A 70,642-nucleotide genomic window follows, 5' to 3' on the forward strand; every position below is an offset into this window, starting at 1 on the left:
GGTTTATCCAGGAGTATGATTTTTTTTAAGCTGTTGTGGTATTAACACGACCGCGGTAGGCTAGAGTACAATAATTAGTATAACAATTGATAATATTATAAATCAGACGGATTTCCCTTTTTGCCTCACATCTCTTGGAGTTCCAACGACTCATTTGGAAATATTTCAGTAAAGGAGCCTTAAGGCAGGGGATATTTGATTGCCCCTTTCTCGCTGCTTTCAGACTTGAGAACAAAACCCTATACGACATGAAAAACACGACACCAAATCTGCTTTTTAAATTAATTTCAATGTTTTATTGACTTCCCTTGACAGAAGATCCTTTGTACACGAATGGTCTGTGCTGTGAAATCCTGTTCATGTTGAATTGCTCTTCGGCTGGTTGGGAGTTTATCTAGTGGTACTGTCTGCCGAGAGCAGAGACAACAACAGACAGGAACTTCTGCCAGGCCTCTTGGGCATCGGGGGTGAAGACAGAGGGGCCGAATTTCATGGCCACACACACGGTGATGCATTCAGCCAGGCCCTGTGAAAACAAACAAAATGAACAATTGATGATTCAACGAAGTAAAGTTACATGTCACCGATACCAAAATAAGTCGTTTTGAAGAATTCTTCATGTAGACTTACCCTGAAGTTATCGGGATCCACGTGCAGTTTCTCGGAGTGCATCACACTCAGTGCACTGTAGACGTTCTTGATGTCATCCAGGTTCTTCACGGCTCTGTCCAGCCCACCCATCACGGTCTTCCCGTGCTGGGCCACCTTGGCGTTACCCATGATGGCGGCGGAACTTGACAGGTTACCAAAGGTACTGAAATGTCTCTGAGTCCAAGGGGACACGATCAGGAGCCTGAGGGAAGAGAAAAATACAGGCGTTGAGAATATTATACAATTTTAACGAAAACAAATAGTACAAATTATGCAGAGACGAGAAGAGAATAAATAATCTACCTGGCCAGGGCTTGGGGTCCGATCTCATCGACGTTGATCTTTCCCCACAGGCCCTGAATGGCACTGCGCTCAGCATCTGTCCAGTCAACCATACTGACGTCTTTGGGTTTCTTAAGGTTCGTGCGTTAAGCTCTCAGACGAAGAACACTTGTGAGGTAGAATGTTTGAGGTGCGCATTTAATAATATCTCTGACTCCGCCTCAAACGCTAAAATGAATTTGATTGGTTTTCTGTTGGGGGAAAACTGACCGACGTGACCTTAAACTAGTTGGGATGATGTGGGCCAAATATCCTTGTCTTGGAAAGATATCAAACATGAATAAGCTTTTTTCACCCACGAACCTACATAACAAAAACATGTTTATCCACACGAGTAAGAAATTCATGAAAGCAAGCACCCAAAAGCAGAATGAAAGCTCCATATAACCCATTATCCCATACAGGAAGAATTAACCTGACACTCACGTCCTTCATGTGTGCAATACATTTTGTCATACACATATACATTCCAATGTTAATTGTCATCAGAACCTTAATACAGGACATGATGAATATGAAGCCACTATCATAAGCACTTTATACTTGTATCACCCCTACATATATATCGCATATGCCAAAGGCCTAACCTGAACACATTTTTCAATGCAGGCTAATTGTTACATAAATATTCACCATGTATTGGCCAATTGTTTAAGTGCTCCAAAGAACGACCGAGAACATGTTCATTATTGCACTGTAATTGGTCTATCTAAACATGACAACGTATTGATTTACTAGACGATTTCAAATCCAACCGTTTTAAAGTAAGATGCTGATCAGCCTGAATTATATAGGGTTCAGGCCCTCTGTAACGTGCCTTGACATAATTGTATTGTTTTTGCGCTATATAAATACAAATTATAGAATAAAGCATGGTTATACCTAATAATCATGATTCTGAAAATGAAATACAGAAAGGGTGGGAAATAAGGGTGATTATTGTTATACATAATCTCACTAAAACAATATCTGCTGAAGAGTATGAGTGTAACGATATCTGTTTTATATGTTTAGGTGCAGAATTGACTGCTTGGTACATTGCACAGAATACCACACTCTGGAAACTTATCGAAAAACCAAAACGTATAATTTTGTTATCAGAAAATTAAAGCAGCAATACATTGGCCGAATGCCACATAAAGTGACGCAAAACAAATAGGTGTGTCCAGGCACTTTGGATTTGGGTGTGCCCAATATATGCCGGTATAAATACAACCTAACGTTTTCATTTTCGTGCAGGATCTTTTTTTCCGAATAGGCTTAACTGAAAGCTGAGAAACATTAACAAGACGCAATCATGAGTCTCAATGCAAAGGACAAGGCCGCCGTGAAGGCCCTCTGGGGTAAGATCTCAGGAGAGGCGGATCAGATCGGAGCAGAAGCCCTTGGCAGGTAAATAACTGGCTTAAAGAAAAAGCTGACATTTTAAAAACATGCATCTGAACGCAAACCGAGAAATGATTCGTTCAGCATAACAAATCAATTAAGATGGTTGTTAATATAAGCTATATCTATTCATCAGTGTTTAAAATACAAAATGCATTATATTGCTGCAAATTCATAATAGATCTTTATTTTCTCCAGAATGCTTGTTGTCTACCCTCAGACTAAGACCTACTTCTCCCACTGGGCTGATGTGAGCCCTGGCTCTGCCCCAGTTAAGAAGCATGGAAAGACCATTATGGGAGCTGTCGGTCAAGCCGTGGGCATGATGGATGATCTTGTCGGAGGTCTCGGTCCTCTCAGCGAACTGCATGCTTTCAAGCTCCGGATTGATCCCTCCAACTTCAAGGTATGCAACATAAGTAAAAACCACCACAGCTATCAATAGCGATTACTTTGTCTGAATATATATATTGTTCCATCCATCTGCATTAAAATGCTGTCATTATCTTTTGCAGATCTTCGCTCACTGCCTCGTCGTTGTCATTGGCATGCTGTACCCAGCAGACTTCACCCCTGATGCTCAGGTGTCTGTGGAGAAGTTCTTGGCGAACATGATTCTGGCTATGGCTGAGAAGTACCGCTAAAATGCATTTGTGTGCGCACCAATTAATGCACAGAGATACTTTCTAAGCACACAAGACACAAGAGTGTAATGCATATTAAATAAACAAAAACACAATCACTGTGTCACTTTTCGTTTATACCTGATGAATATATCAGAACACTTTTCAATCACTTATTTCAAATTACGTCTAAAAAGAAGATTCTATTTTAATGCAAACAAAAGTGATCAGATGTGTCTGTGCCTTGCCCGGAGATCCGGGGGGGGGGGGGGGCGTGTGTTCTACACGGAGATGTTCTCTTTTCGAGACTTAAAAAAATGCGTACGGCAGGGATTCCAAAATCGGACGGGGATTTTGCCTTGCCGAACATTTGTGTTCCTCTGTGTTATTATGTCCCTGCATGTGAAAAAGATGGCAAAACTTCGTCGCGGGGGGAGGAGGCGGGGTCATCCGCAGGTGAAAAAGATGGCAAAACTTTGACGCCCCCCCCCCCCCCCCCCCCCCCAGGAATTACTCTCTGAAATTTTACCGTGTATTGTGTATTGTCCCCCCTACAACGATCTGGGATCTCCGCCCCGGATCCTCTTCGAGCAGTCAAATTGGCATGTAAAAGTCTTGTTTGGAGTCTTGTTTTTTTCTAAGTTTTTCAATAAAAAACACATAGGCCTACATGCTTTCCAGACTCAGCTAATTGTGCATTTAAATGAACATTTATTGGACGTTTTTATTTTAGTCCACGCAACTTTTTCAAAAGGGAAATGGCCTACATGGCCTATTTCGAGATCCTCATAGTTGGGATCAAAATGGCCACTCTTTCCTTCACGGAAAATTATATTAAGTTACGTCATCTATAATATAATATTTTTTTTAAATAACATGACGCATCAAATTCCAGTGACTACCCCTGTCCACCACTGGGGGAGAGTGGGGTGAATTGTGCCAGCGGGGAAGTTGTGCCACCCCCTGTTTCTAGGGAACCAGACGATACTGGCAAATTACCACACATATTGGCAGAGTCAGCTATTTTACTCGTCCTGCAAAGAAGAGAGCCTCATTGCATGAGAGATAAGCACATTTAAGTTCAAAAAACTTTTTTTTTCCCTTCCAAAGTAAAATTTTTATGATCAAGGTTTTTTGATTGTTGTGTCTGAACAGTTATATACAAGTTTGAAAACATTTCACACATGTTTTAGTGCTTTGGTAAGCTACACTATGAGTCTATATAGCTAGCATGATTTTACAGTTTTTTTACGATTTCTAAAGCACTAAAACCTATTGGCTGAACAAAGTTATCAGTTGCCTGAACTCATGTAGCTAATTGTGCAGTCTGTTACCTTAAACTATTTCACATGGTAAAACACAATTTGCAGACCTCACTTAGACTTTTCAGCAAAACTCTAAACACATTCTCAGTCTCAAAACACATTCTGCACTCTAATGCACATGTCATCCATACTGGTAAACACAAGTGGCAAAAATAAAATACAAATAGAGAACACACGTCATTGATTAAACACAGCCACTCATAACTGATTTCACTTGTATCAAATGATGTGACACAACCAATATAAGCCAGTTTAGAGAGCAAACAGGTTGTTGAAGGTGGGAAGGAGAAAGTCTGAGAATGGATAGAAGAAACAATGTGAGAGGATGAGTGCGTATGCGAGGTGGGCGAAGAGGAGGAGGGCAAAAAGGAGGAATAGGAAGACAAAGAGTGGAAATATCTGATGACATTAGAGCAACAGTCATAGACCATGTTATTGTAATTTCTGATACATTTGTATAGCTACTTTGAGAGAACATGTTTTCGTTCATCAAAAGATGATGGATAAATATGAAATTTGTTTTGAGCTTAAAAATGTTCTTCTCCTTGAGAACTATATGTTTTGAACAATGTGTTACAGTTTTTTTTTACAATTGCTAAAACACTAAAACCCACTGGCTGAACAAAGTTCTCAGTTGCCTGAACTCATGAAGCTAATTGTGTAGTCTGTTGTCAATACCTTAAACTATTTCTCATGGTAAAACACAATTTGCAGGTCTCACTTAGACTTTTCAGCAAAACTCTAAACACATTCTCAGTCTTAAAACACATTCTGCACTCTAATTCACATGTTATCCATACTGGTAAACACAAGTGGCAACAATCAAATACAAATAGAGAACACATGTCATTGATTGAACACAACCACTCAAAATGGATTTAACTTGTATCAAATGATGTGACACAACCAATATGAGCCAGTTTAGGGAGCAAACAGGTTGTTGAAGGTGGGAAGGAGAAAGTCTGAGAATGAATAGAAGAAACAATGTGAGGGGAGGAGGACAAGTAAACACCAGGTTGACTCCTTTGATTTGTGTCCCTTTTACTGTGGTAGTGTATATTGTAGTAGGCCTACAGTGCATTGTAGGCTGTATAAGGAGAATAGGTAAACAAGTTGTATGGCCCTGAACATTGTGCTTTCTATTTGGTACAGTTACAGTACTGATTGCTCAATAGATTTTGACTGGTTGCAGGTTTATATCAACAAAGAACAAGAGTGAGTTGTGAGTAGTGAGATGCAGGGTATACTATAGGGGTACAAGAAAGAGAAAGAACCAACACAAATTAGAGCAAAGCAAAGTAGTCATTTCTGATACATTTGTATAGCTACTATGAGAGAACATGTTTTCATTAATCAAAAGTCAATGATAGATAAATATGAAATTAGTTTGGAGGTAAAAAAGCAAATGAACTTCTCCCTGAGAACTATATGTTTTGAACAGTGTGTTTTCTATTTTTTGGTGTATTGTTTACTGACTGCTTGAAAGTGTATATCATTTTGAACACTTTGTTTATGATTTGACAGCAGTGTTTGATTTTGAGCACAGGTAAAACTGTTTTGAGGCGAAAGTTTCATTTTGCAAGAGGATACAGAGGTTTTGTAAATAGTGCTTGAAGATGAGGTTTTGTGTTTAGAGTTTAGAGAAAATGAGTGACTGTTTCAAGAATGTGTTTTAGCAATTGTAAAAAACTGTAACTATTTTTTGGTGTATTGTTTACTGACTGCTTGAAAGTGTATATCATTTTGATCACTTTGTTTATGATTTGAGAGCAGTGTTTGATTTTGAGCACAGGTAAAACTGTTTTGAGGCAAGAGTTTCATTTTGCAAGAGGATTCAGAGTTTTTGTAAATAGTGCTTGAAGATGAGGTTTTGAGTTTACAGTTTTGAGAAAATGGGTGACTGTTTCAAGAAATGTGTTTTAGCAATCGTAAAAAACTGTAACTCAAAACTGCTGGATGATGCATTTTTTCCAAAAAGGTGGGATTGGGCTGATTTGTGCCAAAGGGCCTGGGTTAAGTTGTGCCAGTGATCTGTGAAGAGAATTGCAGTCAATTTTGTCTTAATTTGAATTTAATTTGGTTCTGAACATGCGTTCATTTAAATAGAAATGCTTATTTGTTTTCATTTAAACTCAACTCTGTTCTGAGGATGTGCTCATGTGGCACCCTCCGAGAGCCACTTCTCCCAACCATCCAGGAACAGTTTGGTGATGAACAATGCCTTTCCCAGCATGATGGAGCACCTTGCCATAAGGCAAAAGTGATAACTAAGTGGCTCGGGGAACAAAACATTGATATTTTGGGTCCATTGGCCAGGAAACTCCCCAGACCTTAATCCCATTGAGAACTTGTGGTCAATCCTCAAGAGGCGGGTGGACAAACAAAAAAAAACTATTTCTGACAAACTCCAAGCATTGATTATGCAAGAATGGGCCGCCATCAGTCAGGATGTGGCCCAGAAGTTAATTGACAGCATGCCAGGGCGGATTGCAGAGGTCTTGAAAAAGAAGGGTCAAAACTGCACATATTGACTTTTTGCATTAACTTCATGTAATTGCCAATAAAAGCCAGTGACACTTATTAAACATATTTAATTATACTTCAGCCTTCCATAGTAACATCTGACAAAAATATCTAAACACACTGAAGCAGCAAACTTTGTGAAAATGCATATTTGTGTCATTCTCAAAACTTTTGGCCACGACTGTAAGTTTATTTATTATTTTCATGGACTGACATTGTTTTAGTTGTGTAAAATGTGCCCCTAGCATTGTTTGTTAGCCCTGATTTGTTGACCTTGTTTAACAGTTTGATGTGGCACATTGTTTGTTCCATGTAGTTGTATCTGATTTGTATATCCTTCCCTTCCTCTCCTAGAAACCACACACCTTCCCTCCACACACCCTCCTACCTTCCCTCCCCGCACACAACTTCCTACCTACCTGCCTTACACACACACACACACACACACACACACACACACCTTCCTTCCTGACATACACCTTCAGTCCTGACCACAAACACATCCTTTCCACATTACTTACTTACTTACTTCCCTCCACACACCTTCCCTCCACACACCTTTCTTCACCTGCCTTCCACACACACCTACCCATCCTACAGTCCTAAATAAAACCCTGAATTGTAACACATTGACTGGACTGTGTCTCATCCACCACCCCCATCGGTCTCAAGCCAGCCAACCTGCACCTCCTCCACTCCTCCTTTTCATGGTCCTTTGAGCCGGAGCCCCTGATGATCGATGGCGTCCAGTCCTCCACCGCCATACTGCCTGCGCCGAAGAGAAGGCGACCTTCCTCACCTCTCCCTTCTGAGGGAGCCCCAGCACCCTCATGACTCTCCGACAGCCCCAGTTCCCGATTCTTCAACTGCGCTCCTTCAGCAGATGCTGGAAGAAGTTAGAGGTCAGAACAGACTACTACAGCCGGCGTCCCGTCGTGACTCTCTGGCAGCCCCAGTTCCCGATGATCCAAACGCTATCCAACAGCAGATACTTGACGCAGTCAAGATTCAGGGCAGACTTCTCCAGCAGTACATGACTGAAGAGAGTACACACTCCCCGCCTTGGTCATTTCCATTCCCCTTCAGTTATAGGCCCTCACCACACCCACCACGGCATCGTCTTCCTTCCCCTCCTGTAAGCCGGGCTCCCCCTGTCCTGAGCGCCCCTGTCCTGAGCGCCCCATGCGCCCCTGTCCTGAGAGCCCCTGCCCTGAGCGCCCCATGCGCCCCTGTCCTGAGAGCCCCTGCCCTGAGCGCCCCATGCGCCCCTGCCATGAGCGCCCCATGCGCCCCTGTCCTGAGAGCCCCTGCCCTGAGCGCCCCATGCGCCGCTGCCCTGAGCGCCCCATGCGCCCCTGCCCTGAGCGCCCCATGCGCCGCTGCCCTGAGCGCCCCATGCGCCCCTGCCATGAGCGCCCCATGCGCCGCTGCCCTGAGCGCCCCATGCGCCCCTGCCATGAGCGCCCCATGCGCCCCTGCCATGAGCGCCCCATGCGCCGCTGCCCTGAGCGCCCCATGCGCCCCTGTCCTGAGAGCCCCAGTCCTGAGCGCCCCATGCAACCTTGTCCTCGTCCTGAGCGCCCCAGTCCTGAGCGCCCCTGTCCTGAGCGCCCCTGTCCTGAGCGCCCCCGTCCTGAGCGCCCCTGTCCAGAGTGCCACTGTCCTCGCCCAGAGTACACCTGTCCTGAGAGCCCAAGACACTTTTATGGTGCAGTCCTCACTGCAAATTGGTCAAAAGACCTGAAAGTTTAGAGATTTGACTATTTGTGTCTTGCAGGTTGATGCTTTGAGATTTTACTTGAGAAATGTGTGCAACAACAGAACTTTGTGTACAGTGTTTTGACAACAATGTGATGTGTAATTGACATCAGTGTGTTCACAAGGAAAATCAGAGTCTAATGCAGATAAGGGAGTCTTAAGTATTTCCCACTTGGGGCGAGCGATTGATACATGACGTGAAGGTTGTGCAGATTGTGCCGAATTTTCGCTTTTTACTTCTTAACAATAGTGAAAAACTGTAAAGTCACTTTAAGTAAAAACTCGCACAACTTACCCCACTCTCCCCTACAGGGTAGTGGAACCAGAGGAGGACTGCAATAGGAAAATCGCCCCGGACTTTTTGTCCCAAAAACGGGCAACAACAACCAAATTGCAGAAACACAGCTTGTTGTTGTGGTGATGTCAACTTTAAATTCAATGCCACATATCCAGTGCTGTCCTCTGTCACAATAACTAGGCAGTTTGAATTTAAATTCTATAATTTAAATGTGTATTGTCTGTAGCCCTATACTACACTAGACCATATTACACTTGAGTTTCAGAAATTCATATGGAAACGTACTAGAAAACAATTATAAGCCAGAGACACTCCAAACCCACATCAAAGAAAAAGCGTTGCATCAAATCGCCTTTGTCTTGACCAAACAGTTGCATGTGAACACATCGAAAAATCTACAACCAACGGCCAATCAGCACGTACGTTTTGCACCTGCGTGAGAGGGAACAGCTCCATACCAGACCACGGGTTTTTGGCTGCTGCACCTATCAAGAACAGTCACTCTGAGGCAACATTAACTAACTATAGTATTGAAGTGGCACTTGAGGGCGGAATCTACCGTCTATGGACAGAATGGAGTCTAGGCTACAGCTGTCCAACGACCAATGTGGACTTTTCCTGTCTGGAATTTTCCAGAACGGACAGTTGGGCAGTCCACATCTGGGTGTAGCAGAGTTGGATGCTGTGTTAAAATGCTGTGGATCCTGGTTTAGATTGCCTACTTACAGTATTTCTCTGTTCCTAAAACACATTTTTTCAAAACATGCCTCGGTTTCTCTGAACACTAAACCCAAGTGCCAACTCCCTAAACCAATTCTGCTAAACTTTAAGCACAATTCTCTGCTTTAAACACAGATTTCAATTGTTAACCGCACTTTCTTCAAACCACAACACACAATTCTCTGCTTTAGACACAGTTTTCAATTGTTAACCACATTTTCTTCAAAACACTAAACACCATCCTCTCTACTTTGCATGCTTCATCAATGCCAAAACCTCCTTGTGTTCAAACAGAAAACACTGCTAATCAAATGACAAAACTTCCATTTCCAAAGCTGTTGTGCAATTTGAAATCAAAACTTTAGCTCCTATTTTGGAGAACAATGTATGGCAACATTGAAGTGAGTGGTGATCAGAGGGGCAGAGGAGTGAGAGTAAGAGGAGGAGGAGGAGGAGGAGGAAAATGATGAAGAGGAAGAGCAAGACGGAGAGCCATTACTGTATCTCTGATGAGATTCAGGCCAATGTGTTCAACCATGTGGTCAACATGGGTTTGACCATGCAGGAGGCTGGCCAGGCTGGCCAGAGGGTTCAACCAAACATAAGCCGCTTCTCAGTTGCACCGATTCTCCGGACATTCAGAAGAGAGAATGGGTAAGAAACACTACTATGACAGTAAAACACTAGTTTGAATGCCTTACTGTATCAGGAGCATAGTATTCTTGTATTTGTATCTGTAGAATATTTTACATTGTACTGTATTTGTAAAATTACAGTATACGCAAACAAATACAAAGTGCAACCATTGATGACCAAGACATATTCCTAAACATCAATACAAAGAGCCTAGCCACAGTGGACCATGTTCTAAGGCAGAACATCTCGAGAATGAAGCAGGTGTACAGGGTGCCTTTTGACAGAAACTCTGATAGAGTCAAACAATTACAGTATGATATGACTATGTGCAAGTAAGTCATATACGTTTCCACAACTGATTACATCCTATCAGCACAGAAACATTACTGTACTGTATTGTAATCCAATCAAATGTTCAAATCAAACTGTATTTTCAGATGTTTCACAACACAACAATTGTCGATATTGTCTTGAGCAAGAACAGGATGCAGTCTAGTTTTTTTGTCCTTTTATTATTTTACATTTTTCTTTCATTTTTGAGTTAAAACATTATACAGTTACAATATTTTACAACAGAAGAAAGCGTACAGTAACACTGGAGATGAAAAGGCATAATACTCCTGATAAGGCCTTCATACTAGTGTTTTCCCATTTCATAGTAGTGTTTTCCATTGAGCACATCAGTGTTCGATCAATGCTTAGAATGTCTACTCAAATAATGGTCTGTGTTTGTTGTTTGAAAACAAAATGCCCTTTTGAGGTGATATAATAGTGTTTTGAAACCAAAGTGTCATTTTGCAAGAGATATAAAGGGTTCTGCATTTTGTGTGAGTGGTTTTGGGATTTGTGTTTAGAGCTAAGAGAAACCGAGGCATGCTTTGAAAAAATGTGTTTTAGGAACAGAGAAATACTGTAATAGCCTGTTTTATTTGTCTACTATTGTTTTCTAAGTGCTTGCTGTGGACATATTCATATTGTTATAGTACGTGCTTTGATTCATTTGCACGAATACATTGGGATCCCGAGTAGAAGACCTGGGCAATCTGCCATGGTGTGTTTTTTTTAAAAGCATAGGCAGAAATATCAGCTAGACAGGAGGTGAGATGACAATATCATTTATTTGATTATTTTATTTTATTAATGTTTATGTCACCCGTTCAATTCGGGAGATGATGGTGTATCATGCTTTATCAGGCGGTGCTGCTTTAACCTTGGTCGGGTTCAACTGTGTGTGTGTGTGTGTGTAAGCAATGTCTTCTGTGTGTGACTAAATTATGCATTTCAGGTTTATATTCAAAATCATCGGACTGTTTTTCAATAGCTAAACTGTGATGAATGAAGATAAAGTAAAATATCATATAACATGTAATACAATTGTGTACTGAGTAAAACTATGAATTACAACAATTTTGCAACAATTTCAACTTAAAATAACAGCTTCAAAATAATATTAGTGGTACACTGACTGGTGTTCCTGATATTACACTATGAAACTTTGGGGTACAGGGCTGTTAGGAAAGTTGTGGGCTAGTTTTCATCATCCCTGCCAATGTTATTCATGTAGGAATTCAACATCGGCTTAGGCCTTATTGGTGTCATGTCTGTCAAGTCATCAACCTCAGTACTGTCTCAGAAAGTTTGATCAGTCTTCATCCATCTCACACCAGGCCTGGTAAGTTTGCAACCTTGAAAACCTCCTTCAGCAAGATTGTAACAAATGACGCTGTCCAATGTATATTAAGCACGTCGCCAACCACTTTTATTAGAGTACACATACTTCACATTCAAACACTTTGAAAACAATGTATATGGTCTGACATTTCATAAGCAGTATTTCAGCTAAATTAAAATGTCATTATTTTTTTTTGGTCTTTGGTCATGTTAGCGCTCATCTCCGATGACACAATAAATAAAACTATGCAGTCATATTTGTGTAAAATCTTGTGATATTAATCTTGTCAATCGACATGCTTATTTCACATCTGCCTTTGTCTTTGCCAGTTCCATATTCAATATCAGCTTGTCAACAAAAACATGTGTACACTGTCTATGAGGGGGTCTCAAAAGGCAATTGTATTCAGGACAGTGGATTTAAAGCTATCTACACTCCGCAACTGTTGGAGGAGCTCAGTAACACAACATACCAATTCTCACGTAATGGGGCTTTAAATGCTACTGAGATGCAAACGGGCACTATGCTATTTGCTTCCCCCCAGTCTCTCAAGTGTAGTTCACTAACTGGCCTCTGAGAAGCACTCTTCCGAAATGCCCATGCTTAGATATCTACGATGTTCACAAGTTGTCATCACAAGTAGGCCTACGTGTTCTGTAATTGGGGGAAGCAAATTGCATAGTGCCCGTTTGTATCCAAGTAGCATTTATGCTTTAATGAAGCAGTTGTGCAACTTCTTGAAGCAGTTGTTGTTGCATGAAGCAGTTGTTTCTTAGCCTTATTACAGCACTTGCCAGTTTGAGGCCTGCCTGTTCAGGCAGCTGTTAGACTTGAAGTCCAACCGCCACCTGGTGGTAAAAGTTATCCACTAGAAATGTTGCTTGTTTTGCAGGTCATTTCAGAGGAACACAGATTAAATGACAATTAATTTGTTTATTTCTGTCTTACGAATCAACGGGTTTAAACAGTAGATGAATCATAACATTGAATTCCATGATCCAAAGTGCCTATTCTGTTTTCATCTTTCCATTAGTTCAACGTCGTTTTTTGTTGTCACACAGCACGACACACAACAAGGCACCTTTGCATTGGGCGGTGACACGGGACACACATGCATGCCGAAGAGGTCGCTGGTGAAATGTGTCCTCTGCTTTTAACCCATCCTGAGCAGTCCTTCCTCACCGTCTATAAGGCCTACTGAAAGCAGGGTTTAAGCTACGGTAAGAAAAACACTGCAGCCTACTGCCAAATCTATAGTTTAATCTAATTAAAAATGATTGCTTCCATCTCTTATACAAAAAGCACTTTCGAAGAGAGTGGGAAAGTATTGACATTTTTTCCCACAAACACAAAAGACGACCACAAAGTGGAATCCGAGTGAATTATTCAATGTTTCAAGAGATTGAGCGCCATCTGCTGTCGATTGGTTGGGCAGTGCGTTGATCTGTTTTTTCTTCTCCTGTACCATGAATGAACAGTAGGAGGCGCCAGAAGATCACCTTAACTGCAGCACCAACTGTTCATGCCACACTGAGGTGCATTTCTCAGTGTATCACGTTTTGAAAGTGCAGGGCTACCAGTGACAAACAGAACAAAGGATCTGTAATTTAAAAGACTATGTTTGGAATGTGAAAGACACTAGGCGAAAATTACCTCCCCGCCATCCAACGATTGTAGGTTACCAGTCAGTCCTGCCAACTGACGAAATATTCGCCGAGAAGGACAGTTCTTCTCTGAATTTTAACTTTAGTGATGAGACTATGAATTTCTGATTTAACCCTTCGAATTATGTGAACTGCAAGACAGTTATGTTTCTAATGGAAAACTTCTTCCTATGGCCACTGCAGTCGGTTAATTGAAATTGAAAGGATTTGATCAGCGTCTGTTCATTTCTGATTCAAGGTCAAGACATTTTTTAGTTTCAACATCAAATTTAATTTAGTAATTAAAAATATTGTGATAACAGAGCCGCGACCATTATGTAGGCCTAGCCAGAAAAACATCGCTTATCTATACAGTAGGTTATCAGTACCAGGTACAGTAGCCTACCGCACAGACATTATTGCTTTATTAGGTGCATTCTAGATGTGACTGGTAATTGTTGCTTAACATTAAATATGTTCTACTTGATGAAGCATAAGCTATGTGTGAGATGGGCTGCGTGAAATGAATGCCGTGTCAGTATTATTTCACTCCAAAGTGTAGTAGAATTCTGCAATATTTCTATTGCTGATAGGCTTTGGTTGTTTAATCAGACAATACACCCGTTCTAAGCTTATGTTCTGTGCATATTCGGAAGCAGTTCATATCAATGCGACATCTGCGGTACATGCCAAAAACCAGCCCACACACATAACACCCAATCGTTTGCAGTTGGGAGGGGTAATCTGACGTATTTAAAAGACTTGCAACGCACGTCTCACACACAGGTCTGGTTATTCTCGCTTCTAGATCCTGCTAAAGTCGTAATACTCGTCGACATGGTTGATTGGACTGATTTCGAACGCAGCACCATTCTGGACATCTTTTCTAAGATGGACTACGATGTCGTGGGCCCCAAATCCCTTGCCAGGTCCGGTCCTGTCATTTAGTTTTGCTTGTTGTTTCAGTACCACTGGAGCGCGTCTGTTTAAATAATCTGATATCTTCATTAGAGACGTTTTTAATTACATTCCAACCACATTCATTTTTCCCACCAGGTGTCTTGTCGTGTACCCATGGACGCAGCGGTACTTTGGCAACTTCGGAAACTTGTACAATGCCGCAGCCATTATGGGGAACCCAATGGTCGCCAATCACGGCAAAGTGGTGCTGCACGGACTGGACAGAGCCGTGAAGAACATGGACGACATCAAAGGCACATATGCGGAGCTCAGCGTGCTGCACTCCGAGAAACTGCACGTGGATCCCGATAACTTCAGGGTACGTTCGTTGCTGCGTGTCATTTGAAATTGATGTTCCATATAAACCAGACATATCAGTTATTATTAAGCTTGGCAAGCCAGGTTTGTTCGTTAACTACACAAAGATCATATAATAATCATAATGATGTCTCTGTCCTCTCCTAGCTGTTGGCCGACTGCCTGACTATTGTTGTTGCCGCACAAATGGGAGCTGCGTTCACCGCCGATGTCCAGGCCGCCTTTCAGAAGTTCCTGGCTGTCGTCGTCTCCTCCCTCGGCAGACAGTACCACTAGAGACTACACCTCAGACGAAAGCAGACCACCATCCAATGCTTTCTGTGTCTTCAAAAACGTTTACACTACGTTAATCAAATAAAAGTGTCGGCAAAGGATTTCAAGTTGTTGACTCTGATTATTTTGTTGAGTCATCATGGGAAAACACAACACATAGCCTACTTAAAGAGTGAAGACACCTGTTTAGAGATTAGAGATAAACAGCGTCAAAACCCATTTTAAACAGTTTTCGGTCAGTTATAGAATTACAACAAATCTACAACTTTTTGAAATTGAATAATTGACAACTTATTTAGAAAGAAAGTCTAATCACAATAATTCAAAAACTCTTTTAACGAAATAACATAAATAACAACAGTGCTACTGGAACTTCTTTTGCGACGATTTGACTTGTGCGGTTAGTGTTCCATAGTCTGAAAAACAGTTTTGATCAGTTTTGTCAAGTTTATGTATCTGCACAAAGAAGGTTTCTCGACTTCATCTCAATAAGTTCCGAGCGAGGAGAAGCAGTCTACTTGGCGAGGGAACTGGCCAGGGTCCTGAAATGCCTCGCAGGGATCTAGCCAGCGATTCTCTCGAACTTTGTAAAACATCAGTGTTCCAAAGATTTTTTGGGTAATTTCAATCCCTTAGCCATTGAATAAAACATGTAGATAAAATAATTATATTTTTGTGAACAATTTACGCCTGACAGAAGAATGAATACATACAAAGATAGACAGCTTATATTTTATTAGAACTGGTTTATACAGCGTTTTACAGTGTTAATTAATTACAAATAACCAAGGTCATACCTTGTCGACAATGCCTCCCTGCTAATAAAACAATCCTCTGTACTTATAGTTTTACTTATACATATAGTTAAGGTAGCCTATTTAGAAGAGGCTTTTGTCCAAAGTGACTCAGAAAATATTCAAATGAAAATAGTAAAACAATAGTAATTTTCAGTATAGTAGTAATATTCAAATGAAAACAGGAAAACAATAGCAATTTAGATCAATAAACAATCTTACGAAAAACAGCAAATCGTATGGCTATTACTAATTATTATTATTATTATTATTATTATTAATAATAATAATAATAGTAATATTTTCTCACAAATCAATTGAAAGAAAACCAGCAGTTATTATGCTTATAATAATAATTATTATATAAGTAGTAATGATGTTATTATAATAATTATTATAGATAAAATAATTATTATTATAATAACATACTACTACTTATAATAATAATAATAATAATATAGAAATATGTAATAATATTGAAATAAATAATAATTCTATATAATTATAATAAAATAATTTTAAAACTATGATTGCATTTAGAAACTATGCATTAAACAAATCAAGGCGACTAATTACAATGCCAAGGGACAACGGATGAAAACTATCTAATTCCGGTGCATTTACATTTTTATGGAAATGTTTATCAATGTACACCGTCCCTTTTAAATAAACGCCGATCCAGTGGAAACTGAGAACGAGGGATTCAATTCTTACAGCCACAGGGAGCCAGTAAAGGATGACCAGCAGAGGAGTTACATGTGCCCTCATCGGCTGATCAAAGACCAAATTCGAAATAGTTTGCCATGGTCTCACTGAAAATGCAGGCAGGCCAAATTGCGTTGCAATAGTCTAGTTTAGAAATAAACAGGGCCTGCACAACCATTGTGTAGCATGTTGTGTGAGAGCTTCTGATCTTCCAAATACAAGTGTGAACCGACAAGACATTACCCTAAAATAATTCATACAATGAAAAATAGTTTTTACAGAAAATGTGCTTCTATACCCTTACGGTGAAGTTCTAAGCCTGCATGAAGTTGGCTTTAATGAATGCAAAGTAAAGACAAAACCACAAGATGCTATCATTCATTTTATTATTTCAACAGACAGTTTAGACATCTGTTCATGGGCTGGGCAACCGATTTATCGGTATTTCTCGGCCAAGGCCAACCCCAAAGCAGCGAAGAACTTGTCCATGGACACATGGACTTCTGGGGTAAACTCAGTGGGGAACATGATGGCCAACTCCACGAGCAGGCAGTGAGCCAGGAGCTGGTAGAAAAAAAAGAATCGAAAGTTGAGATGTTATTGTTACTGCCAGAGGCGCAATACATTATACCCAAATCACAACATATATTTTCATATCATGAACATTTCAGAAAAATACTATAATAAACCAGCATATATAAATAAATTAAGCGATTCCAGACATTATCTGGTAGAGTTTTAATAACTTAATTTTAAATCATGCAGATTTTAGAAATGTAAAGGTATTTTCATGGTCCTATATTGTTTTAGTTCCTGAATATTTTCAGGCTAACTTAGCTGAAGCGAACTGCATTGGACAAGTACATCTTTCACCCTTTATATATAACATATAATCCGTTTTACCTTGAAGTTGGCTGGATCAATACGCAGAGTGAAAGCATGCAATTCACTGAGTGTAAGCAGTCCTCCAGTAAGGTCATCGATCACACCGACGGCCGTGGCAACGCCACCCATGACAGTCTTGCCATGCTTCATCACAGGGGCAGAGCCAGGAGTGATGTCACTCCAGTGGGAGAAGTAAGTCTTGGTCTGAGGGTAGACCACCAGCAGCCTGTCCGGACAAATATTGGTTAGGAAAACGAATAGCGCACACATACATTACACGTGTCTTTAAAAATCGGAAACAAGGAATTACCTGGACAGGCCATTGCCCCCGACCTCGTCAGCCTTACCGGCGATCTTGGCCCAAAAGGCCTTGACAGTGGACTTGTCTTTGGCAGTAAGACTCATGCTGTTTCTTTTCTGAGAACGATCTACAAAGTCCAGTGAGGTGGCGACAATTCGTCCTTTTTATAGACCATGTCGAATGACTTTGTGGAACCACCACACACTCAAGACCCACCTCTCACTGGGCTACATGCCAACTTGATATCAGGCCAACAGTTGGAATACACACATAATGCATGCAAGCCCTAGTGTCGCAAATACTGACAAAAGCAAGACACGAACAAGATGCAGAATATTTTATTATGTATGCAATCTCTAAAGCACAACCACAAAAACCCAACACTGTACAATATTGCGGTGTTTTTGAAGTCTCTACATTAAATCAGGACGTATGTCACTTGAGGACACTCATGAAAATGCTGTCATCCATATGAATCCTATTTACATTTTAAAACGTAGGACAAACGTGAGTTTAATGCGTCTTTGAAATGAAATGCAGGGTTTCTTGAGGCATATCATATCACTGATTAGCTATACGCAGGGAATCATAGACATGCATTTAAGCAAATTAAAAAATGATTTGATTTATCAGTGGTCACCGCAATTATTAGCCACGAATATAAAAAGTCGTAGCAGACTGTTTTTGCATGGGCATCACTTAAGCCTTTGGTTATCAAATGAGCGACATGTCTAGGGTGGAACCACTGCTGCGACAACTAGATAATGGCACACTGTTGTCCTTCGAAACCAGAACGTTCGATTCATATATCGTGCTTTTGGACTAATTAGAAATGACTAAAACTGTTAAATTCTGCTTATATTTCAGACACCATCTTTATTTGTCTTTACTACACCATTGCAACAAGCCAACCAACTTAAGTGTCTGTATAAAGATGGTAAGTATCTTGCCACAGGATGACGTGTTAGAACAGGATAGGATGGTGAGCTGATCTGAAATGTTGTTTGATGACGGAGAGAGCGCCATAACTAATTGAACCATCTGCGGTACAAGCAAAGCAAAGCTTTGAAGGAAAAACCGCTTAACATATTCAGACGACCAAGGAGAGCACTGCATCCGGGCTATAAACCAGAAAACGCTCATTTTCTCAGTATGCATTGCCATTTGTAGACGAACTGTCCACAATCCTGGTCGGGATTTTAAAATGTTCCAGTTCTGATGTGCATATTAAGTATATTGTTAACTGTCGGAGCTCTTAGAAAACATACACAATGCCTATGATAAAAACGCAAAGCCTCCATCTGCTGTTCTGTGGGAACTACGCAGGCTTGTGTTAAACGAAGAAATGTAATATCACAAACATCACGGATGACGCTTAGCTGAAGGAGTTCAACATTCTGACATATTGCACGCCACAATTCAGAAAGCTCGAACTGTCTAATAGGCTGTCATTGCGTCTTTGGTGATCCGACTACAAGTAGACAGCTCTGAGTACGTCAGTTCACACACCTGGCATAAAATGAGTTAGTTTGAGAATATTCAAGTTGGTGTACTTTTACATAATGTTGTCACAATAATGCATTGCCTGTTATTATATACACAACGCACATATAATCAAGTTTACACATACAGATTTTCATTTGGTCTGCACCCAGGCTTACCGTCCAAACGCAAAGAGAGGTGTGAGGAGATGAGAGACAAAGAGGAGAAAAAAACGGCCAAGAAACAAAGGAACTTTCCTTACCAGTCATTCCCCAAAGATATCAGGTCATAGCACGGCGAAAAGATAGAAAGTGCAGAACAACCTTATTGTCGCTGTTACTCGCATGCAAATGTCCTCCCCTTTGTCGAACATCCGAAATTGGACAGACGTCCGTCCGTCATGATGGAATCAATTGTATTAATTAATGTACTCTTAAAGTCTTGGCGACTTTAAAAAAATGCTTAAGTTTCAAACAAGGTCTGTTCTTGTCTGAACAGTCATGGAAATTGCCTGTGTGTCAAAAAATGCCACTTGGTTGACAGTCGTTGCCCATCCAGATTTGGACAGATCTTCTGAAAGCGTGCATTTCAGTCCAAGTATAGGTATTTCACAGTGGTGTAGTCCAGGGCAGGGTATCACAGGTAGCATTGCGTACACCCACTTTTCAAAACAGGGCGTTTATCCTGTGCTGTATGGACTGCTTAAATAATTAAGAATATACCCAGGGACCATTCAACCACTGGTATCTCAGGTTCAATATGAATACAAACCACTTAAGACCTCAACGCCTTCAATTAGGTCACAAATGTCATCTGGGTCATCCTCAGGCTGTTCCCGTTCCTTCTGCATGACATACACCCCCATCATAGTTTGCTCTATGATTCTGTTGGCCTCAGTGTCTGTATCATGGGACCAAGTTCAACAAAAGGCATACAGTGCCCTCCACAATTATTGGCACTCTTAGTGAATGTGACCAAAACAGGCTATGAAAAAATATGTCTTTGCTGTTTAGCCTCCTTCGCTCAAAATATTCACAAAAATCCTACCTGTTCATAGAAGTAAAATTATATATAAAAATAAATAATAATTAAAAAAAATGTTGACATTAAATAAATATTATTCTCGAAAACAGGTGTGCCACAATTATTGCCACCCCTTAATTGAATGTTTTTAGCAGCCCCCCTTTGCCAAGATAACAGCTCTGAGTCTTCTCCTATAATGCGTGATGAGGTTGGTGAACACATAGCACGGGATCTGAGACCATTCCTACATACAGTATATCTCCAGATCCTTCAGATTCTGAGGTACACTTGTAGGTTCGGCTTCAGCTTTTCCCACATATTTTCTTTGGGGTTTAGGTCGGGGGACTGTGATGGCCATGGCAAAACCTTTTTAGTCTGCTGTCGGTGAACCATTTTTGTGTTGATTTTTAGGTGTGCTTTGGATCATTGTCCTGCTGAAAGGTTCAACCACGGCCCATTTTTAGCTTCCTAGAGGGGGCTGTTAGGTTTTCATTTAATATCTGCTAGTATTTGATGGAGTCCACAACAACAAGGATCCGCCACCATACTTTACAGTGGGTATGAGGTGCTTTTCTGTATGGCTATCTTTCTGTTGACGCCAAACCCACCTTTGATGTTTGTTGCCAAAAAGCTTTATTTTGGTCTCATCTGAACATAAAACTCTTTAATAAAAGTCTGACTTACATTTGGCAAACTGTAGGCACTTTAGTTTGTTGTTGATTGACAGCAGAGGCTTTATTCTGGCAACCCTCCAAAACAACTTGTGGTGATGTAGTCTGATGGTAGTTCTGGAGACTTTTTGACCCCAGGACTCAACTAACCTCTGCAATTCTCCAGCTGTGATCCTTGGAGATTTTTTTGCCAGTCGAACCATCCTCCTCATGGTGCGTGGGGTCAATTTACAGACAGGTCCTCTTCCAGGCTGATTCCATACATCTCCTGTCGCTTTACTTTTCTGAACAACTGCCCTGATTGTGGAAATGTGTATTTCCAACTGTTTAGATATTTTCTTATATCCCTTTATCCGGGTTTCAGCAGCTCAACAACTTTTTGTTGCACTTCGACACTGTGTTCTTTTGTCTTTCCCATCTTGATGAATGACCAAGGGTATTTGGCCTGTGTCACCTCATATTTATAATAGTTCCTAGTCAAACAGGTGAACTTAAAAATGTAAAACATGACTGGTAATATATTTCAGTTAGATTTTAATTCCAAGATTTTTTAGGGGTGCCAATAATTGAGGCACCCATGTTTTGGAGAAAAATATTTTATGTAATGTCAAAAAAACGATTTCTTTCAATCATTTTACTTCAATTAAAAGATAAGATTTTTGTGAATATTTTGAGCAGAAAACCAAGAGGATAAACAGCAAAGACATATTTTGTCATAGCCTGTTTTGGTCACATTCACTAAGGGTGCCAAATAATTGTAGAGGGCATAATAACAAGAACTACAATTTGAGAGTGAATGATACAGCGCAACAAGAGACTGGAGGCAAGACAAAATGGATGAAAACATGCGCTTTGGAAAAACCCCTAAATGTATTTATGAATAAATGAAGTGGAATGAAATAAAATTGAAATCTATACATTCTAATATATACTTTAATAAACATGCATACCCAATAATACGTCTTTATCCCCAAAATGAGCAGATGAGAAACAATCATAGTATGTATTGGATTTGAAAACTTGCAGCATTTTCTAACTCACCATGTACTCTTGTACAGGTTTCTCATGCTCTTCATTCAGTTAGGTGCACAAGGACTTAATGACAGATGCTCGTCTGGTATATATGGTGTCATTCTGGAGGGAAAAAGTCAGATGAGCTTGCATTTACATACAGTAACTCACATTTAAAAGTAACTGAACTGGTAGCTGGATGTAGCTGACTGCTTTGAGATTAATGAGATCTGTATACGTGGGTTTTAAGCCCGCTATACACATACTATACTATACTAGTATATTATGCTACTTGAGCTATTTAAATGACTATAGAGAATGTTGGCTGCATACATAATGGTGATGTAGTTTGTAGTATCTACAACTCTCCTTGGAGTCACAAAGTCAGCACTGTCACATAAACGTCGCTGAAAGAAAAATGAAACACAGTAGTCAAAGATTAGTGGTTATCAGCACATCTGGAGTTACCACTGCATCTCGGTAACATTATTAAGACATAGGATACAAGTGTGTTTAAACTGACAACGTAATATAAAGAGGTGTGCACATATAGGGAATAGAGCTATTTATTAAGCTCTATTTTGAGATGTTTTTTTTTATCTTTGATATAATTAATCACTCCATGTATGATCTATAGTTATCACTCCTATGGTTATGCTACAGGAGGGGGCAGCTGTGGCTCATATTCTCCATAGTGACCGGTTTGTTGTTAAAGTAACATTATGCAACAAGTTTACGTTAAAATCACAGAAGATGATCTGCTGCATGAGAAAAGAGTGAAAGAGATGATTGAGGCAGGCGACTACTGTCACAAGCCTAGTGCACTCTTTCCCGCTACATTTTAGTTTCCTGGATCTGGGAGTACGGAGCATGCGCAGTAGCTAGCACTACTTTTATCCAAAGTAAATCATGTTCCTTGAATCAATATTTATTCAGTTTTTTTTTAGCTTGACATTAAACAAACAAAAACGAACCATGTAACAAACATAAACGCAATACATTCATGTTATACAAACATATTTCTATTATGGTAATGAAACATGCCTGTTTTTTTGACTGCAGCTATTTGCTTTTAAAAGTCCCTGGAGCGCATTTAAAGCAGTTCAGTACTGAGGGTCCTCTTTATTGTTATTTGTGTGAAACCCAGTGAAATTTAGCACACAGAGTTAGAGATACACCCGATAAAAATAAAATACATGACACATGAACTGACTTCTTGCATTGGTTTATTGAACGCTCAGATTAAGTCGAACCAAAGACAGGCTCGATTGAGGCAGTTGAGACTTGTCTTCTATTCTCGCTTTAACGGTACTTCTCGGACAAAGCCAGGTTAACTTTGCCAAAGAACTTGTCACAAGCCACATGCACTTCGGGGGTGAAGTCCTCGGGATAAAACATTGCCATCACCACAAGCACATTGTGGGTTATGATCTGTCAACAGGGTAGAATGATTCAAGTGAGTTTTGAGACTTAATTCCAATTTTACATTTACATTAACATTCAGTCATTTAGCAGACGCTTTTGTCCAATTCGACGTACAGGTGAGAGAACAGTCAAGCTACGAACAATACAATTTTAGAGTAACCTACTCCAAATGCTATACTTAAACACAACATAGTCCACACTGTTGGTCACACACCTTGAAGTTGGCAGGATCCACACGCAGCGTGAAGGCATGCAGCTCGCTCAGTGTTAGAAGGCCATTCGCGATATCATCTATTTTCTCAACAGCATCCATATAGCCTGTCATGACAGTCAAGCCATGCTTACGGATGGCGGCAGACCCGGGGCTAATATCTTTCCAGTGGGAGAAGTAGGTCTTCGTCTGGGGAAAGACGAAGAGGGTCCTGAAAATAAATTGAAGGAAACGTTTTACTTGACGCTACTGTAAATACTTAATAATTTCGTTGTTACTGGGCGAGTAATCCCACTACAAAAGGAAGTTAGTAGGCCTACCTGGACAGCGCTTCATTTCCGATGTCCTCCGCCTTTGGTGTGATTTTGGTGAAGAAGGATTTCACCAGTGCTTTGTCCTTAGCTGAAAGGCTCATCTTTAACGTCTGGTCGTTGCTGAACTAGACAATAAAACCTGTAATTGTTCGGTGAGACGGGGGTCTTATATATTGTCTTATGTGAAGTCACAGTTTTGAAACTCCTCCTCCAAAGGCATTCTATTGGGTGACACCAAAAAAATAACATCTGGCACTGGACAAACACTGGATTTGTACCTTATTGCCAATATTATAGGCCTATATAGTACTGAACAAAACATACACAATAAAGGCTAAGACCTCCATAATATTAAGAAATAGAGCAAGCCTAAACAAGCTCCTAAATATGCAATATATGTAGTTTAGTTATCGAAGAGCAATTTTTTGTAGTTCCGTTTCGAGCACAAGAGTTGGCTAATATTTATATTTATTTATTTATAAGGTTTTTACCTCAAAAAGTCACATCTGCTGAAAAAAACAACACAAGAAGTCTTCAGTAGACCTTTAACCCCAAAAACCCTAGCTTTGTTTTTTTTCTGTATCCGGGACAATAGCCAGCTCTTGCGGACCCAGTCCCAAAGATAAGGCCACCATGGCCAGCACTGCAGCTCTGATTTGGTCATTCCTATTTGCCAAGCCGTTGCCCATCAAATCCACTCTCTTGATTACACCGGCCAATGGACTCGTGTCTAGTCTTGTTATGAAACATGTGCGCTGAGATCATTGTTTTAATTCCGACTAATCTAATACAATAATTTAAAAATGCACGTATAAAATGTATTGACAGGACAACTTAATGGTCAAGTGGCTAAAGGAAGTAAACAGACAAATATGAACAGAAATATCAAATGCTCCATAGAGTCCATAGAGGTGCATACAAACGATTTGCTGTTGTGTTGATTGAGTTATTTTTGCAATTCCCCCATTTTTGCAAAGGGTTTCATGAGCCCAGCCTACATGTTTAACAAAGCTATACATTAGTACAACTTAGATTGGTTTTGGTACAATTTGTCACCAACAGACGACAGCTGATAAGGCTGAGGCAATCATTGAAAAACATACTTTGAGATGTACATTTAATCTCGACGCCCGATCTGGAGCCACCCTATGGAATGGGTGGCAGACATTTCCTGTTGTTCTTAGGAAACACTATGGGTAGTCTACTCTGCTGTATGGAGTGTGGGGCATTAACCTATAGAATAGGCAAATATTGATCACAATTTGTGTGGTTTGGATGTATAAACAAAGTGGCTTCTCTTTGTTAGAAATGTATATGCTTAAATCAACTTTTTAGCCTAGCTTGAAGACCCATCTTTTTAGATCACCTTTACACCTGACGAAGTAACTGTTTGTGGTTGTTATTCATTGTTTTATTCCAATTACATATTAAGTCATCTACCAAATTCTTAATATTAAACTTAACTCAAAATTGTTGTCAACTGATTTATTAAAACAGCTAGTGTTGTACAATTCAATTCAAAAGCCATTGCCCTTGTTTGTCAGGACAAATAATACCCACATAGCATTTGCGTTTAGAATTAAACAGTACAACATTGTTAACATTGTGTTAAATGTTTAAATAATCTCATTTGGCTGGTGGAATAGGATCTTATGCCGTTAAACGACAACAGCAATTACTCTACTTTCCATACGAGTGTAATCAAGCTGTCTCAGCGTAGAAAATTAATTTTAATTTGGTAAGAGCAAAGCTTGACGTAACAGTTATACTTTTTAAAGAGCGCCAACTGCTGGACGTAATGCAACTATGACTCCACGCTTTAATTGAAAGCACAAAGGGAGAAATTGCATTGCATTGACAAAGGTCAAACTACTACTGTCTGCTTTGTATGGTTCACACAGAGAATCTTTTCAATTATTCAAAATAAAGGTCCTTTCTGTAGACATATTGTGCTGAAATGGCTTGTCATCTGTCTGTTGTCTGAGTAGTTCTGGATGCTGTGGTGCCACTCAGAGTGAGCTCAAGGCAGTTGCATTTATGTCTGTTTGGACATCTAAACAGAAACTCCCTGACAGTACAGTGAAACTGTGTGACTGATATTGCCTCTTCAAACAAACACAACCTAATGACTTAGCCCATATTTTGTCTGACTTAACCACCAGAATTATGTTAACTGCAAGATAATTATGTTTCTTTTGGTAAATATTGTAATATTGTCCAAGAGTTCGGTTAATTAAAATGGAAAGGATTGAATGTATAATTCAAGATCAATAATTAGTTTTGTTTCAATATAAAATGCTGTGTAATATTGTGATAACAGAGCTCCTCATTCAGGGTAGCAAGTAAAACATCGTTCATTTGAAAATGACAATATACAATAAGTAAACCTACAGTACAGCACAAAAATTACTGCTTCATGAGGTGCAATCTAGATGACTGGTAATTGGTTATTGGTAATTGTGACTGTTGTTGCAGTTGTTGCTGTTGTAATTGTTGCTTCACATAAATATGTTCTACTTGATGGAGCATATGTGTGAGATGAATGTCGTGTCATGAATGTCTCGTCATGCAGTCCTTCACTCTAGTGCAAAGTGTAGTAGAATTTTTAAATGTTGCTATGGCCGATAGGAACGCCTTCTATGCTTATGTTCTGTGCATATCCGGAAGCAGTTCATATCAATGCGATCTGCGGTAGGCTACATGCCAAAAACCAGCCCACACACATAACACCCAATCGTTTGCAGTTGGGAGGGGTAATCTGACGTATTTAAAAGACTTGTAAACGCACGTCTCACACACAGGTCTGGTTATTCTCACTTCTAGATCCTGCTATTGTCGCAATACTCGTCAACATGGTTGATTGGACTGATTTCGAACGCAGCACCATTCTGGACATCTTTTCTAAGATGGACTACGATGTCGTGGGCCCCAAATCCCTCGCCAGGTAAGATCCGTCCTGTCATTTAGTTTTGCTTGTTGTTTCAGTATCACTGGAGAGCGTCTGTTTAAATAATCTGATATCTTCATTAGAGACGTTTTTAATTACATTCCAACCACATTAACCACATTAATTCTTCCCACCAGGTGCCTTGTCGTGTACCCATGGACGCAGCGGTACTTTGGCAACTTCGGAAACTTGTACAATGCCGCTGCCATCATGGGGAACCCAATGGTCGCCAATCACGGCAAAGTGGTGCTGCACGGACTGGACAGAGCCTTGAAGAACATGGACGACATCAGAGGCACATATGCGGAGCTCAGCGTGCTGCACTCCGAGAAACTGCACGTGGATCCCGACAACTTCAGGGTACGTTCGTTGCTGCGTGTCTTCTGAAGTTGATGTTCCATATAAACCAGACATATCAGTCATTAAACTTGGCAATCCAGATATCATCGTTTACTACACAAAGATCATATAATAATCATAATTATGTCTCTGTCCTCTCCTATAGCTGTTGGCTGACTGCCTGACTATTGTTGTTGCCGCACAAATGGGAGCTGCGTTCACCGCCGATGTCCAGGCCGCCTTTCAGAAGTTCCTGGCTGTCGTCGTCTCCTCCCTCGGCAGACAGTACCACTAGAGACTACACCTCAGACGAGAGCAGACCATCATCTAATGCTTTCGTTGACACGACGTTTAACAAATAAAAGTGTCGGCAAATTATTTCAAGTTGTTGCCTCTGATTATTCTGTTGTCATCATGGGAAAACACAAAACATACTTAACGAGTGAAGACACCTGTTTAGAGATTACAGATAAACATTAGCTTATCAGAGTCGGAACCCGTTTTAAACCGTTCTTGGCCAGTTGTAGAAATACCACTACAACAAATCTACAACTTTTTGAAATTGATGTTGCAAAATAAATGACGACTTATTCAAAAAGAAAGTCTAATCACAACAACCCCTATGGACAGAAACTCTTTTAACGAAATAACATCACACCAGTGCTTTGGGGACTTATTTTGCAACGATATGACTTGGGTTAGTGTTCCATAGTCTGAAAAACAGTTTTGATCTGTTTGGTCAAGTTTATGTATCTGCACAAACAAGGTTTCACGACTTTACCCATCTCAATAAGTTCTGAGCAAGGAGAAGCACAGTCTACTTGGCGAGGGAACTGGCCATGGTCCTGAAATGCCTCAATGCATCAAGCCAGCGATTCTCTCGAACTTTGTAAAACATAGGTGTTCCTAAGTTTTTTGTAATTTCAATTTCTTTGCCCATTAATTGAAAATGTATATACAATAAATATATTGTACGCCTGACAGTAGAATGAATACATTCAAAGATAGGCCTATAGGCTAATATTATAAGTGGTGTAATGTAACAAAGCTCGAAAACATCAGTTGTATCTCGGGTTTCTTCTTGCCAATAAAATAACGTTTAACAGTGTAAACGAATGAGAAATTAACAAGGTCATACCTTGTCGAGAATGCCTCCCTGCTAATAAAACAATCATGTACTTATAGTTTTACTTATAGCTTTAGTAAAGGTATTTAGGAGACGCTTTTGTCCAAAGTGACTCACAAAATATTCAAATAAAAACAGTTAAACAATAGTAATAAGCATAAATAAGAAAAATAGCAATTATTATGGTTATTATAATGAAAATAATAATTATAATAATAACATAATACTACTTCTAGCCTATATATATAAAATAATAATAATAATAATAATATGATTGTATTTATAATCTATGCATTAAACAAATCAAGACAGAAGACTAATTAGACAGTTTTTGAATGTACCAAAGCTGTTGTTGAAATAGACAGCACAGGACAGCTGAGTGAAAGCAAAGACAACAGACGCTCATCATAAGAGCGAAGTGGTCGAGAGGGGGAATCATAGCATTTAAATAGGCTGGTACCGATCCAGTGGCAGCTGAGAACGAGGGATTACATTCTTACAGCCACAGGGAGCCAGTGAAGGATGACCAGCAGAAGAGTTACCTGGTCCTTGTCGACATTGTGTAAAAATGTTGTGTGAGAGCGCCTGATCATCCCAATATTGGTATTCGTTACCCCAAAATAATTCTTGTTTTTCTAGAAAATGTGCTTCTATACACTTAAGTACTAAGCTTGCATAAAGTGGTCTATAATGAATGCAAACTAAAGACACAACCACAAGATGCTATCATTCATTTTATTATTTCAACAGACAGTTTAGACTTCTGTTCATGAGCTGGGCAACCGATTTATCGGTATTTCTCGGACAAGGCCAACCCCAAAGCGGCGAAGAACTTGTCCATGGACACATGGACTACTGGGGTAAACTCAGTGGGGAACATGATGGCCAACTCCACGAGCAGGCAGTGAGCCAGGAGCTGGGAGAAAAAAGAACCGAACATTGAGATGTTATTGTTACTGAGGCGAAGAAATTATACCAAAATCACAATATATATTTTCATATCATGAACATTTTATGAAAATGCTATAATAAATCTTAATTCAGCAATTCTAGACCTTGTCACAATTTCAGCTGTCTGGAGTTTTAATAACTTAATTTTAAAACAAATCATTTAGATTTTAGAAATGGGAAGTTAAGTTTATTTCATGTTCATATATTGTTTTATTCCATGAATATTTTCAGGCTAACTTAACTGAAGTGAACTGCATTGGACAAGCATCTTTCATCCGTCATATATGCCATATAATACGTTTTTACCTTGAAGTTGGCTGGATCAATACGCAGCGTGAAAGCGTGCAATTCACTGAGTGTAAGCAGTCCTCCAGTAAGGTCATCGATTACACCGACGGCCGTGGCAACGCCACCCATGACAGTCCTGCCATGCTTCATCACAGGGGCAGAGCCGGGACTGGTGTCGCTCCAGTGGGAGAAGTAAGTCTTGGTCTGAGGGTAGACCACCACCAGCCTGTCCGGTCAAATATTGGTTAGAAAAACGTAGCAATTGCACACATATATTACACGTGTCTTTAAAAATCAGAAAGAAGGAATTACCTGGACAGGGCATCGCCCCCGATGGTGTCAGCCTTACTGGCGATCTTGGCCCAAAAGGCCCTGACAGTGGCCTTGTCTTTGGCTGTAAGACTCATGTTGGTTATTTTCTTACGGAGAATCTACAAAGTCCAGTGAGATGTCTAGGCGACGTTTCGTCCTTTTATAGGACTTTGTGGAACCACCACACACTCAAGACCCACCTCTTGCCGGGCTACATGCCAACTCGATATCTGAGAATATTTTGGAATATGTAATGCACACATAATGCATGCAAGCCCCGGTGTCGTAAAAACTGATAAAAGCAAGACAGTAAAACACACGAACAAGATGCAGTCGATTTTATTCTGTAGAAAATCTCTAAAGCAGAGCCACAAAAACCCAACACTGTACAATATTGCGGTGTTTTTGAAGTCTTTATCTATACATTAAATCAAATGTCACTTGAGGACAAGACCGTTGAGGACACTTAAAAGAAAATGCTGACATCCAATTTTAAAATGTAGGACGAAAGTGAGGATAATGCATCTTTGAAATAAAATGCAAGGTTTCTTGAGGCATATCGCAGGAAATCATAGACATGCATAAGCAATTAAAAAAATGATTTGCTTTATCAGCGGTCACCGCAATTATGCACGAATATAAAAAGGCGTAGCAGACTGTTTTTGCATGGGTATCTCTTAAGCCTCTGGTTATCAAATGAGCGACATGTTAAGGGTGGAACCACTGCTGCGACAACTAGATAATGGCACACTGTTGTCCTTCGAAAACCAGAACGTTCGATATCGTGCTTTTGGACTAAGAAATTACTAAACCTGTTAAATTCTGCTTATATTTCAGACACCATCTTTACGCATTGAAGGGGATAAATATACTTCACCATTGCAACAGTGTCTGACTATTGTAGATGGTAAGTATCTTTCCATAGGACGACCTGTTAGAACAGGATAGGATGGTGAGCTGATCTGAGGTGGTGTTTGCAAGATGACGGAGAGGGCGCCATAACTAATTGAACCATCTGCGGTACAACGTAGGGTGGCGCAAGCAAAGCTTACCTAAAAGGAAAGAACCGCATATTTACCCATTTACCCACATTCAGACGACCAAGGAGAGAATTGCATCCGGGGTATTAACCACAGTATTCTCATTTTCTCTGCATACATGGCCATTGGAAGACGAATTGTCCATACAATCCTGTTGGGGATATTAAAATGTTCCAGTTCGGAATGTGCAAATTTAGTATATTGTTAACAGGAGCTCAACGTTCTAACATATTGCACGCCACAAATCAGAAAGCACGAAACTGTCTAATAGGCTGAGATTATTGAAGTTGGTGTACTTTTAAATATTGTTATGACAATAATAAATCCCCTCTAATGATATACACAATACACATATAAACAAGTATACACATACACATTTTTATTTGGTTTTCATCCAGGCTTACCGTCCAAACGCAAAGAGAGGTGTGAGGAGATGAGAGACAAAGAGGAGAAAAACACGCCCAAGAAACAAAGGAACTTTCCTTATCAGTCATTCTCTGATGGAGCATGCGCATTAGCTAGCTTGACCTGTGTAATTAAACCAAAGTAAATAATGTATGCTACGTGGGCTATTTGAATTTGTATAAAGATAATGTTGGCTGCATTCATAATGATGATTCAGATTCAGATTCAGATTCAGATAACTTTATTAATCCCATCAGTGGGCAATGAAGTTTGCAGTCCCAGTCTCCATCAATCAACAATACATAGTAAGCTTATAAATAAATATGCATATGCATCAACACACACATACAGTTAACACACACATACAGTCAAACACCATGTCCTGTCAGTGATGAACAGCGCTCAGTAGATAAAATTGTCAGTAGTGTACTCTATCCCTACAACCTTGTTTAATAATAATCTAATGGTTGTAGGGATGAAAGATCCAGAATACCTTTTTGTTTTTGCCCTGACAGAATAGTAGCGCCTCCCAGAGGGCGTTAATGAAAATTCACCACCTAACACATGATCAGGCTGACGGATGATACTTTTAGCCTTTTGGACTGCCTGTTTGTTAAACAGAGCACTCAGACTATTTAGCTGTGTTCCAATAATCTTTGATGAAGTGTTAACAATGCTACTGAGACTCTTCTTGTCTTTGACTGATAGGCTATTGAACCAACATAAAAAAGAGAAAGTTAACAGACTCTCAATGAAAGACTGATAAAAGTTACGTAGAATAGTTTTAGAGACACTGAAGGAGTTTAGCTTCCTCAGCAGATGAATTCTCTGTTGACAATTGTCTCAGTGTTAATATGAAACTTGAGCTCACTGTCAAATATTGTACCTAAGTACTTGTAAGAATCAACGATTTCCACATCCCCCTCATGTATGACACTTGCTATTGGTTCTGCCTTTGCCCTCCTAAAATCAATTATGAGCTCTTTTGTTTTGGCTACATTTAAATCTAAAAAATTATTGTCGCACCATTTCACAAATGAGGTCAACGCTAGCCCATGACTGGAATGTGGACCTTGGAATAAAGATAGCAATGCATTGTCATCTGAAAATTTGACTAGGTAGCTTCCTTGTTGGGAAGACCTGCAGCTATCTGTGTACAAAATAAATAACAAGGGAGAGAGTACACAACCTTGCGGAGAGCCGGTATTTGAAGCAATAGGTTGGGACAACTGACCATTTACAAAGACTCTCTGTATTTTATCTGTTAAAAAATTTAAAAGTAGCAGAAATAGTTGATTTGGTATCTGAAAATCATGTGCCAATCTCTCGATCAGAATATGTGGCTGCATTTTGTTGAAAGCAGAAGAAAAATCTGCAAATAAAACCCTAACATGGGACCCAGGCTTCTCCAAATGTTTATATACTGTGTCTAAAATAAAAAGTTTTGCGTCATCCACACTTCTACCAGTTTGATAAGCAAACTGTAATGGATCCAGTTTTCCAGTGACCAAGGACATAATTTCAGCTCTAAGGATTTTCTCAAAAATTTTCATCACCAAGGACGTAAGAGCTACTGGTCTGAAATCTTTCAACTCCTTGGGTTTATTTAGTTTAGCTAGTGGGATTATGGTGGAGCTCTTTCATATCTGGGGAATATGGCCTTCTTTTGCACACATATTGAAGAGGCAGGTGAATACTCCACTTAGTTGGTCTGCACAGAAGCGTAATGTGCGCCCACAAACAGCATCAGGACCAGCAGCCTTCCTAATATTGACCTTCTTCAACAAGGATGTTACTTGTTCCTGAGATATCATTATGTCATTATCTGGAACCAACGTGTTTCTCAACCCATAAATATTGTCAGAGAAGTCAGATGATTCAAAACGTGAATAAAATAAATTAAAAGCATTAGGAAGATCACATGACTGAACCCCTTGAACAGAAACAGGCATCCTCCTTTCAGGTTGTTGATTTAATGATGCCATTGACTTAATTCCTCGCCAGGCGGCTCTAAGATCCCCCCCACTGTATTGTTCTTCTACTTTCCTTCTATATTTCATTTTAGCTTTCCTGATCTCATGTTTTACTTCTTTGGACACTGCTTTAATCTCCCAAATATCCCCAGTGTAGAAAGTCCTCTTTTTCTTGTTAATGACAGATTTGAGTTCTTTCGTCACCCATGGTTTATTGTTCGGAAAAGTGACAGTTGTCTTAGTGGGGATAACCATGTCCACACAGAATGTGACGTATGATGATACAATGTCTGATAATTCATCAATGTTCTCAGACCCCTCTTGAAAGCACTCCCAGTCCGTACACTCAAAACATGCTTGAAGTGACGAGATACTGTCCTCAGACCAGACTTTCACAGTTCTCTCCTCATGTTCTAAGCGTCTAAAAGAGGGTTTGTACACTGGTATGAGGTAAACGCTGTTGTGGTAGGAAGCTCCCAAGGACGGCATGGGTATGGAGCTGTAAGCCCCACCTACTGACCCATAACACAGATCAATACACGTATTTTTCTGTGTTGTAGCGCAATTAACATATTGCTCATAAGTTCTCATAGTCCTACTCAAATCACAGTGGTTAAGTGATGTAGTTTGTAGTATCTACAACTCTCCTTGGAGTCACAAAGTCAGCACTGTCACATAAACGTCGCTGAAAGAAAAATGAAACACAGTAGTCAAAGATTGTTAGTTATCAGCACAGTTACCACTGCGATTCAGTGACTGCATTTTTCACCATTAAAACATATGGGTCTATAAGCAAAAGTTTAAACGTATGTAATGTACAGAGGTGTGCACGTATAGGGAGAAGAGACAGATCTATTTTGAGATTTAGTTTTGATTAAAAAATATATAAAAATATATATCTTTAACTGATAGACCCATACAAAGGTCTCCTAACAATTTCAACTTTGATATTATATATATATATGTAATAATCACTCCATGTATGATCTTTAGTCATCACTCCCATGGCTATGCTAGGGGCAGCTGTGGCTCATATTCTCGATAGTGACCAGTTTGTAGTTAAAGTAACATTATGCAACAATTTTACCTTAAAATCAGATGATCTGATGCATACTAGTGTGAAAGAGATGATTGAGGCAAGCAAGTAGCCTACTGTCACAACCCTGGTGCACTCTTTCCAGGTATATTTGAGTTTCCTGGATCTGGGAGTACGGAGCATGCGCAGTAGCTAGCACTACATTGATCCAAAGTAAATTATGTTAAATATATGTTAAATATTAGTTTTTTTTTTGTTGCTTGACATTAAACAAACGAGAACGAACTATTTAACATACATAAAGGCAATAGATTTTTTGAGCGCACCTTATTGCCTTTTAAAGTTATTTTGCAAACACCTCCATAATGTAATCAATGGGTGGGACGTTTAACATTTGAATCTGTTTGAGAGTCAGAAGAGAAATCAAGGCATCCTTTTGGCTATGCGTTTGTAGATGTTTATGACAGCGTCATTGTCAATTTGTATGTAGCCTATGTCTCAATGGACAATCCCAACAGCTAAGAGAGCCTTTCCTCTTCACAGAGTGAACTCGTTTTAAAGTTAAAGTTTTTAAGTGTGCTTTTATTTTGTAATCGTCAACATAAAGAATACATTCATATCTGCCAGAATGTACATGTTCTTCAATGGATTAGCACACATTTGAACCCTTCAGATAACTGCAGCTTGGAGGACGTTTCACCTAGTTTTTTGTTTATTGATATGTTATCACTCTCACTCGGTCGTATGGCAATTCTTAATATTCAAGAAAACGTCTTTGCAAAAAAAAAAAACATTGAAAAATGACGTTCCAATTCTGTAAGAAGACCACGCTCTGTTCAATTGCCCACCACAGAATGACACCCAGGTAACATTCCAGCTGAGTTAAGGTAGCCTAATTCTTTCATCAATGTAGATATAGCCTTATTTGCGTTGGTTCTGCAAATGGATTTATTATTTGGCAGAGGCTGGATGTAGGTTGTTTGTCATAAAATAATGCCTCCTACGATCGCAGCCTCAAACCAATCGATTACTAGAAAATTGGCCTTCATGCAAATCTCAAATGCCCCCTCAGTCATACTTCCAAGCAACCGTCCCTGGTGCGCAGTTAAAGCAGTTCTGTACTGAGGGTCATCTAGATTGTTATTTGTGTGAAACCCAGTGAATTTATGCACACAGAGTTAGAGATAGGCCTACTCCCAGTAAAAAAAATGACATGACACATGAACTGCCTTCTTGCATTGATTTATTGAACGCTCAATTTAAGTCGAACCAAAGACAGGGTCGATTGAAGCAGTAGAGTCTTCTATTTCCGCTTTAACGGTACTTCTCGGACAAAGCCAGGTTAACTTTGCCAAAGAACTTGTCACATGCCACATGCACTTCAGGGGTGAAGTCTTCGGGATAATACATTGCCATCACCACAAGCACGTTGTGGGTTATGATCTGTCAACAGGGTAGAATGATTCAAGTGAGTTTTGAGACTTCATTCCAATTTTGCATTTAGTAATTTAGCAGACGCTTTTGTCCAAAGCGACGTACAGGGGAGAGAACAGTCAAGCTACGAACAATAGAGATCAAGCGTAACAATAAATACTATTTTAATACTATACTAAAACACAACATAGTCCACACTGTTGGTCACACACCTTGAAGTTGGCAGGATCCACACGCAGCGTGAAGGCATGCAGCTCGCTCAGTGTTAGAAGGCCATTCGCGATATCATCTATTTTCTCAACAGCATCCATATAGCCTGTCATGACAGTCAAGCCATGCTTACGGATGGCGGCAGACCCGGGGCTAATATCTTTCCAGTGGGAGAAGTAGGTCTTCGTCTGGGGAAAGACGAAGAGGGTCCTGAAAAAAATTAAGGGAAAATGTATGACTTGACGCTACTGTGAATGCGTAATATTACTTTCGTCGGTGCTGGGCGAGTAATCCCACTACAAAAAGAAGTTTGTAGGCCTACCTGGACAGCGCCTCATTACCGATGTCCTCCGCCTTCGGTGCGATTTTGGTGAAGAAAGATTTCACCAGTGCTTTGTCTTTAGCTGTAAGACTCATCTTTAACGTCTGGTCGTTGCTGAACTAGACAATAAAACCTGTAATTGTTATGTGAGGCGGGGGGCTTATATATTGTCTTATGTGAAGTCATTGTTTTGAAACTCCTCCTCCAAAGGCATTCGATTGGGTGACACCGAAAAAAAAGCATCTGGCACTGGACAAACACTGGATTTGTACCTTATTGCCAATAATATTATGCCTAAAGGACTGTACCAAACATACACACATAATATAGGCTACATCCTTAATATTAAGAAATAGAGCAAGCCTTAACAAGCTGTCCCTAAATATGCAATAGGCTATATGTAGCTTAGTTATCGAAGAACAATTTTTTGTAGTTTCGTTTCGAGCACAAGAGTTGGCTAATATTTATATTGCTATTATTTATAAGGTATTTATTTACCTCAAAAAGTCCCATGTTCTGTCAAAAACAAGAAGTCTTCAGTAGAGCTATAACGCAAAGCCTTGTTTTCTTTTCTGTATCCGGGACAAATAGCCAGGGGTCTTGCAGACCCAGTCCCAAGTTCAGACCACAATGGTCAGCACTGCAGCTCTGATTTGGTCTAATTAAGGCATGAGCTTTCATTCCTATTTGCCCCACCCAAATGTAAGCCGTCGTCCATCAAATCCACTCTTATGATTACACCGACCAATAGACTCGTGTCTGGTCTTATTACGAAACATGTGCGCTGAGATCATTGTTTTAATTCCGACTAATCTAATACAATCAATTAAAAATGGACATATAAAATGTATTGACAGGACAACGTAATGGTCAAGTGGCTAAAGGAAGTAAACACGCAAATATGAATAGACATATCGAATGCTCCATAGAGTCCATAGAGGTGCATATACAAATTATTTGCTGTTGTGTTGATTGAGTTATTTTTTGCGATTTCCCATTTTTGCAAAGGTTTCATGAAGCCAAGGCTTCATGTTTATAAAAAGCTATACATTAGTACGACTAATATTGGTTTTGGTACAATTTGTCACCAGACGACAGCTGATAAGACAAGAGACAATCATTGAAAAACATACTTTGCGATGTACATTTAATCTCGACGTCTGATCTGGTGCCACCCTATTGAATGGGTGGCACACATTTCCTGTTGTTCTTAGGAAACACTATGTGTAGTCTGCTGTATGGAGTGTGGGGCATTAACCTACATAATGTAGGCAAATATTGATCACAATTTCTTCGGTTAAGATGTATCAACAAAGTGGCTTCCCTTTGTTTGAAATTTATGATTGAATCAACTTTTTAGCCAAGCTTGAAGAGCCATCACTTTAGATCACCTTTTACACCTCATAAAGCTACTGTTTGTGGTTGTTTTTGTCATTGTTTTATTCCAAGTACATATTATGCCATCTACCAAATTCTTAATGTTAAACTTAACTCGAAATTGTTGTCAACTGATTTATTCAAACAGCTAGTGTTGCAGCACAATTCAAAAGCCATTGCCCCTGTTTGGCATGACAAAGAATAGCCCACATAGCGTTTGCGTTTAGAGTTAAACAGTAAACAATTGTAAACAGTTCAGCCTTTGGTAAATATGCGTGTGTTTAATGTTTAAATCATCTCATTTGGGTGGGTTGGGTAGGATCTTATGCCATAACTAGGCAACAGAAATTACTCTACTTTACATAAAAGGAATAGTCTGGCGCCCCCTGCTGACCATATGTGTGTAATCAAGCTGTCTCAGCTATCTCATGACTAGAAAGAGAGTAAAGCGTGACATAACGGTTACCCTATTCGAAGATCGCCATCTGCTGGACATATAGCCGTAAAAAGGAAGACAGGGTGTGTGTCTAATATACTTATGCTTTACAGTATGATATCCACACAAGGCTTGTAAAGGTCTAGGTTTATTTTCAAAAAACATAAAATCCAAACATAATGTAAAAAGTGAGTATGCACGGGTATAGAACAAGGCAAATATGCTTTATACAGTCATACAGAGCCGTGAAGAGATAATACTAATATAAAGATATAAAGGCAAATACAGAAAACATGTAGAAAAAAATTATAGAAAAAATCCAATTAGTCCAAAATATTAAGGTATGTGAAAAAATCTAGGAGTGTTAACAAAAAACCTAGACACAATTTTCCTTTCTCTGCTACGCATGTCTCTAAATCTCATTTACCAGAAAAATCCAATGATGTGTTTTTGCGTACTGAAATAATTCTCTAATGTTTGATTCACCCATTTTCTTCATAAAGTCTGATGACATATATTAACTCCATTTTTTTTGGTATACTTCACTCCTTCGTACTCATCACATACTTCATAGATTATTTTTCTTAGCTTTGATTCCACTTTCTGGTTCCAGTACATCTCACATCATGGAGGACCACTGAGCTGCCAAAAGATATGGAGGGCCCAGAAAAGCCACCTCAGTACCAAATAATGACACCACCTTGACCTGACCCAAGATCACCTTCCATTGCTATGTCAAACCGCTAAAAGCCTCATACCAACCGCTCTTCCTCATACTCTAGTACCATAATGAATTGTTACAGACTTGTCATTGGCCAATTAACTTGAAGTCACTTGTTTGGTATCCCAGGATTAATTTTTTACTTTTTTCAATCTATCACATTCCAGTTTTGATCAGAAATACAAACGCAACATTAATCTTTGGAAAGCCAATTTTCTAGTAAATAACCATCGTATCCTGGGAACTTGTAAGAGTTAAAAAACTAAACAATGATTGTAAAAAAGAGGACTTTTATATACACTCTATGATACTGACTACCTGTCTGACACTGATAACACCAATCTGAACACCATCATTGAGTTTCCCCCTCTCTGTTCTCTGGAGCAGCAGCTGGTTCAACCATGTTTGCAGAGGGATCGCTGTTATGACAACACACTAAGGCAGTTCCTTGAGGTTGCTATTCAATAAAAGCATAGTGTACTGCAATAAAGTATGAACGGAGAGAAATCGTGTTGTTCCTGTTAAAACTTTAACTTTTTCAAAATGGCTTAAATTGCTATCAAAATAGTACAAACAAAGCATTAAAAATAAAGGTCCTTTCTATAGACATATTGTTATTGTGCTGAAATGGCTGGTTATCTGTTTGTTTGTCTGAGTAGTTCTGGATGCTGTGGTGCCACTGAGTGAGCTCAAGGCAGTTGCATTTAAAAAGGACACTTTGATGTCTGTTTGGACACCTAAACAGAAACTCCCTGACAGTACAGTGAAACAACTGATGCATTCATAAGCAACAGCATCCGCGTGACTGAAAAACGCTCAATTAAACATATTGGTTGATACAAGTAAATTTTTTTACAAATGAAACATGGACTACAACAGCAGAGGTGTATGCTTATTAAAAGCCTCCTGCTTTACCCCACTGATATGGACGTGAAACAGGTGTGAATGTGTGTACTGATATCGCTGAATAGCCTGTGAGAATAGACTCCATCATATGTTATTGCCGCTGCAAACAAACACAACCTAATGACTTAGCCCATGTTCTGTCCAAGCAAATCGACAAATCTAAGAACTCGAGAGAAAGAGAGAGCTATCCTTGATATTGTCATCACAGACAAAAAAAATACATGTCTCCATAAGACTTATGTGTGTTGTGTCAAGTGCTTTGTTGCATATGTGCGCGCATTTCCATTATATACGTCCTATAGACAACACAATATCACACATACTATATCGATTTGCGCAGACCGACACACATGAGAAATGCGGGTATTCAAAATTGCACATATAGACACAGGGGTATGCACACACACACACACACACACACACACACACATACTCAAATGCACGTGTGTACACACACGCACAGGATTGTGGTGGAATGCATGAGGAAATGGTGGTGGAAGTTGTGTTAAATACACTAAATCCATTCTCTTCTGTCGTTACTTCATTTCACCAGTAGGGGGAGAAGAGCCCAACAGTGGGGACTTTGGTGACACCTGAGGAAGAAAGAACACGTAAGAGGTGTGGGAGGTAAAAACATGACTGAAACAAAATCACTGGAATTATTGTATATCCATGGATGTATGGATGTGTGTGTGTTTGTGTGTTTGTGTGTCTGTGTGTTTGGTTGTGTGTGTAGGTGTGTGTGTGTTTGTGCACATAACACAGTTAGCACTCACAGGGGATGGAGGCTTTGCAAAGTTGAGGTGTGCATAAAGAAGCACAGCAATGTCATTCTGACTGGCCTCCAGTGCTATGGAGAGAGCTGTGCTGCCATCCTTGAAGAGACAGACAGACAGACAGACAGACAAGTAACTATCATTCAGTTCAGTACATAGTCATACAATAACACTTTCTCTCTCTCTCTCTCTTTATCTATCTATATACCAATCCATCTTATATACCTATCAGTCATTCTGACTGGCCTTCAGTGCTATGGAGAGAGCTGTGCTTGAAGAGACAGACAGGCAGACAGACACTAAATGATAACATGATAACAGCAGCCATACTGCAACACTTTCTCTCTCTTTCTCTCTCTTTCTCTCTCTCTCTCTCTCTCTCTCTCTCTCTCTCTCTCTTTCTCTATCTATATATCTATTTACCAATCCATCCATGTATCTACCTATCAATCTTAAAAAATAAGTAAAAACATCTGGTCATCTAACAACAAGAAAGAACAGTGTTAGAAAAGAAGATGTGTAAACGCATTGATATGGATGGATAGCAAGGAGTGTGGAAGGATAGTTCTTGAAGAGGAGGGAAAGGTGGCTGGAGCCTCACGTTATCAGTCAGTGTTGCGTCACAGCCAGGCACGGAGAGCAGCTGCCGTACGATGTCCACATGGCCGTGCTCACACGCACACATGAGCGCCGTGGAGCCGTCGTCGTCACGGAGATTGACCTGGGCACCACAGGAGAGCAGCGCCCGCACCATGTCCCCGCGACCGTGGCTCACCGCCAGCATGAGAGCCGTCTGACCCGCCTGGAGTACACACACACACACACACACACACACACACACACACACACACACACACACACACACACACACACACACACACACACACACACACACACACACACACACACACACACACACACACACACACACACACACACACACACACTGTCAAGCTGACCAATGCCCTTACATAAAAAATACCAACCAGGACAGTTATAGAAGTAGAATCAAACAGACCACCCCCCATGGACACACATGCGGTCAGAGGGAAATAGCCATCAGCCCTGCCACAGAAGTACAGTGACACAGACACACACACACATATGCACACAGTCAGGCAGACCAACATCCTTGGACAGTAACATCCAACCTTTCCACAGAAGCCCAATCACACACACACACACACACACACACACACACACACACACACACACACACACACACACACACACACACAGAAACACACACACACACACACACACACACACACAGAGAAACACACACACACAGAGAAACACACACACACACACACACACACACACACACACACACACACACACACACACACACAGGCAGCACCACTCTGCACCCTACCTGGCTGGCTTTGGCATTGACATCCCCTGTTCGCAGCAGCTGGAGGACGGTCTGCAGGTCGCTGTCGGAGCTGAAGGCAGCCAAAGCAGTCAGCATGATGGCTGTGTAGCCGGCCTTGTTCTGCTTGTCTGCATTACACAGGCCTGTACAGGAATGCAGGGGACAGGTGTTCAACTCACATTCAGGGTAAGCTAAGCTTTGAGACACGAGACTGAACAAGCACTGAACACTGTTGAAATAAGGCTTTATTAAAGTCTTAAAGTCATAATTGTAATGATAAAGTAATGTTTTATTGCAGAGGTAAAATGACAACCATCAATTAAGTTGGTACTAAGTCAGATTCTAGGTGTGTGTGCGATGTCCTAACGTCCCCCTGCTCTGGTTACTCTAATCTCTGTTTGTGGTTTTACGTCATTATTCTTCTGAGTTCTGATGTACTCCACATGTTAATCTGCTGTGTAACCAATCTGCTTACTTCTTGATGTATTCCAATGATACAACATCTAGTTTTACTCTTTGTATTCGTAATGAATGTGTGTCTGACCCCTGAATAAAGGTGTTTCAGTGTGTTATGATTAATTGTTATTCATCTATCATAACAGTAGAAACTTAAATTTCACTCGAGGCATAGTGTCAGCCAGAGTTTCTTAGTTCGATAGCTTCTCTTGCTATTCTGCACTTCTCTTGCTCCTAGTCTTGCTCTGGTGCTCTGAGGCACCTCATCTCTGCTATAAGGAAGACCCTTTACTCTTGGATTCCTAGTTTTTTGTAATGTCTGTAATGCTAACTGGTTTGCATTGGTTTGAATTGGTTTATCTGGAAATTGTAATACATCTATTTTTGATATAAACTATTGGATTTGAGATGGTTTCAACACATCAACATACACAGACACAAGCACTCATGCCCACCCATATTCAACACAATAGATACACTAATACACCCAACTCAGTAAGTGTTAATACCATTAAAAATGTTATGCCTTGAACATGTAGAATGTAGAGACATGCTATCCAAGACATATTGACATACAGTATGCTTCATAAGTTCATGTGTGTTAATACAAACACACAATGAGACACGCGTACGCACACACACACACACACAAACACACACACACACACACACACACACACACACACACACACACACACAAAACACAGACAGACACACACACATACACACACACACACTAACCAGTGTCCAGCAGTAGTTTGACCACGGGGAAGTTGGAGTGAGAGACAGTGTAGTGCAGGGCAGTGTTGCCGTTTCCGTCGGCCATGTTGACAACAAACTCCAGCAGCTGGGGAGAGGTGGAGGCGAAGGTGTCCATATAGGCCTTAACTACTGCTGTGTCTGCGCCTTTATGACATGACACACGAAGCCACTCCTGAAGTATCGTAGTGTAGGCTGTCCGCTGTTGGCATTTAATAACATGATAAGAATGACAAACACACACACACACACACACACAGTATGATGAATTTCAAGACCGACAATCACCTGACATCTAGTCAAGCCCCCTTTAACTCTTTAAATGTGGAAAACATATGACAGTCCAAGACAAAAGAAATTAATCTTACTGCCCCCTGCTGGCTGAAGGCATTCGGTTCACTAAGAGCTTTCTGAAGGGTATGAAGTGCTGTCATCAGGCTCTCACTAAGTTCCAATCTGAAACACAAAGCACATTGATACATTGATACATTTGATACGATTATACATTTCGTACAAAAACAACTAAATTCATCCCATGCACAAATCGTGCATATACATTTAATTAAATGATGTTCCGATGTACAGTATACAACTAATGCCCTGCCATACCGTCCTCAACTCACTTGCTTTCTTGATTGGCTGACAACGCAGAGCATACATTCCCAGTTGCTGGCTCTGTGGCTGTGGATTGGCTTGTATGTTGCTGGGAGCTGGAATCTGTGGCTGGTGATTTGCTGGCTCCCTGCTGAGGAGTAAGGTGAGTGGTTTTTGATTGGCTAGCTTGCTGCTGGGGGGTGGGGGCAGTGGTATGAGTCGTGAGGTCTTGAGCATCTGACTGGGTAGCACTAGTGTCATTGGGTTTGGCTTGGGGTACAGTCTGTTCAGAGGCAGGTGGAGAAGTGGAAGCTGGTTGAACAGCGGGCAGTTGGGTGTCAGGGACCAACCCCTGGCTGGCAGTCTGCTGAGGGCTGGCATCTATCTGCCCAGAGGAGATGCCACTGGCTAGAGGTGGCACAGAGGCAGTGGTCACAGCAGTGGCTGGTGATAAGGTAACAGTCTGTTGAAGGCTTGCATCCGTGGCAGGTGATTGGCTAGTGCTTTGAGGAACCGGTGGCTCATTGGCCGTTGGCTGGGCAGTGCTGAGCTGTTGTGGGGGCATTGGGAAGGGAGGCTCTTGGGCAGCTGTGGTCGCAGGCTGACCGGTGGCCTCAGGGTGAGGCGGTCGGGCTCCAGACTCCGGAAGCTTCTCAGGGGCCTCGTGGTATTCACTCGTGTCGCTCTCATCTTCTGAGCTCTCGCTACTGCTCTCCTCCGAGGATGTGGATTCATACCTGCAGGGCGCACGCACACAACACACACACACACACACACACACACACACACACACACACACACACACACACACACACACACACACACACACACACACACACACACACACACACACACACAGATCTCAGATCAATGACCAAGCCAACTATGACAGGTTCAGATATACATGATATAACAAATAGGCACTATGTCGTCAGTTAACCACGACAGATGCTGTGCTGACAGAATTGTGCCAAACCCTGCACTGATGGAAATCATACCCATAACCTATCTCTTCAGTTTAATACTAGAGCTTTTGTATGTAAGGACTTATGGGATTCAAGTTCAACACTTTGAGTGTTCAGGCTGTGTTCAAACCCAGACTTACCCTCCATTGACCCCGATAAACTGTAGATTCTTCTTAGTGGTAGGAGAGCCAGGCTCCCCGTCTGCTTTCCGCTTCATAATAGATCTCAGAGTGGACTGGGGAGAGGCTGAGGAGAAGAGAAGACCAATTACCGTAATCTCTAATCTGCTTTGAGGTCAAAAGCTGTATTATACGTATAAGGGAAATGGTAATGATTACGTATGCATGGCTGTTTTACCTGGCTTAGTAGACTCCTCCGCCTGGAGAACCTCCACAGTTGTGTGCTGACAAGCCTCTTCTTCATTGGACCCCTGATTCAAGGGGGTAACCTGATGGCACTTGGTCTCCATGACAGCCACAGGGCTGGTGACAGGCACTGAAGAGGACACCTCGCTCTTCAGAAGGACCTCTCTCACTTGCTTGGAGCTGATTGCGATGGGCAGCTCTCGGGGCCCTTCTGAGAGTCAACACAACAAGAGGTACAAGGGTCAGAGAACAATGGAGGAAGGTGTAGCACACAAATACCATTACACACAAAATCACAAAGATTACATATCTCAAAAATTTTAACTAATAATTCTTAAAAAACAGAAATTCAAACTAAATCAGATATCAACAAAGTGCTCAAAAATAATTTAACAGCTGCCAATTTCAAGAACATTCTGGGAACATTCCAAGTGCATTCCGGTAGTCATGCCTACCCTCTGGGTTGAGAGCCTCTGCCTGGCCCCTGAGTGGCCCCTCCAGGACGGTTCCAGAGGGTGCGCTGGCAATGGAGGGGCCCCCCTGCGCCCTCACCAGCATGGGCTGCTCCAGCGTGTACACCTGGATGCCAACGGTCCTCTGCTCGCGTTGCTGGGGCTGCTGGGTGAAGCTGACCACCGTCTGCAGGCTGGACCCCGACACTCTGACGCCACCCTGCTGCTGCTGCTGCTCCTGCCAGCCCAGGCTGGTGGCCTTGACCGGGTGCTCAGCCTGGGGCTGGCGATGGAGCTGGGCCTGCCTCTCCCTCTCCCTCTCGGCAGTCTCCACCTGCTCCTGGGAGCTCTGGATCTCCTGCATTGCTCTCTTCAGCTGCGCCTCCAGCCGACTCACCTGGGTCTTTAGGGACTCGGTCTCGGGCAGCAGCCCCAGGTCCTGCTCCCGCACACCGACACCCACCTGCCGGTAGCACCTCTCCCTCTCCCCCTCTTTCTCCTCTGGCCCCACCCCGATGGTTCGCACCTCTTTGCGTGCGCCGGGTCGCGCCCCGCCAACGATCACCGTGTCCTCAATCTCGCATCCGGAGTCCTGCCGGGAGCCGTCGGCTTGCGGGGTGGGCGACAGCCCCCCGCTAGCCCTGTCGGCGCCTGCTGTGGCGCCGGTCATTGTCGCCTTAGTCCCTGCCGCTGTGGTATCCTCCTCAGGGATGTCGATGTAGAGCTCACCGCGGGGCCTACCTCGCCCGCTGCTGCTGCCGCCGAAGCCCAGCGTGTGGCCCAGGAACTTCTGGCTCTTTAGCTGCACGCTCAGCTGCCTCTTCTCCTCCTGCAGCACGGAGATCTTCACCTGCATCACGGGGATGGTCTTCACCTGCTCCTCCAGCTCGCGGATCTTACGCAGGGCCGATGCCATCTGCTCACGCACGTGCTGCAGGTGTGCCGGCGTCGGGGACACCGGCGTGGAGAGTCCCGAGCTCATGGGCGTATAGGAGCCACCTCCTCCTCCTCCTCCTCCTCCGCCAGCTCCGCCACCATGGGAGCGGTTGTAGCTGTGGGCGCTGGAGAGGGAGGTGGTGGAGCCGGCCACGCTGCTGTGCATGCTGCCCAGGTTGGAGAAGCGCCGGCTCTCCTTCTCTTCCTCCAGCTTGCGGCGGGCGTCCAGCAGGGTCCTCTCCACGCGGGCCGCGCTGAAGCTGGGGCGCTGCATGGTGGCGGCAGCTGAGGCGGCATGGTGGGGGTGGTGGTAGCCCGGCGCGCAGTAGGAGAAGGAGGAGTGTCGGCTGTCCACGCTAGTGTTGGAGCACAGCGACTCGGTGGAGGTCCACCAGGAGCCGGTGTAGCCAGTGTAGCCGCGTGGCAGGGAGCCATAGCGGGGCCTCCGCTGGACGGGCACGCGCTTGATCGTGTTGCCCTTCTCGATGTCATTGACGTACTTGAGGAAGTCGAGGTCCAGACGGTAGCCGTAGGGCGTCTCCACCGAGTAGGGGGCCTCTGCGTCCTTTCCGTGCAAGGAAGGGGGTGCAGGGGGGTTGAGCTTCCCTGTAGCGTGAGTGAGAGAGAGAGAGACAGCGAGAGAGATAGAAAGAGAGAGAGAAAGAGAAAGAGGAAATCAACTCTAAACTGGCGGAAATCTCAGTCTAATCTCCCAATCAGACTTCACAGAGAGGCATGAACTCCCAGGCCACGTTATGCTCCAGGATTTGCTGCACCAGTGACCCGAAAGAGAGTTGCGGAGATACAGAAGGGAGGCCAGACCCAGAAAGGTTCAGACTATCTTTAGCTACGGTTCCCAGCGACTTCCTCGAGGACTGTACTCTACCTTCCTTCAAAATATCCTGCAACATTTGGCCCTCTGTCTGACACTCTAATTGAATAACTGGCTGCCTGACTCTTGTTTGTTAGTGGAGAATGACATCAACAGTGAGCACTAGTGATTACCACTGATTGCATGATGGGGAACTTGAGGACATGGTAACACAACAAACAAGTTCTGTTCAAGATTTATTATTTATTGAGAGGAGATATTTGTATTGTGACGTAAAGCGATTAACACACTTAGGAGACGTGAATTTTCCCATTTTGCATGAATGAAGACATACATTATTGTACCCATAGACGTGAATTAAACCATTTTTTCTTGGTAAGTATTTAATAGACATGGATAACGTTGCTCTATTGCTGTATTTGGGTAAGTATTTATAAGGCATGACTTAAGCTGCTGTATTTTGGTAAGTATTTATCAGACATGACTTAAGTTGCTGTACTTGGGTAGTGTTTTGAAAGTCTTTGAGGCAGTGTACCTGGGAAGCTGGTGTCCATATGCAGCACCTGAGCCATGATTCGCCCGTGGCTGCAGTCTCGCGTTCACCCCACGGTTCACCTCACCTGCAGAAACAAAAATACACAAACACGTAATGCATGAACACATTAAGACTTTAACACACAAAGACACTTTAACTGGGCTCAGTAGCATTAGGCAAGCAAAACCGACATCTTTATTCAGATGGGGGTCGAGGACCAGCTGCTTAACCTTCAGGGGGCACCCTCCACTCAGAAATATCTCAGCGTAACAAAAACACACACACCCACCCACACACACTCACTCATAAGTATACACTCAAAGACACATGCACACACACACTCTACAAAGAAATCTCTCACTCACACTCACACTCACGCACACACTCGCATACAAAGACACGGACAGGGCCCTTGCACCACACACACAGCAGGCACGGGACACAGGGAGGAATCCAGAGTAAAGGGTGTCCCACTCGCAGGCCTGACCAGTAGGACAAAGGTGGGGCAAATAAAAGATGCCCCATCACAGCCTGGAACGTTGCTGCCTTTATTGAGCCTGTCCAACCCCCTCAGAGGACAGCAGGAGGACCTCTAAATGACAGGGTCTGTTTAGGGTACTGAGTGTCTTCAGGGATGGAAAGACTCTGCCTCTTATTCGCCTCTCTCTCTCTGGGTGACTGTGCCTCCGCTCGGCCCTATCTCTATTCTATTATTACAGGGGCGACCGGAGGCTGAAGGGGGGAAAGTTTTTTGGCAGTGAGCTTCAGGATAAACGTCCGACCAGAGCTGCCAGTTGCAGCCTTATTAGGCGTCGTTCATGAAACACTCACTAAGGTTCACAGTTTGGCAGTACAGTTACAGGCACACACACACACACACACACACACACACACACACACACACACACACACACACACACACACACACACACACAGATATATACACATGCACAAACACATTTTTGCTCTCCATGGTTCCCTTTCATCCTCTCTTCCCCCTCTTCTGCTCTCTCTCCCCCTCAAACTTTCTCCTCTCATCTCTTCTCTCTCTCTTACTTCTCTCTCCCCCGTTGCTCTGTTCTGTCAGCTGACAGTCAGCAGATTCAGCTGACCACTGTCTTCCCCTCCTCCTGCTCCTCATCTATCCCACATTAAGGAGGAGGAGGAGGAGGAGGGGAGACAGTTACAACATGCATGCGTGACCACAATTAGGACAGGAAAGCCCAATGTTTTCTCTCTTGGCTCATCCGCCTAACCTCAGTTTACCTAAGATCCAGCTTCTGACCTTCCGGAACTGTCTTCCGACAGGATCCCCTCAGTCTTTACTTAGTGCATCAATTTGGACTTTTAAAGCATAATCACAACCCTCCCCCCCACCCCCTATGTACTTGCACACACACACAGACACGCAAACACACTCTAAAGATTAACTTTCTAGGTCATGCAGTGTGGGAAGGGCAGGCAAGGGTTTGGAGGGGGGTGGGGGCTTGAGCAAAGTGCTTTAGCCACCCTGAGTTCATCGATGCCACAGGGCATCACTCCTGCCCCATGTTTGCTAAGTGCCAGACGTCACCATAGAGTCCAGCGCTTTGGAATGGAGGCCCTATCAGGCTCCAGAGTTTGTGCCTCACTTCCTCAGGGGTCACTCCTGTGGGAGAACTCTGTGTGCTGATGGGCATTTTCTTGTCTCTGCTGCCGTCTCTGGCAACCACCATTTCCCCTCTCTGGAGTCCCGTGACCCTTCAGAGAGCCTGTTTATGCTCTTGCCTGTGCCCCGATAGGAAAGTAGGGCACTCGGAAACACTGACTAAGTTGATTTGGTATTTGGTGGAGGGCCTTTCGGTCGTTTAAAATGACTTACTTTCTCTGTCTCCGCCTTTCCCTCTCCTCCCCCCTTCATTTGGTCTCTCTCTCTCTCTCTCTCTCTCTCTCCTCGCACGCACGCACGCGCACGCACACGCACCCGCACACACACACACACACACACACACACACACACACACACACACACACACACACACACACACACACACACACACACACACACACACACATACAGTACACTGCTGTGCTGGATTCTTTATAAGCCTGCCCTGGTAATCATACAGACAGTGTGTTTGATCTTGTCTAGATACACGACAGTGAGTGGGCTGTAAATTAATGTTTGTGTGTCACTGCGACAATGTAATCAGTCAGAGACCACTGTAAGCATTGAATACTTATGTGCATTAGTGTGTGTTACATAATTTGACATACAGTATATAAAAATGTGTCTGTGAGCATGCATGTGTGTATGTCGGCATGTAGCTTTGTGTGTGTGTGTGTGTGTGTGTATGTCAGTATAAGCCTGTGTGTATATCTATGTATGTGTGTGTCTGCGTGTGAGTATGAGCCTGGGTGTATATCTGTGTGACTGTGTGTGAGTGTGAGCTTGTGTGTACTGTATATCTGTGTGTGTGTGACTGTGCATCAGTGTGTCAGCATGCCTGTCTGTGTTAGTGTTCATGACGGTGTATGTACAGTTTGTATGTATGTATGTATTTGGCTTTGAGTGGGAGTGGGTTTGTTAGTGTAATTGACTGTATGTGTATGTATGTGTATGTATGTATTTGGCTGCGAGTGTGAGTGGTTGTGTTAGGGTACGTGACGGTGTGTGTATGTATGTATTTGGATTTGAGTGGGAGAGGGTGTGTTGGTGTAAGTGACGGTGTATGTATGTATGTATGTATGTATTTGGATTTGAGTGGGAGAGGGTGTGTTGGTGTAAGTGACGGTGTATGTATGTATGTATGTATGTATTTGGCTGTGAGTGGGTGGGCTGAGAACAGCCCTGACAGAGAGACAGTTGATGAGATATAATTAGACTCCTCAGGCCCGCCACGCCAGCACTGCTAGACACACAGCCCAGCCCTCAGCAAGAGCACTCCAAAACTAACACTCTACCACATCTCTCTCACACACACACACACACACACACACACACACACACACACACACACACACACACACACACATGCTATCTATTTATCCATCACTTACATTTAGTCTCTTTTCCATCTCTCTTTCACACTTTACCACTCTACATCTTCTCTCTCTTTATCCCCTCTCTCTCTCTCTGCCCAAATCTCTCAATCGCACCTTATCAACCCCATCCACCCATCGCCCTGCCTCCTCCTCCTCCTCCTCCTCCTCCTTCTTCTTCTCCTCCTCCTCCTCCTCCTCCTCCTCCTCCTCCACCCGAGTGGACGGCACACAGTGCCCCTCCTGTCCTCTAATGCCCCGTCTCTTGCTCTGTTCTTTCTTCTCATCTTGTTTAAAATGCTTTGGACGACTTTCCCAACCCACACACCTCCCCCTTTACCCTTGCTTTCAAACAGAGCTGAGAGAGGGTGTGAGTGTGTGTGTGGGTCGTCCGTGTGTGTGTGTGTATGTGCAGATGTGAGAGAGCACACATGTGCATGTGTGTCTTTGTGTATGTGAGACTGCACATTGTGTGTGTGTGCGTGCGTACATGTGTGTGTGTGTGTGTGCGCGTGACCTTCCTCCCTCTCCGGCTGCTCATAAACAGTGTTTCATTGAGATGACGGTGAACAGAGACCCCTCCTGTTCCTGTTTCCCCACCCCCACCTCCATCCCGAGCGCCCTCCCTCACGTCCTGACACCATCACTCACACACTGTTCCTGGAGCTCTGCGCCATACACCATCATGGGTCCAAAGCCCAGAGAGCACACACACTCTATGTATGTGTGCCAACTTCACATTTTGTATGGTATATTCCTTTCTTATGTGTACCGTTACAATGACAACATCTATTGTTCTTCTCTTCAGAGCCAACCGCTGTGTTTCCAAATGTAAGGCTGCTCACAAACACGTATCTGTACTATATAATTCTTAGTCATTTTGGAAGAAAAAAACTCAAACCCCAGTACCTAACTCTAACCACAGCACCTAACTCTAACCCCAGCCCCTATCTCCCTGCTGCTGTGATCCAGCTCCAGCTCCAGACCCTCTCCCTCATGCAGCCCAGTGTCAGGTCTCCGCTGGGAGGAATGTGTTTGCCCCCGGACTGGTGTGCTGCGTCTCCCACCTCCCCCCACATTCCAAACCAGCGGAAGTTTTACTATTGCCTAGACTATTAAGATTAGAAATCCAGGGTTTGTGGGTGGGGGGTGAGAAAGGGTGGGGTTAGAGACATCAAGATCTCTGGCTGAAACTTAATACATCCGTCAAAACAACAAAAACAGTTTGGGACAAGTAGGTGCACCTTGAGTAAGTCATCTGGCTGTATAATTTCAAAAGACTTGCATATGGCGACTGACTGTGCACCAAGCACATTGTATACAGCTGAAAAAGTCACGGGAATGTGGGCCAAAACATCAACATAACTAGATATTTCAGGCCCATTTTCCTTGCGTGTGTTGTTAAAACTATGTGCTCTGTGCAGTCTACAGGCTTAACGTCAGTGTCCAATTACACAAAGACGCGCATTCCAAACTACATGGTAAATGGTGTAGGTAAGGTGTGTACTTATGAGGGCACTCAAGCGAAGTATGCGAGGAGCTGGAGTCACAGGTGAACGTCCTCCAGCTGGGCTTTTCCAAACATATCTTGCTCCACACGGAGCCTCTGCTCACCTCATCCCTTTCCCTGTCAGGAGGACAGGATCCCCCCGCCTTCTCTCTCTCTCTCTCTTACACACACACACACACACACACACACACACACACACACACACACACACACACACACACACACACACACACACACACACACACACACACACACACACACACACACACACACACACACACACACACACAGACAGACAGACAGACACACACACACACACACACACACACACACACACACACACACACACACACACAGACACACACACACACAGACACACACACACACACACACACGGCCAGGGCTTAGGCCTCCTTATCACAGCGCTCAGCTCACCCTGCGTTTACTCTTACCCAGGCCTGGGAAAAGGCACGGCGGCCATTTGTAGCTCATATTTAGATAGGGGTGGAGGGGGGAGGCGGGTGTGAGAGTGTGAGGGTGATTTATAGTAAATGAGAGGGGAGGGATGGTGTGTGTGTGTGTGCGCGTGTGTAAGTGTGTGTGGATGTGTGTGATGTGTTTACATCCATGTACTCACAGCACTGCCGGGAAGGTCTCTCCTCCCCCAGTCTCTCCTCTCCAGGCTTCTTCTATTTCTGTGATCTGTGCGTCTCCCTCTCCCTATGCGGAGGAACAAAACACAGGACAGGAAAAAGAGAAAGATGTGAATTATATCCAGACGCATCATTATCTTTATAAAAAGCCATATAGAGGGGATTGACATGTTCTGGTTTCGACACTTTCGAGGCGCACCCTGGGATATTAAGGAATGGCTTCCCAGTGGCGCTGTTCTGCCGGAGCGGAGACGACTAGCAGAGACAGATGGGTGATTTATGGGGAAACTCACACCTCCCTGATGAGGAAAACAAGGCCTCATCCCTACATGCCTCCATCGCTTGCTTTGGAAGGCACACCGCCCCCCGCCCAACCCACACCCACAACAAACTGTTCGACAAATGAGCCTCCCAGCCGTGATGTTGTGCAATGTTTTCAGTTTTTATGGCTTCATGACTCAACCTTCTGGAGCCCAAACAACAGACACACCCCTCTCTCTCCCACTGTGTCTCTCCCCCCCCGTCTCTCTCCTTCTCTCTCTCTCTCTCTCTCTCTCTCTCTATTTCTCCCTCCTCTGTGGGAACAGCCCAGCCCCTCCAGAAGTATCTCACTGTAACCCATGGTGCTTTCATTCCTTCCACACAACAATAGTGGGCTATTCCCATACTCCATCGCTTCTGTGAGATCTCTTCGCGCCAGCAAGGAATGCGCGTGACCCACCAGAAGATGTGACATTTTCACCGTGACGACGGCAGCTTGGCTCCCACCTCGCAGCGACTCCCAGTTTCCTCCAACATCTGGGCTAGGGTTCACCTCATGCTGTGCAAGGTCGATTCGAGTCAGAGCAGCTGAGCTGATCTCCAGTCAGACTTTCCCCACCATCTCTACTCTGCTTCAAAGTCATGATCTAAAACACTTAAACTGATCCTGAAACAGTACTCCCACTCACTCCAATCCAGACGTCACATGATTGCAGTCCCTGAGGACTGTACTACTGGCCCCCTGAAAGGAGAGATTTAACAATGCTAACTAAACGCCTCAGTAACACTACCGAACCTCAGGGCTGCTTATGGAAGTATGTTCTATGGAGAGAACATTTAGTCGCATTGTTCTACACTTTTGTCATGGCTGTATCTGGAGGGAGGGAGTCAGAAACAGAGCCTTGAGGAATGATAGCAGCCAAATCACAAAGAGCCATTCATTCAGGCCCAACTTCCACAGCTGGTTCTAATATAGGGGTGGGAGGGGCAAACAGAGAGAGAGAGAGAGAGAGAGAGAGAGAGAATATGATAGGGAGAAACTGGGAAAGAGAGAGGAAGGGAAAGAGAGAGAGGGAAAAAAAGAGAGAAAGAGTGAGTGCAAGAGAGAGATGGAAACTGTGCCTAAAAACACACGTAATGGCTATCAAGCCCCTTCAGTGGAGTCATATTCCTTTAGACACACACACACACACACAGAGCATGCTGTGACGGTCCTTGCCTCTCTCTCTCTCTCTCTCACACACACACACAGGACCAGGACTGGTGGGAGAACACATGACATAGCCAGTGAATATGGAGGACAACAGAGCCATGGGTCCATCTAAAATACATCACATGTACAAATAATTCTGTCTCTGATACTGAATGTGTAACCAGACTAGCTTCCTTTCTCTGAACAACCCGTCCTGTGTGTCACAACAGATATGGTGCTATCTATTATCAAATACAACTGAGCAACATTGGGATATACGAGCACAAAGCACAGTTTGTGCCACGCCAATATCTACGTATTTGTGTGATTATTGTGTGCATGATGTTTGTGTGGAATGTACTTTATTGAAATCTTACTATATGTCATTTGACTCTGATAAAAACACATTAACTAACAAAAACAATGAGGACATAGGAGGATTTCTGTATGAATATGCAATTCTGGACAGATACAGAATACATATGAGATAATACAACCCCTGAACTCTCTGGAGAAAAAGATTAACTTTACATGGAGCCTTTCAGAAACTTTTGATGTTTTGATACGTTTATAAACCAATGTTTTCCTCCCATACACAAAAAAAAAACCCATCATCACCAAATTTTTCAACCTTATCTAACACAGTCTAATTTAAAATGGCCCTTCATCGGTGAATAAAATCAAGCTTCCACTACTCTTTTTGGCAGCTTTGTCATTGTTTGAGGTGTAACGGTAAATAAGTCTGGGGGTGTCAGGCAAGAAAGGGTTACAGGAAAAAGAGCTCAAAAGTCCCACTGGATCCAGAAACAACCCAGTCACTTCCTGCTCGCTCAGGAGTAGACACATGCTGGGGAGAGAAAGAGAGACACGGGGAGCATGAGAGGCAGGAGAAAGAAAGAATAGAAGAATGGTGCGAACAGAGAGAGAAAGAGCAGAACTGAGAGAAAGAACGCTCAGGACTTTGAAAGCGAAAAAGAGAGAGAGAGGGGGAGCGCAGGAGAGAAGGGAAAAAGGAGAGGGAGAAGTGGAATGAAATAAAAGGGTAAACAGAGATGGAGAGATGGAGAGACTTGATGGAAACTTCCAGATTAGAAAAAAAAGAGAAAAGCGCACAAGCTGAAATGCTGTGTTCAGATTTGGAAACCACCAGCCGCACTCACTGTAAATGCCATTTGCTATACCTTATTTGGCCACACTCTGCAAGGTAGGCAAATGGGAGCTTAAAAGGGGCTCAAAGTAAGCTAAACTGGAGATCAGGACTGAAGGGGGAATAATGCACTTACAACAGGCCTCTCCTAGTAGATTAAAAGGGTTCCTCCTTAAAGATTACCATCATAGGCCATGCATTCCACAGACCCGCCGGGTAAAAAAAATGGAGACACATCAGACAAACAACAGAAAACAGAGGCTGCATCTAGTCCCAGGAAGACATACCAGTACCTCTGGAAATGGCAGAGATTGGCCATTCCTTTGACTAATTAGGGAAGAGTAAATTGCACATAAGTAATGTATGGAAAATAGGCTAATCATGATTGTGCTGTAATGAGGGTTATTGGAGTCTAAGCACTCTGGAGGACCACACTACAAAACAAACAACTTTGAAAATAGGCAGGGGGCCCAACCAAATAAGCGGACTTAAAACAATAATGTTCTCGTGTTAAAAAGGCAGATCTGTCTCAGTGCACATCATGAAGATCAGCGGTGAGACAAGACATGTGTGGTCACTGTGGTCACAAGGACTTATGAACTCCAGTCGATGGGCTTCCCCAAAAGTGTGCATGTTTCCGGCGCTCATTTAATTGATCATATTGATTTGGGGAGGTAGGTTTGCAGATATCCAGCACGCCTATCAGGAGAGCCCTGCTGGTGAGCGAGAGGAGGGGTCTAGTCTGTTCAGGGCTGTTGGTGGTCCCTCTGACTCTCACTGTGGCCATAACAGAAAAGTTCATTCAGCTCGGGCTGTCACAGATGGACGACTGCGATCTGCCACACACACACACACACACACACACACACACACACACACACACACACACACACACACACACACACACACACACAGGGGACATTCTAGAGGTCCTGAGCCACCACTCATGCTCCCTCAGCTGGGAGTGTGCTCTCTGTTCTTTGGGGCCGTGAAATGTTCCTGGGGCAGACAGTGTGACTCATATTACATCCTACAGGGCTTCGGCCATTACAGCTCCTCGTGGGCTAATGGAAAGATTGGGGAGCGGATGGCAGTGGTGTGGCCATGACCAATTCTGAGGAGAAAAAAAACACTACTCTCTGAGGTCTATATGCCTGGAACCCATAGAGCTGTTTAAGACATCAGCGAAAGCGGTATGGAGAAAAAGACGCCGTTTTTGCTGAAGTGGCGCTGGTCCGAGCCAGCAGGGCCGACCCAGGGAGGGGCCCTCGCTGCCCGCTCACGTTACCGTGGTAACAGGAGCCAGACGAACACAATATCAGCGCCGCTAACAGTCATTGTGCTAAATTCCAACAGGAAGCTCCGGCAAGGTGGGGCCGCGAGACAGGAAGGCCAAAAAATAGAAATGGGGGATTAAAAAACGAGAAGGGGTTATAAACTCGACGACTCAAATATACAGCGGCGCAACGCAGAGAGGTGGGGAGTGGTAAAGAGGTTGTGGAAAAACGGTGATAGGGTGCGGTTTGGAGTTTGACTGTGACAGAGGCCAGAGCCTGAGCCTTGGTGCCGAAGTGATCTGTATTGAGTTGCGCAGAAGTGATAAGGTCAACCATGTGGTGTAGAAATCAGAGTGTGGAGTGGAGAGTGGAGCAATGTGGAATAGTGGCTAGAGCAGCTCTGTGTGAGGGATCTGGACAGAAGGAGAAAGAGAGAGACACTGTCTGGGAGAGAACTATGGGAAAGGTGAAAATGCTGTCCATGGGAAGGGCAGAGGAACATTTATCACCCATTCCAGTCTAGGATTTATTCCAGAACATTCTTGAGAATTTAGAATTTAGCAAGTGATATTCTAAATGATGATAAAAATGTGTCCAGTTTCCTTTTGAGAGAAAGCAGCCCAGTTGTCTTTGATTTATATCCCTTCAGTTTCTAGCCCTTCAAGCTAACACAAACATTAAATGACATTGTAGGCTATATATCAAAGGGTAAATTCCTATTTCATGTTCGTTCCCCCCATTGCTAGAATCCACATCAAATACTTCCTTATACACGGAGAGTAGCCAAGGGCACACACCCCTCAGTCAGCTCACACATGGATCACAGTCACAGAGGGACCAACCCTCACATCAGAGAACTTCATCTGCATCAAAGATGGTCGTCTAGGTTTACCTCTAAAAGATTACAGGCTGGAGTCTGGATTAAGGCTGGGGTCTTAAGGGGTGTCACAAATTAGAGTGCTAATGTTTAAATTCTATCTTTCTTTCCACAGAGCATATGTCTTCAAAGGACAAGGGTACTCAGGATGGAAAAACACATGCTTAAATGACTTGTTTTCCCCTCAGAGTACAACTTCATTTGTTACGAGACCACTAATAATGGGGATGTTAGGGTTAATAACTTCATGACATTAAACCTGCTGTTGTGGCTCATTCGGCCTCCAGGCCTAAAGAGAGGCACAGGTGAAATTACCTAACAGGCTGCCTTTGATCGTATTTGGTTACTCTGCCGGCTGACAATCAGGGGACTGTACATCAGTGAACTGTCAAGGATAGCCCACTGGTCAAATCGAGGACTATTTGTAGAACTTACCAATGATTAACATTAAAGGGGCACTTTGCCCCTATTTCTGAATTCCTCTAACCTCAAAGTTACAACCCAGATTCAAATGTAACCTTAACATAAATGGCCAGGGGTAAAGTTTAACTCCAAAACTTGATCTGCAATGGTCAATCAGCTGATAATACCAGCCCAAAGGGAGCAGATTGGCATGCTGTGAACAGTCCACAAATTCTAATAAATCAATACAATTCCAGACAGCTTCGTCTGGTTCTTGGCGTAATTCCATTAGTCAGGCTAAAACCATTAAAATGCCCAGCGTGTGGCCCACCATACAAATGCGGTTTATAACCTGGCATTCCGAAGTTTGGAATTCCACTCCCGCTCGCACCCCGTGTTCCAAATGCTGAAATCGGGAATGTGGAGCCGTCAGACAGACGCATACCATACCCGCTGCGGCTGGCAGGAGCATTAAGGCAACTCCCATTCAGCATCTGAAGGCGTAATGTACGTTGTAAACAACAGAGTGGAAGTTGTCTTCGAAAATAAATAGTGTTGAACAGGTCTGCCATGTGGGCGCACTAATTTAGTTTACTCATTAACATGACTTTCAAAATAAGCAATATGACCTGAGGCATCATTGACCAAACAAGTACAGTCTATGAAGGTGCATAACTGGGACGAGTGTTAAGATGAGAGAGGCCTAATGACCCCCCCAAAAAGTTAATACAAATCGACGCGCCCTTTCCTGTAGAATAACCATGGATATCTCAGGCTAACTTTGTTCTTTGGAGTTTTACGCAAAGAATGAAACTTTGAGTTTAGTCTCAGTACAGTTAAATATTTACCAAGACCTCTCCTCTTTAACAGAGCCTTGGCCAAAGTGGCCTTTCATCGACAAAGAAAATCGAACTTTTCAAACACACTAAGCGCGAAAGGGCACTTCGCACTTTCTCGCCGCGTAACAGGCTACGGCTATCACAGGATGGATGGACGGACGAGCGAATATGTGTGCAGCGCAGCAATCAGAGGAACATCTGGAAGTCATGAAAACTCCGCCAAAGGGTTGACCCACCCTCTCCCCCGAGTCACAGTAATCACGGGGTTTTATTTAATGAAGAATGCACCACACATACAGTCAGCGTCGACCCACTAGCCTACACAAACAAACAAGTCCCCATCCAGTTCAGATAATTATACAGCACGTAGTCCTATTGCCAACATTAATGATAAACCTTTTAATTGACCCCTCATTCCGACAATGGAGTGGCTCCTACACTGAGAAGTAGCCTAGCCGTAAGATCTTTCATATCGGGCATAAGTTAAATTCAAGTAGTCGCTCATATCATTCAACATTATTTCACTTTAAGTGATACAATTATTAACTTGCTAAATGCGTCGAGGTTTTCCATCATAAAATGGCAAAACACTGAGACGGTCTCCTTCATTGTAGGGGCAAACCATGCGCCACATTATGGAGAACCTTGTGTGCGCTCCGATGTGAGCAGCGTTTTTTCGGAAGAGATGCTGAGTGGCCAACAGCTACCCACACGGACCAAACCACTGGTGCGAATCGGACCACTGTGCGAACAGTTTCGTAAGGTTTACATTTTAATTAGCCAGCCAATACGATAAAAGTACAATTTCTTACTAGCAACCCGTTACTTCAAAACTCAGACCAAAGACAATGGAGAGAGGCACCGCTACAAAAACCTTTTAGAAAACAAAACCCATACAGGGTTGGACTCTTTCACGAGGGAGAAAACATAAAACTGTGATTACTTGTAAAATTATTACATTTTTACTTACCACCTCGCGGTCCCTTCTGATACCTAAGGCCAGCAGCTCTCACTGACAGCGAGACAAAAACACCGCAGCCAAACCGTGAGTAAGACCCCCTCCCTCTTCATTTAAAGAGCCAGAGACATTTTTCTTGACCGCTCATTTCAGGGTCTCCCTCAAGAAACAAAAACAATACGGAGCACAAACTTGCACCGAAATGAGAAGAGAAGTACTTATACGTTATTCCCCTAACTATAGGTTACATACTTTACTCAGGTGGGTCCATAGATGGAATGTTTCCACTGTTACATAGAGACACCCAAATTACCACTCTCTATCTCAGTAAGTACACAGCCTCTAGGCTATCAGCGTACACATATGGGCTGTAAATAAAATGCTTTCAATTGCTGGAAACCTGAGATTCGTGTGGCAAAACCCTACAAATTTCTCATTGCAGGTAAGTAATCACTGGCCATGCTTTTCCATTCACGTTTTATTGGGTGGGCTAGCGGCCGTTCCCGGAACATGACGTCACTGTCTCCCCTAGAGGATAGTGTTGTATCATTCAACGCTCATAACGACCATTTCAGATCTTCCCAGTCTTCTGTAGACTATGCGCATTTCAGACCTCTATCTATGTATTGTATTGATCCGAGAGAACGTTCGGGAACATACACACACACCATAAATCCTGAGCTATCCATATGGTAGTGATTTGGCCGTGGCAGACTAACATTAGACTCCGTAGTGAGGCACACCGGCGCAGGAAATTAATTGCATGTGCAAAGCAACGTAGAAGGCGCATGCTAGCCCCCTCAAAACATATGGTTTACATACACATGTGAGGTGCGCGTTAATTAGTGGCTACGAAGCCACTTTACATATCTGGCCACTTTCATCTGACTTTACAACTGAACTCATGTGGTAAATTTGAAAATGTAGGACCTATACTAAACTCTAAGGAAGTTTTTTTTTTTTAAATCCTATTGAGAATGGTCAATAAAACTACCGGCAGACTCGTCTACAAGAACGTCAAAAGCGTTCAAATAATGTCAAAATTGTATTCTTAATGAATTGGCAAAACCAATTTTCATAGGTTCACTCATCTTAAAAGTCTTATAAGTACTATCTAAGAAAAAAAACAAACAAAACAGTTGAAGCCAAAGAGGGAAGTTTAATACAAAATCATATTTGAATGAATAAATAAAAAAGATGCTTGTTTTTTTTTGGGGGGGGGGGCGAGGGCACATAGTCTTAAGATAATCAGTTACACAGAACAGTTTAGTAGTCTGGACAAACAGTAGTTGAACAGAATGACAAAGATAGAGTAGTGCAAGCTGGTACATATACAGTAGTTCAATTACAGTATTAGGTACAAAGATTACATCAGTACTGGCCAGGGCTTCAGGCTCAGTACATACACAGTGGCTCAGTTACTTACATGCCAGTGCATTTATGTCAGTGCTTAGTGTTTGTGTTTGTGTGTGTGTCGTGTGTGAATCCAGTCTAACCGGCTTCTTCCGTTTCTTCTTGACATCTGGATACGAAAACTCCTCTTTCTGAGTAGAGTACTTTACCTCTTTTGTGGTATTTCCAAAAGATGGAAGAGGAATTCATGTGCGTTCAAATAGGAATTCATCTGTACAGTATTTGGTCCAAAGCGGTGAAGCGTCTGACAACTTCGACTGGCAGTGATTGGTGATTCCACTTTTTCAGAAACGACTAACGAAGATTTAAGGAGAGAAAACGTAGCCCTTAAATCTCTCAATGTGACCCAAGTGTCAGCACAAACACTGCACACAAACAAGGAAATGTAAAAAACCAGCACACATACACACACACACACACACACACACAACCTAAAAACACATACACACACACACACACACAACCTAAACAAACACACACACACTAACCAAACTCGCACAGAGCGTAGCGGAAAGAGGAAGTGCAGGGGAGTGTTTGGATTCCCAAGTTTAGTAAAACCTAAAATTACCCCTGTGCCGAGCTAAAGGGGGTCATTCCCAGTCTTAACGGCTGGCCAGCGCGCAGGGCCCGTTGGTCCCAGGAGACTCAGAGAGAGAGAGAGCGAGAGAGAGTATATTTGTGTGTGTGTGTGCGTGCGTGTGTGTGTGTGTGAGAGAGAATGAGCGAGAAACTTTGTTTACAGTGGAGAAACACAGGCAGATTTAAAAAGCATGGAAGATTTTTCAACAACACAGAGAAGCTCTGGCAAAGATAGCTCAGCAAGCCAACAAACGAGTGAGGAGGGGAATGAAATGAGAAAAGGTGAGAGAGGAGGAGAAGGAGAGAGCGGGATAGAAAGACTGTGTGCGTGTGTCTGTATACATCATAAAAGAAAGTGGAGCAGTTATAGGTCTTGACACAAACTCAGCAGGCAGAGCCATCCTTGAGCTTTACTCCTTGGGAAAACTTTGGTTCGGTTCTCAACACTCCCCCCGACGAAAGCTGGACCTGCTCAAGGAATTCCTGTCAAAACAAACAACAATAAAAAAAAAAAGAACCATTAGCAACTGTGTCTGGAAATCATATTTCATCTGTAATAAAGTTTGTGAGTGTGTGTGTGTGTGTGAGTGTGAGGGGGGGCTTTGGGGCGGGAGCAAGACACATGGTGGGCGTGTGTGAGTGGGAGTGCATAGCAGGTAATGCTCCTCAGCTGGATTTGATTATCTATGCAACACTGGCATTGCAGATGCAGATGTATGCAGGGGAGAGAAAGCATGAGTCAAAAACAACGCTGGGCTGACAGTTTCAGAAAACAATGTGGAGCCATTATTTTCACAGCTGCATGTGTGTGCACAGAGACTCAGATGTGTGTGGGTAGAAGCATGTGAAATTGAATATATGCCTGTGTGTGTGTTTGTTTCACTATTTTTGTGTGAAAACGCACAAGTGTAAGTGGATGTTGTTACTGTGTGTCGAGAAGCATGACTATGTCAGGGAGTAAATGCTGTTACCGTTGTTTGTGTGTGTGTGTGTGTGCACCCACATGTATTTGTGTATGTGTTTGCATGCATATGTATGGGTATCTACCATTGCATGGGTGTGTGTATGTGTGTGTATGAGGGTGTGTGATTACTGTTGCAAGTGTGTGTGCCTGCATATGTGTTTACTGTTGTGTAGGTGTAGAAGACAGAGGCAGGGGCCTATAGAGCTTGGGGATCATGTGTGTGTGTGTATGTGTGTGTGCATGAATGCGTGTGCTTGTGCGTGCATGTGTATACCGTTGTGTGGGTGTGGAGGGGAGAGGCAGGGGCAGGGGCCTATAGAGCTGGGGGATCTTGCGGTTGATGAGGGGGCCCAGGGCTTCACGCAGCTTGGTGTAGTTGCGCTCCAGCTCGCGGTGGTACTCCTTCTGGTCTGGCCCAATAAGAGACTTGTTCCTCCTCAGGGCATCCTCACACCTGTGACGGGGAGAGGGAGAGCCCTGACTTATTAAGAAGTGTGTGCTGGAGTTGTTTAACAAGCACAATGCCAAGTTGTTTACAGAGAGTGTGGTGAAGGTATTTTAAAAGCATGCCATCCAGTAGTGGCTGTAAAATACTGCGTGTTTACTGTGGAGCTGTTTAGAACATTTTGCGCTAATATTTACCCTTATAGCAAAGGCTTTTATAAAGCGCCCCTAACAGTACTGTACAGGTATTCATGATCAGTACATTATACGTATCTCTGCTCTCTAGGTTCCAATGGCCTTGGTGTTGTTGCCATCTTGTTCCACCAGTTTCAGCTACAGGAGCCACACTCAATAAAAACAGTGTCACTGAGTTGTTTACGGAGACAGTTGTTAAGTTGGTTTTAAAGCCTGTTTTACGGCTATTGCATATGTTCGAGGGGGAACCTGAGGTGTCAAAAACATGTAGACTTCCCTGTCGTAGACATTTGGGCATCCACCTATTCTTTTTTCCAAAATATCCAAACGCAGTCATGCAAACACACACATTTGAACTGTATTTAAAGGCACCGTTCATAATCAATGACCTTGCTACTGCATCACAAATGACCCACTGAAATCGTAGAGTTCATCACGCTGTTACTGAACAAATTCAGTGATGTAGTCCATTTATTAACTGATTAAAATAAACAGAATTTGAGTAAGCTGTTTATTTCTCTGTGGCTTCGTAGAGGATTATTGGGTCAGCTTAATGGATTGTTTGATTGATTAGTCTCTGGGGGCCTGAGGAAAGGGGGGGGGGGGGTGTACGGCGTGATCCTGTCACCTCTTGGTGAAGTCCTTGAAGCACAGGCGCAGTTTGTTGTGGTGGCGGAAGAGCTTGGGGTCGTCTGGAATGTCAGAGAGGAAGACCTGCGCAACCTCTAGGGGACCCTGCACATGTGTGTGTGTGTGAGTGAGAGAGAGAGAGAGAGAGAGAGAGAGAGAGAGAGAGAGAGAGAGAGAGAGGAGAGAGAGAGACACCGGTCACATTCCAGAACAAATTCACAAATAAAACACACAAAATCTTTACGAATACACAATATTTACAACATTGTATCCCTTGTACACAAATAAACACTATTCCAAGCCATGCAGGCAGGAAATCATGGTTGAGTTTTCTAATTATTTCCCCTTAGTCAGCAAAACTAACTACAGTGGCAGCCTACCCACTACTCTTTCTCATGGTCCCGATGAGGCTCTCTTAAGGGGTGGTGGTGAGTGGACAGATTAACAGTGGTGAATTGTGGAGAGGTGGGTTAGCCAGTCTGGTTAACGGTGGCAGATAGGCTAGCCTACCTGATTGACAGTAGCTGATTGGGTAGCCTAACTTAATGACAGTAGCTGATAGGCTAGCCTACCTGATTGACAGTAGCTGATAGGTTAGCCTAACTTATTGACAGTAGCTGATAGGCTAGCCTACCTGATTAACAGTAGCTAATAGGTTAGCCTACCTCATTGACAGTAGCTGATAGGTTAGCCTACCTGATTGACAGTAGCTGATAGGTAAGCCTACCTGATTGACAGTAGTTGATAGGTTAGCCTACCTGATTGACAGTAGCTGATAGGTTAGCCTGTCTGGTTAACAGTGGCTAATGGGTTAGCTGACCTGATTGACAGTAGCTGATAGGTTGACCTACCTAACTAACAGTAGCTGATAGGTAAGCATGTCTGGTTAACAGTGGCTGATAGGTTAGCCGACCTGATTAACAATAGCTGATAGGCTAGCCTACCTGATTGACAGTGGTTCCCACGCAGCCCTGCAGCACCATCTGGAGCATCTTGGCGTCAGCGGGGTCCTGGTGCGTGGCAAAGGCCAGCTCCTGAGTCTTCTTCTGCATGTCCTCAATGGCCACCTCCATGGGCACCAGAATGATCTGATGAGAGATGTTTAAGAGCGCAGGAGAACAATGACAACACTTATAAAACAGGTGAATAGGTACATATGCATCTCCCCAACACACACACACACACTAATGAGGGGATGAACAAACCCAAACCACAATAACAGCCAGAAACAGACAGAGTAGACACATTGACAATACAGACACACAAACACACACACACACACACACACGCACACACACACACACAAAAAGATTAAAGCCCAAGGGTGATACTCCCCCCCCACTCCCCCCCCACCCCCCCCCCCCCCCCACACACACACACACACACCTACATCCAAAATATGCTCACACACCAACATCCAAAATATGCACACACACACACACACACACACAAACCAACCCATATGTACGCTTACACACCTCTTCTTTGTGGATGACGTTGATGCGTGTCTTGATGTATGGGAAGGCGTGGGAGGTGGTGAGGATGGACTTGCGCTTGTACTGCTCGTGCAGGTCACCGTGGGCGCGGCCGTCCAGAGTGAAGGGTGTGCAGTACATGAAGGTGCGCAGGTTGTAGTTTTTATCAAAGTATGTGATCCTCTCCTTCAGCTCGTATGTGTCGAAGAAGGGCTCCACATACGTGATTTGGAGGCAGGCCTGCTCGACATACAGATACACACACACACATACACACACGCGCGCACACACACACACACACGAAACAACACACACATTCACACGCACACGTAAGCTACTGTTAAGCTACCGGTTCTGGAAGGCATCTTGGTGAAGAAAGCCACTGTTTAAAGGCTGATATAAATAGAAGTGAATTAAGCAAGGAATAGTGACAGTGCAATAAAGTTCAAATCTCCCATCCACCATATGGAAGAGCTCATTGCCTTTTCCTGCTGGATTGAGTTCAAGACAGATTCAAGTGCTGAGCCTTAGGCCAACATTTTTGCTTTTTCCCCCTTTGCCATGTGAACTTATTTGCCTCTCCTTCCTGAAGGGAATCTCACCTTATTGGGGTCCATCTTGCTCTTGTCCACTGGGTTGGAGTCTTTGATGATCTCAACCACATCATCACCAAAGCGCTCTGCATAAAACTCCTGCAGAAATACAGGAGACCATAGAATTGCATTAAGCACCCATTAAGTGATAGATTGATATGGGTTTTTCAATGACCGATGCCAATGCCGATTAACAAAAAATGCCAGATATTGGCGCGATTAATCAGCCGACCAATTAATCGGTCTAACACTAAACCCAATGTCCATTAACAAGCCATTCTTCACAAATAGTTATGCATACGCTATTTTGACATTTGTAATAGCATGTATTTATGCTTTAATAATTCATCAGCCACTAGCTCGCTCTCAATTATTGTTAAAATAAAGTTGTGTTTACAACATGATTTAAATTCTGCTTCATTTTTTGTGTGAAAAGTTGTAAATGTAAATGGTGGTGTCATCCCTTCTGTATCTCATTCTATATCTATATATATTGTTTTCTCTCAGACTGCAACTGGTGAATCACTGCCCAGAAAGCCCAGACAAATGAGAGATGAGATGAGAGCCCTTCCCCCCCCCCCCCTCCCCTAGGCCATGGGTACACGTGCCTCCAGGCGGTGGGAGATCTCGGCCAGCTTGGTGATGGAGGGCTCCTTGTAGACGAACTCCTGCTCGTCCAGGTCGCCAAAGCGGCAACCGTAGAAGCCCACGCGGAAGTAGGTGCCGAACATCCTCTGTTCGCTGTTGGGAGGGGAAGAGAGACGAGATAAGCATCGTGAGTGGGACAGGATCAAGGAGAAGTCTGTAATATGTCATTGTTGGGAGTCTATGCCTGTTAACCTCTCAACACGGGGGGGATGACTGTGAGTGTGCCTCTGTGTGAGAGAGGGCCTGTCAGAGCAGATCAGTCTGGGCATGTTTGTGTGTGTGTGTGTGTGTGTGTGTGTGTGTGTGTGTGTGTGTGTGTGTTTTAGTGTGTGTGAATAAGTGCATTTATCTGTGTGTGTGTATCTATGTGCCTGTGTGTTTGCATGTGTGAGCATATCTACGTGAGTGTGTCTCTGACTCTGTCACTTTGTGTCTGCATGATTGTCTGCGTCTGCATCTACATGTGTCAGTGTGAGTCTGTCTGTGTATGTGTGTCAGTGTGTCTGAGAGTGTGTGTATGTGTGTGTGTCTGTGTGAGTGTGTGTTTGAGTGGGCGTCTGTGTGTCTATCAGTGTCAGTGTGTGTATGAGTCATGAGTAGCAGTATCAGTGTGATAGAGTGTGATAGTATGAGTGTGTGTCTGTGAGAGTATGTGTATGAATGTGTCTGAGTTTGCGTGCATGAGTGAGTCTGTGAGTGTGTGTATTGGTGTCAGTGTGTGTCTACATGAGTGTATCTCTGAGTGTGTGTATGTGTGTGTGTGTGTGTGTGTGTGTGTGTGTGTGTGTGTGTGTCTATGAAGGGTGTATCTGGGGCAGTGTGAGGGGCTGAGTGAGAGGCTGAATAGCTCATGGGCCTGAGGTGCACCACTCACTCCAAGCCCTTTCCCTAAATGGGCTTTATATAACGGTGGGAGTGATTGTGTGTGTTACACTGAGTGAGTGTTGGTATTCACTGAGTGTGTGTTTGGATTTTTTACTCACTCGTTCAGGGGGCCAGACAGGACACCGGAGCCCACAGGCAATACAGGAGAGGAGAGAAAGAGAAAGAAAGAAAGAAAGACAGTTGTTCTTTTGTAAGCTGTGTTTCCCTCACACACACTCACACACTTATAACATTTATTTGACATGAATTTGAGACGCTTCAGTGAAAGTGAATAGTTCTTACCTCCCATCCTGAGCTCTGGAGAAGGTTGTGCACAGGCAGACAGACAAACAGAGAGAAAGAAAGAGGGAAAGAGAGAGGGAGGGAGTTAGGGAGGGATGACCAAAAGGAACATCAGCATGGGATGAAATAACATTATCACAGACCTAAGAGGATCAGAGATTTAACAAGACTTAGCAAAAATGGGCCAGCAAAGATGTGAAGCAGACAGACAGACAGACAGACGCTATCCCTCAGTCGGGTTTTCCTGTCTCACACACATCTCCTTTGATACTAAGTCCTCATATTCCCTTCATACAGTGAGATTCAAGCATGTACCACACGCACATGCACACGCACACGCACATGCACACACACACACACACAGACACAGAAACAGACACACAGTACCCAGCTGAACCGACCTGGTTGTAAACTTTGTTGAAGGCTTCCTGCAGCTTGCCGTGGACGGTGGCCAGCTTCTTGAAGTCCCTGTTGGCCTCGTGGACGGGCAGCAGGATCTTATAGACTTCATTGATGGCCTCATACATGGCAGCCTTAGTAAACAACGAGAGGGAGAGAGAAAGAGAGGGAGAGGGAGAAAGAGAGACAGAGAGAGAGAGAGAGAGAGGGAGAGGGGGAGAGAGAGAGAGAGATATTAATCATTTCTTTATAAAAAAAATAGTTGCTAACAGTTTCGCACAAACATACCATTAAAAAAACACATTCAACATTCAAAATCCTGGTCATAAGACTTACATCCCTGGTTTAAAAAAGAAAGACAGCAAGAGCACTACGCCCTCTGACACATTCTTCTGAAAAGCAATAAGTTCATCATCTCCAACTTCAGATGAGGGAGCAAGAGAGAGAGAGAGAGAGAGTGGGAGGGGATGAAAGACCGAGAAGAGAGATTCAGAGACAGACTCTCACCCCATACCACAGCTGTTGCAGTAGCTGCTGCCTTCAGTAGCCAACTGAAAGCAGACCCTGGCCTAATCTCACCACACACACACACACACACACACACACACACACACACACACACACACACACACACACACACACACACTCCTCGTGTGATCCTCAGCTCAACTCTCTCCACACACACACACACACACACACACACACACACACTGAGAGCAGGCCCTGGCGTAACTCTCACCATATTGAAGGAGGAGGCAGCCTGCTCCAGCAGCCCCACCAGGCCCGACTCGCTGAAGTATTTCCCAGCGCAGATGCCCTCCTCCTCAGGGGACAGGATGTCATCAGACACGGCAGATTCTTCCAGAACGTTTGAGGAAATGCTCTGTGGAGAGAGGAGACAGAGAAACGGGTGTGGGACTAGAGCTAAGCACCATCTGCTGCACAGAGAACGCTTGACACACACACAAACACAAACACACACACAAACGCTGTCATTCATACACATTTATATGATTGCACACACCAGCCGACACATACATAAAGACACACACACACACACACACACACACAAACACACCCATTCTTACACATCTATATGATCACACTCATACACACAAGTAGACACACACATGAAGACAAACACACACACAGAAACACACTGATGAACACACCAATAACCAAACTCAGTCTGTGGGTATTGCTCACCTGGAAGGTCACACAGCCAATGGGCAGGTAGCGGCAGTCCTCCAGCATGTTGAGGTACTCGGCCACCAGGGCGGCGCTGTGCACCAGGCAGTGGGCTGCCTCAGCATGGTTGCCCCTCTCCGAGTGCTTTCCCGCCATGTTCTGCAGCCAGGTGAGACGCAGGTCCGGAGAGTTCTGGTAACCCTTGGCAATCCTGATGACAGTGAAAGAGCAGAGCTATGGTTCTGAGGGCCTTATTGGATCCATGTCATTTACCTGGATCATCAAAGGACACTTGAGGTGACTATACCCTCATCAACCCTGATTGCAGGGAACCAAAGTAGGAGCTAGAAATTCAAAGGCATGTATAGGTTGAAACTGCATAAACCGAACCCATCAAAGTGTGAATCTATTAGACATTGGCCCACTAACAGGTAGGGATTAAACTTGAGTGAAACCACTTTTGGGATGAAACCACCCTGTCCCACATGGAGCTGACTGAGTGTGTGTGTGTGTGTGTGTGTGTGTGTGTGTGTCTGTTTGAGTTAGATGGTGGAAGAAGTGGTTTTCCCACGCATGTTAAGTGGGATCTCTGACTCAGTCTAATGAATGGTGGCTACCATGTGGTTTCCATCATCTTCACTCTATCAGACCATTCAGTTGGCAATTGAGTGTCTTCTCTATGTGGCATTGTCATCTTGTGGGAAATCACATGGAGTCACAAAGAAACGTCATCTCTCCAAGCTGCTCATCAACTGCTGTGTGCCTGTGTGTGTGTGTGTGTGTGTGTGTGTGTGTGTGTGTGTGTGTGTGTGTGTGTGTGTGTGTGTGTGTGTCTATACTATAGAATTAGAAGAGGAAAGTACACATTCCAATTTCAAGCAACTGTTTCTGTTCCATGTTCCATTCCATGCAAGGAACAGGAACTACACAACCACATATTGGCAAACTAAACTAAAGCCATGGCTATGAACCTTCCCCTCTTTTCTATTTCT

The 70,642-nt window shown here is 43.0% G+C and overlaps 9 protein-coding genes across 12 annotated transcripts in view; 3 read left to right on the top strand and 6 right to left on the bottom strand.

The window, feature by feature from the left end:
• Window positions 1-270: 270 nt before the first annotated feature.
• hbba1 (hemoglobin, beta adult 1) lies at window positions 271-1,114 on the bottom strand. The gene is made up of 3 exons (XM_080855996.1): window positions 955-1,114; window positions 631-853; window positions 271-526 (listed from the first exon to the last, which is right to left on the bottom strand). The coding sequence occupies exons 1-3, from the start codon at window positions 1,044-1,046 to the stop codon at window positions 395-397; spliced, it is 447 nt and encodes a 148-aa protein (XP_080712122.1). The 5' UTR covers window positions 1,047-1,114; the 3' UTR covers window positions 271-394.
• Window positions 1,115-2,238: 1,124 nt separating this feature from the next.
• LOC308378839 (hemoglobin subunit alpha-like) lies at window positions 2,239-3,118 on the top strand. The gene is made up of 3 exons (XM_080855842.1): window positions 2,239-2,385; window positions 2,578-2,785; window positions 2,895-3,118. Exons 1-3 carry the CDS (start codon window positions 2,291-2,293, stop codon window positions 3,021-3,023), a joined length of 432 nt encoding a protein of 143 aa, XP_080711968.1. The 5' UTR covers window positions 2,239-2,290; the 3' UTR covers window positions 3,024-3,118.
• Window positions 3,119-14,414: 11,296 nt separating this feature from the next.
• On the top strand, window positions 14,415-15,131 carry hbbe1.1 (hemoglobin beta embryonic-1.1; the record flags this gene model as incomplete). Its single annotated transcript, XM_080855756.1, has 3 exons — window positions 14,415-14,506; window positions 14,634-14,856; window positions 15,003-15,131. 3 exons carry the CDS (start codon window positions 14,415-14,417, stop codon window positions 15,129-15,131), a joined length of 444 nt encoding a protein of 147 aa, XP_080711882.1.
• Window positions 15,132-17,062: 1,931 nt separating this feature from the next.
• On the bottom strand, window positions 17,063-17,917 carry LOC308379637 (hemoglobin embryonic subunit alpha-like; the record flags this gene model as incomplete). Its single annotated transcript, XM_080856855.1, has 3 exons — window positions 17,063-17,191; window positions 17,531-17,738; window positions 17,823-17,917. The coding sequence occupies 3 exons, from the start codon at window positions 17,915-17,917 to the stop codon at window positions 17,063-17,065; spliced, it is 432 nt and encodes a 143-aa protein (XP_080712981.1).
• A 5,385-nt stretch (window positions 17,918-23,302) lies between these two features.
• Window positions 23,303-30,008, bottom strand: LOC308379638 (hemoglobin embryonic subunit alpha-like; the record flags this gene model as incomplete). Of its 2 annotated transcripts, none has more annotated exons than XM_080856856.1 (3): window positions 23,303-23,431; window positions 29,620-29,827; window positions 29,914-30,008. In XM_080856856.1, the coding sequence occupies 3 exons, from the start codon at window positions 30,006-30,008 to the stop codon at window positions 23,303-23,305; spliced, it is 432 nt and encodes a 143-aa protein (XP_080712982.1). The 2 variants fall into 2 exon arrangements, with proteins under 2 accessions (XP_080712982.1, XP_080712983.1); XM_080856857.1 differs by lacking the exons at window positions 29,620-29,827; window positions 29,914-30,008 and adding exons at window positions 23,640-23,847; window positions 23,957-24,051.
• Window positions 26,803-27,531, top strand: LOC308379636 (hemoglobin subunit beta; the record flags this gene model as incomplete). The annotated part of the gene is made up of 3 exons (XM_080856854.1): window positions 26,803-26,894; window positions 27,035-27,257; window positions 27,403-27,531. 3 exons carry the CDS (start codon window positions 26,803-26,805, stop codon window positions 27,529-27,531), a joined length of 444 nt encoding a protein of 147 aa, XP_080712980.1.
• Window positions 30,009-35,681: 5,673 nt separating the features above from the next.
• Window positions 35,682-36,428, bottom strand: LOC308379640 (hemoglobin subunit alpha-2-like; the record flags this gene model as incomplete). Its single annotated transcript, XM_080856859.1, has 3 exons — window positions 35,682-35,810; window positions 36,014-36,221; window positions 36,334-36,428. The coding sequence occupies 3 exons, from the start codon at window positions 36,426-36,428 to the stop codon at window positions 35,682-35,684; spliced, it is 432 nt and encodes a 143-aa protein (XP_080712985.1).
• A 1,912-nt stretch (window positions 36,429-38,340) lies between these two features.
• kank2 (KN motif and ankyrin repeat domains 2) lies at window positions 38,341-53,768 on the bottom strand. 2 transcript variants are annotated; one of them, XM_080856048.1, is made up of 13 exons: window positions 53,724-53,768; window positions 52,987-53,069; window positions 47,819-47,903; window positions 45,519-47,057; window positions 45,056-45,271; window positions 44,839-44,944; window positions 43,763-44,470; window positions 43,508-43,595; window positions 43,122-43,341; window positions 41,925-42,067; window positions 41,151-41,351; window positions 40,550-40,648; window positions 38,341-40,366 (listed from the first exon to the last, which is right to left on the bottom strand). In XM_080856048.1, the coding sequence occupies exons 3-13, from the start codon at window positions 47,853-47,855 to the stop codon at window positions 40,310-40,312; spliced, it is 3,414 nt and encodes a 1,137-aa protein (XP_080712174.1). In that variant the 5' UTR covers window positions 47,856-47,903; window positions 52,987-53,069; window positions 53,724-53,768; the 3' UTR covers window positions 38,341-40,309. The 2 variants fall into 2 exon arrangements, with proteins under 2 accessions (XP_080712174.1, XP_080712173.1); XM_080856047.1 differs by having other exon boundaries at window positions 45,056-45,274.
• Window positions 53,769-61,208: 7,440 nt separating this feature from the next.
• dock6 (dedicator of cytokinesis 6) overlaps window positions 61,209-70,642 on the bottom strand; it is a 44,985-nt gene continuing 35,551 nt past the window's right edge. For both annotated transcript variants that reach the window (XM_080856046.1, XM_080856045.1), the window contains exons 39-49: window positions 69,669-69,861; window positions 69,202-69,345; window positions 68,465-68,596; window positions 68,064-68,078; window positions 66,857-66,982; window positions 66,258-66,347; window positions 65,659-65,895; window positions 65,125-65,268; window positions 64,179-64,285; window positions 63,186-63,365; window positions 61,209-62,430 (exon numbers count right to left, since the gene is read on the bottom strand). In XM_080856046.1, coding sequence (XP_080712172.1) covers window positions 62,388-62,430; window positions 63,186-63,365; window positions 64,179-64,285; window positions 65,125-65,268; window positions 65,659-65,895; window positions 66,258-66,347; window positions 66,857-66,982; window positions 68,064-68,078; window positions 68,465-68,596; window positions 69,202-69,345; window positions 69,669-69,861 — 1,411 coding nt within the window. In that variant the 3' untranslated portion in view covers window positions 61,209-62,387. The remainder of the gene's footprint in view (window positions 62,431-63,185; window positions 63,366-64,178; window positions 64,286-65,124; window positions 65,269-65,658; window positions 65,896-66,257; window positions 66,348-66,856; window positions 66,983-68,063; window positions 68,079-68,464; window positions 68,597-69,201; window positions 69,346-69,668; window positions 69,862-70,642) is intronic.

The sequence above is a fragment of the Sprattus sprattus genome (genome assembly GCF_963457725.1).
Source record: "Sprattus sprattus genome assembly, chromosome: 18".
In the NCBI taxonomy this organism is placed as follows: domain Eukaryota; kingdom Metazoa; phylum Chordata; class Actinopteri; order Clupeiformes; family Clupeidae; genus Sprattus; species Sprattus sprattus.

Coding starts and splice junctions, on each gene's coding strand:
- kank2 (XM_080856047.1), bottom strand. CDS start 47,855: ATGGCTCAGGTGCTGCATATGGACACCAGCTTCCCAG. Junction 42,068..43,121: donor CAAACTACTGCTGGACACTG/GTTAGTGTGTGT, acceptor ATTCCTGTACAG/GCCTGTGTAATGCAGACAAG. Junction 40,367..40,549: donor TTGCAAAGCCTCCATCCCCT/GTGAGTGCTAAC, acceptor TTTCTTCCTCAG/GTGTCACCAAAGTCCCCACT.
- LOC308378839 (XM_080855842.1), top strand. CDS start 2,291: ATGAGTCTCAATGCAAAGGACAAGGCCGCCGTGAAGGCCCTCTGGGGT. Junction 2,386..2,577: donor GGAGCAGAAGCCCTTGGCAG/GTAAATAACTGG, acceptor TATTTTCTCCAG/AATGCTTGTTGTCTACCCTC. Junction 2,786..2,894: donor TTGATCCCTCCAACTTCAAG/GTATGCAACATA, acceptor TATCTTTTGCAG/ATCTTCGCTCACTGCCTCGT.
- hbba1 (XM_080855996.1), bottom strand. CDS start 1,046: ATGGTTGACTGGACAGATGCTGAGCGCAGTGCCATTCAGGGCCTGTGG. Junction 854..954: donor GGACCCCAAGCCCTGGCCAG/GTAGATTATTTA, acceptor CTCTTCCCTCAG/GCTCCTGATCGTGTCCCCTT. Junction 527..630: donor TGGATCCCGATAACTTCAGG/GTAAGTCTACAT, acceptor TTGTTTTCACAG/GGCCTGGCTGAATGCATCAC.